This window comes from Cavia porcellus, unplaced genomic scaffold (genome assembly GCF_034190915.1).
Source record: "Cavia porcellus strain 051 isolate PalLab524CR breed Dunkin Hartley unplaced genomic scaffold, mCavPor4.1 scaffold_6, whole genome shotgun sequence".
In the NCBI taxonomy this organism is placed as follows: Eukaryota; Metazoa; Chordata; class Mammalia; order Rodentia; family Caviidae; genus Cavia; species Cavia porcellus.
In genome coordinates this window covers 51599624-51660571 of record NW_026947489.1, presented here as the reverse complement: position 1 = coordinate 51660571, position 60948 = coordinate 51599624, and the positions used below count along the sequence as shown (strand labels likewise).

Here is a 60948-nt window from a genome sequence, read left to right as displayed (position 1 = left end):
ATTTTTTTTGCAGTTCTTGAAACAGTCTAGATAGAATTCCTTTGTCTGAGGGGAACTTGGTTAAATTTTTTCCCCACTAGTGGGGTCATCTCTTTACTCTGTTGATGATTTCTTTTGATTTACAAAATCCTTTTAAAAAGATGACATCCCAGTTGTTTACTCTTTGAAGTACTTCCCCTGCAGTTTGGGTTCTGTTCACAAACTCTCTGCCTTACAACTATGTTTTCAGGATTTCTCCCTACATTTTCTTCCAATCGGTTTAGTGTTTCTGTTTGAATATTTAGATCTATGATTCATTGTGACATTAGTTAAGTGAGTTGTGACAGACATGGATCTCACACTAGTCTTCAACCTGTGAGGTGCCAGTTTTCCCAGCATAATTTATAAAAGACTATTTTCCTTCCATTGAATATGTTTGGCCTCTTTTTCAATGATAAGATGGCCCAGTGTGCTTGCAGTTGTGTCTGCCTCTTCTAAGCTGTAACACTGATTAGCAGGTCAGGTTTTTTTATTTCATTGTTTGTTTTCCACGCTGATTTTATCATACTAGCTTTGTAGTACAATGTTAAATCAGTGATTGTGATTTCTCTTATCTTTCTTTTATTTTCCTAGATAGACTGGATTTGCTCACGGTATTTTTATTTCAATTGCATTTTATCTGTATAACAGTTTTGGAAATATGGGCATTTTTACAATGATGATTCTTCCTATCCTTGTTCAAGGGATATCTTTCCATTTTCTGAATTTCTTTTCAATCTCCTTTTTTGAGTGTTACAATTTTTAATGTATAGTACTTTTTGTCCTTTATTAGATTCATTCCTAAGTATTCCATCTTTTTGGATGTTATTTGGAAGTATGTGGCTTCCCTAATTTGTCTCTCAGTGAGTTTGTTGTTTGTGTATGGGACTGCTATTGATTTTTTAATTTAGACTTTGTGTCCATTTGGATGTTGACTGTGCTACTAAATTTTCTCAGTACATTTGAAAGTTTTTTGGTGTAGTTTTTGGGATCTTGCATGTAGAGTATCATGTCATCTGTGAATAATGATAATTTAACTTCTTTCTTTTGTGTTTTTATTCCTTTTATTTATCTCTTGTGTAATTTCTCTGATTAATGTTTCCAGAATTATATTAAATAGGAAAGGTGATAGTGGACATCGTTGTTTGTTCTTCATTTTAGAATGAAAGCATTCAACTTTTTCCATTTAGTATGATTTTGGCTGTTGGTTTGTCATAGATGGCCTTTATTAGATTGAGGCAGAGACTAGCGATTTGTATATTATCTACGGTTTTTATCACAAACAAGTGTTGGACTTTATCAAACGGTTTTTTTTAATCTATTGATATAATCACATGATTTTTTTTTTTTTTTTTTTGTCTTTTTCCTTTTTATCGGTACCGGGGATCGAACTCACGACTGCCTGCTTGCAAGGCAGGTGCTTATGCCGCTGAGCTAAACCTCCAGCCCCTAATCACATGATTTTTGTCTTTGGCTCTGTTGATATGATGTATTATGCTGATTGATTTGTATGTGTTGAAACATCGCTGCATTCCTGGGATGAATCCTATTTGGTCATGTGTGTGATATTCTTAACGATTTGCTGCAACCTATTTGCTAGTATTTTATTGAAGATTTTTGCTTCTATGTTCATTAGGGATATTGGTTTATAGTTCTCTTTTTTTAATACGGTCTTACTCTGTTTTTTTTTTTTTTTTTTTTTTTTTAATCAGAGTAATACTTACCTAGAATTGAGTTAGGCAATATTGTCTCTCTTTAAATTTCTTTAAAAGTTTGAGGAGTATTGGCATTAAATTTTCTCTAAAATTCTTGTGGAATTCAGCAGTAAATTGATTAGGCCAGGAGCTTTTTGTTGTTGTTGTTGTTTAGGCTTTATTATATTTTCAACCTCAGTGACTGATACTGAGTTATTAAGAATTTTTATATCTCCTTGATTCACCTTTGTTAAGTCATAGGTTTCTAGAAATCTCCCCATTTCTTCTGTGTTTTCCATCCTCTACAAGTAAAGATTTTCACAGTAGTTATTGATGATCCTCTGATTTTCTACAGGATCTGTAGTGGATCACATTTTTAGTTCCTTATTGCAAGAATTTAATGTTTTTCTTTCCTTTTGTTGATAAGGTTGTGTAGGGTTCACAAGTTTTATTATTTCAAAGAACCAACTCTTTATTAATTGTCTATATTGCTTTATTAGTCTCAATGACATTAATTTCTGCTCTGATATTTATAATATCCACCCTTGCACAGGCTTTGGCCTTGAATTATTCTATATTTTTAAAAAATATGTGATGCAACATTATGTTATGTGTGTTCCTTCTGTTTTCCTGATATGAGAAATCACCATTATAAATTTCCCATTAGGACTCCTTTCATTGCATCTCATAAGTTACGGTTAGTTGCATTTGCATTTTCATTTGATTGTAGATATTGTTCAATTTCTTCTTTAATTTCAGTTTGTGACTCGTGATTGTTCAGGAAGGTGATATTTAATTGCCATGTGTTTATGCAGTTTTTGCAGTTTCTTTTGTCATTCATTTACAATTTGATTGCACGATGTGAGATGATATGCATGGAAAAGTTTAAATTCTTTTGTATTTACTTAAGATGGGCTAATATATGGTTTCTTTTAGAGAATGTCCTGTGTGCAACTGAGATGAATGTGAATTCCAATGTCACTGGGTGGAATATTCTGTAAACATCTACTAAGTTCATTTGTTCACAGTTTCATTCTGTTCCCACTTTGTTTTTGTTTTTGCTTTTGTAATATTGTTTCACAGGTTCTTTGGTCTAGGTGATCCCTCACTTTGTGACAATGGGATATTAAGGTTTCCCATTACAATTGTGTTATTGCTTCTCTGCTTTTTCAGATCCATTAATAATTGTCTTTCTAGTTTAGTACTCCTATATTTGCTACATATTTATTAATGATCATTATCTCTTTGTCTTGAATTGTTCCCCTAACAAGTATGTAGTGACTGTCTTGTATCTTTTAATCATTTTTGGTTTGAAGTTCACAATGTCTGCAAACAGAATAGCTGCCCCTGCATTTTCATGCATTCCTAGTGCATGGAGCATTGTTTTCCCTCTGTTGATTTTTAGTCTGTGAATCTCCTATTGAGTTAAACATCTTGCATACAGCATATTGCTGGACCTTATTTCTTGATCCATTCTGCCAGTCTGTTTCTTCTGACTGGTGAATGGAGGCCATTTACACTGATGGCTATAACTAACACATATTGGTTTGTCTGAGTCTTTTTATTTTCCTGTAGTTTGTTCCCTACTTTTTCCATTTCATTGATTTCCTTGGTTGATGATCTTCTGTCATTGTTCTTTGAATTGGGATCATTTTTATCTCTGTCTATCATAGCTTTTTTCAGTACCCTTTGTAGTATGCATTTGGTGGTCATGAATTCTTTAGCTGTTCTTTACATGAAAATATCTTAATTCTCCAGTATTTTTGAAAGACAGTTTTGCAGGATATATCAGCCTATGTTGGAAGTTTCTTTTTCAGGACTTGAAAGATAGCACTCTAGGCTTTTCTTGACTTGAGGATTTGTGTAGAGAAGTTTGATGCACTTCTGATGGGTTTTCCTTTGTACGTTTCCAGTTTCTTTTCTCTAACAGCTCTTAATATTCAGTTCCTAGGCTCAGTTGCTGACATCTTCGTTATTATATGTCTGGGTGTAGACTTAATTTGATTACGGAGAAGTGGTGTTCTATATGCCACACTCATATGTATGTCAAATTATTTTCCCAAACCTGGAAAATTTGCTTTATCACTTCTGAAAATAGTTAATTTTTAATGTTGTTTGTACTGACTCTTGCTGTTTTATTGGCATGTAGTAAAATTGTATTATGTTTCTTTGCATCATCTTGCAGCTTTGGAGTTGTTGTTTCCTGATCTTTTGTAGTTTTCTAGTAGCTTTCCTTTCATGATCAATAGCCATAATCCTGTCTTCAGGGTCTGAAACTGTGTCTTCAGTTTTGTTCAAGAGTTTTACCAGCTCTCCATAGAATTTGTTAGTTTCCTAAATGAAGTGGATTCATGAGCAATAAGGAATCCAAGCATACTTATTGATAAATTTGGGATTTTATTTAGCTGTGCTCAGCAATCACCCATGGACCTCTGTTTCAGAATCCAAACCAGTGGCACTAATTGGAATGTGACAGATTTTTTTAAAGCACAAAACCACAAAAAGACATCCTGATGGAGGCAATTCAGCTAGAATCTTATGTTGTTTTTTGGATGACTCCCGTACTGTGTTTCTTTGCTGAGCAGGTTCATTTTTCTCCTTTGGGTACAACTCATTCTGTTTTCCACATAGGACTTATACCCTGAGTAATTTTCCACTTTTTTTGGTCAAATACGGGGCACAAGATGGCATTAGTTATGCCAAGCTACAACATTCCCTCCTGGTTCTAGTTTATCAATTAAATCCTTGACTCCTGATCACATTTTTACAACTCATCTTTCTCATCTACATTTCATAAATCCTCATATTTGGAATGTGTCTTTGTTAATTTAGTAGACTGGGCTGGGCTTTGGCTATAATTCCTTAAATATTTTATCATGCAGGTGGTATTAATAATAGGCAATTGGTAGAAAATGAGGGTCTTTCCAGAGCTGAGTAGGGTGGTCAGTCATGGGGTGGTGGAGAACAAATTCTTATACCAACTTTGTTGAAGATGCCTCTCATTTTCCCTATTAGCTAGGTGCTTTCAGACCTGACCAATACTGCCCTTGATAATTCCACAATGATTGGTCTAAAAACAGGATTAACACCATATGTTTCCTACCCTCTTTCTCCACAATACCAGTACACTGGGGGAAGAACATGAGTTAAGATATAGAGTCCAGGTTTAGGTTCAGTAAAGACAGGCAGATGAACTCAAGGGTTGAGGACATTTGTACAGGCAGCCCACGTTCCTGGTGGGGAGATTAAATGTTGGTTGAGGGGGTAAGAGAGATTTTGTATATATACAATGGAATTACAATTGATTTGAAATGGGAATGCTTCAAGGGGAAATTTACAGACTGAATACAAATTCCAGTGCCCTGAATTTTTTCCAAATGGAGGAACTTATTTCCTTTTCTTTCCAGAATAGTCAGAATTAAGGTTTGATATTTTTATCATCTGGGTTTGATTACTGATCCCAGTAGTAACCCACTTATTAGCGATACATACTAAGAGACTTAGGACCTGCATCTTTGGAGTTTTACTTTTCAAGGAGCAGAAGACTTAGTTGACTTAGCTGGAGTTTCTGGTCTTGTGGGCTGAAGTGGGAGTGATGAATCCAATGGCTGTTTCTGGAAACCTTGTTGACTGTGGGATAGGAAACTTTTTGTTGATATAGATTTGATCACCAAGTTGGCCTACAAGGCAGGTCATCAGGCCTTTTGGGAATGGTCTGATAGCCCCTGAACAAGTGCTGGATTGAGTGCAGAAGGGACTGGAGAGCCTGTGAAGACTTAACAACTTCCCTAATACTGACAGCAGTCAACTTATCATCTTGACTATGAGAGACTAAAGGGGGAAGTTGGCTGTACGTGGCGTTACAAAGAGTACTGCCTTGGAGGTAGCGGGTACATGGTGAATGCAGAAGGAGAAAGATGAAGGAGACTTACTCAGTTTTTGCCAGTATCAAGAACAAGTTTTGAAACAGTTTTCTTTCTTTTTTTGTTTTTTTTGAGTGTGTGTGTGTGTGTGGGGGGGGTAGAAATAATAAAAGAAAAATAAACAGTAAAAAATTCAAAGAAAAATAAACAGTAAGAAATCACTAGTTGATGTTTACATACTGTCCTCTTGCAAATACTTGTTCAAGATACAATCGTGGAACATATAAAGTGGGAATTCGAACAGCAAGACTGCAAACAGGTCTGTTCAACTATCCAACAACACCTTAGTAATTTGGTTATCAATCCTATACAGTTAAACATACATGCAGTTATCCATATCTTCATTTATGTTGAGATTAAACAAACTAAAGCAGGCTAAAATCATTCTGAACAAAGAATAATAGTATTGCTAGATTTCACATCATGACCCTTCAGGATCAGCACTGGGTACTGTAGTGCGTTTTTTAAAAAAATTATTTAAACAAAGACTTTACAAAACAAAAATCAGGTAGAAATTACACATACTTTCAAAGAAAAATAAACGATAAAAAATCACTAGTTAATGATTACAGATTGTCTTCTCACAAATAGTTATTCAAGATACTAAAGTGGAGCATATAATTTGGGGATTCAAACAGTGAGACAGCAACAAGTTTTGTTCAACTATCCAACAAAAACTTAGAAATATGGTTATCAATCCTATACACTTAAACATACATGCAGTTATCCATATTTTCACTTATGTTGAGATTGAACAAACCCAAGCAGGCTAATATTACTCTGAACAAAGAATAATACTATTGATGGGTGTCACATTATGACACTCCAGGATCAGCACCGAGTACTTTAGTGTCTCTTTTTCTTCAAAGTATTTGTTCATTTCATCATGTGTTATAAGATAAGTTCTAATAAAATGTTTAAGGGTTCTACACATGCATGAGTCTTGGCATGTATTTTTATCCTTTCTATATTAGAGGGAGAAACAAAACAAAGCAGGACAACAAAAAAAACATATTCCTATAAACACATGAAGTGAAAAAGAGTATAAGACCATTGTACAAGGAGTTCTACCATAGTTCCTGTGTTGTCTCTTGTTATCTTCAATAGAATTGACTATATCATCAGACATAGTATAATTGAATATATCAGTACATAACAGTATTAATAAAAACACAACTTTGTAGATAGAGTAAAACTACAAGAACAGGCAGTAATCAAACCAGAATGTGTATCGGAGGATTTTGTCATCTTCCGTGTAGTTGCCTATACTCTCAGACTTGATACTATCAATCATATCAGTTTTGAATAAAATCTGTGGATACCAAACAGCAATCCAACAAACCAGATTTAACTAAGTCCATGTACTCTTTTTCATGATAAAACAGAATAAGTCATAGAGTGCGCCAGATTAAGTTAATAGGAAATTAAAGATGATTACTGTGCTATATCCTGACGTTTTTGGAATAGCTGACTTTGCCCTCAAATCTAATGCAAGTAGACAAACTGGGACAAAATAAAATCTTTCTAAGCAGAGTGGTGTGAGTAATATGGTGTGGTGTGTTTTAAATCCTGATACACTATTAACAATATCTTCTGCCATCTTTTTAAAGACTCTCTCTTCCCTTTCACTTCCCCAGAGTACAATGTGCATTTTTGGGTCTGATCAAGACCCTTGATTTTAAATTGGTGGTTGAGGGCAACTTGCTATTTACCTAAGTGGTTCCAATCCTTCTCTCTCCTGGACTTGATCTCTAATTGTATGCCTTTATTATTAAAGCCTATCTTTCCAACATATCCACAAACACTAGTCTAGTTTCCCCTTTTATTCTTTGGTTCTCCATCACATAGAGCATTGTTTTCTCATATGTGATTTTCAGTCCACGTACTCTTTTTCATGTTAATTATATTTCCTAAAAATAGCACCTCGGTGGACCCTACCTCCTGATCTACTCTACATTTGTTTCTTTTTTTTAATTTAGTGAATCAAGGCCATCTATATTAGAGATTTTAACAAATCTTCTCTGCCTCATTTTTCTTATGCTCTTTTTTTTGCCATCAGTTGTCTGCTTGTCTTCTTCATTCTGTTTTCTGCTCCATTCATTGAGGCCTCTCTGCCACTGTTCCTGGAATCCTAGTACTTTTCTCTCTCTCTAGAATGCCCTGCAGTATTCTCTGTAGAGTTGGATTGGTAGTCATGAATTTCCCAAGTTCTGTTTGTCTGGAAAATTTTGTTTCTACATTAATTTCTAGAGACAGATTTTCAGGGTATATCAATCTGGGCTAGAGGTTATTCTCTTTCAGGTCTTGGAATATTTTGCTTCAGGCTCTTCTTGACTTAATCATTTGTGTTGAGAAGTCTGCCATTATTCTGATGGGTTTTCCTTTATAGGTGTCATGTCTCTAATAGTTTTTAATATTCTGTTCTTGTACTGAAGTTCTGGGATCTTGATCCTTATATGCCTGGGTGTGTCTCTGTTTTGATTGTAGGTGGCTGGAGTTTTGTATGCCTCATACATCTGTATATCATTTCCCTTTCCTATGTTTGGGAAGTTTTCCTAAATTATATCTGTGAATAGCCATTGTTCCTTTGTTTGTACCCCTGATTCTTCATTGAAATTCTTTATTCTCAAGTTATAGATCCTTTTATCATCTTCTAGCCTTTGTATTGTTACTGCTTGTTTCCTGGTTATTTTTTAAAAGTTTTTCCTTTCATAATCCCATATTGCAAACCTGTCCTGCATTTTGGATAATCTACCCTTAGTTTCTTTCAACAAGTTTTTCCACCTTTCCATAGAATTTTTAATTTCCTGGAAATCTTTTTGAATATGCTTCATGTATTCTATATTTTCTTTATATTCTTCATTAAGACATTCTCTCCTTTGTTTGAGTTCCTCAGTTCTTCTATTTGTGTCTTCTTAAGGGGTATTTAGCATTTCTTTTACTAATCTTCTTATATCGTGTTGTACTTGGCTAAACATTTCCCTTTTAAATTTGTATATGAGGTCCTGAAGATATCTCTTTATGTCCACTGGTGCCGTGTCTGATTTTGCATGTTTGCTGTCCTCATTCTCCTTTGTATTTACCTGTCCTAGGTCAGTGTTCTCAGGTTTGGGACCTGGGTACATTTTCTTGTTGCTTCCTCCTCCCATCTCTTTTGTTTCTTCCAGGAGGCCGCAGTTTCTTTCTTCGTTGGTTATAATTCTTCTGAAGCACAATAACTAGGTGACCCTTCCCACTGCAGTGTGCTAGTGAGTTGCAGACAGGGTCAGTGTATGCTGACCCTCCCTCCTGATTAGTCAATCTGCTGATGCTTTCACTGCTTTAGTGTGCACTGCCACTGTAGGGAACTGATTTTGTATAACTTATTTGATCTCAGCCAGTTCACATGACGCAGGCCAAATTCACTCCTCCAATCCCATTCAGAAAGGGAACAACTGACTGAAGTCAGTGCTGTCCCTTGTTCCTGCCAGTTCTACCTGGTCCCACATCATCTGTTGGAGGCCCCTTCTCTGTGGAATTGTTTTATTCCAATCACTCACCACAGGTTGATGCAGGTTCCCCACTAGCTCAGTTCTCTGTTTGGCTCACTGACCCTGACCTCAGTGTGATTGTGTTTCCTGCGAGTCGAGGTGGTGGGATTTTGGACAGCTTGGTAAGTTGCCACCGCTCAGGTTGGGGCAAAGCAGAGGGAGCACTGAACCTTTAGCTGTTCCAATATTAGCACCAGGGCTGTATGACTGATTGGTTCTTCTCACATTAGTTTCTTCTTGGGATGAGTGAATTCATCTCCCTCTTTTCTGGACTCCCCACACTGTATTATGTTGAATTCTAAGTTGACTATCTCAGGGAGCCTCTGTAGCCTGCTGTTATCTATCTGCCATCTTTATGGAGCCCTCAATAGTTTCCTTTAGGTTCTGGTATTTGGCCTGAACTTTCAGGCTTGTAGGCACAATATAATTTTCAAGTGATTTAAAAATATGCTCCTAAATTTTGAGTAATTTGAACTGTGAAACTGGGCCATTGTAACAACCCAGGGAAGTGGCCAAACTGAATAGACACATTATCTCATAGAGGAGTTTCTTAGCTACACTGAGAGCTGATTCAGTCTGAGTGATGAACCCTTCAGTGGACCAGATGAATGTGTCTACATGAAATAAGAGGTATTTATATCCCCCTCTTCCTGGGCCCATTTTTGTAAAGTCTATCTCCCAGTGGTCTCTAATGATAAGTCCTTATTGCCTGTTTCAAATATCAGTGTAAGTCAGCTTAGGGTTCACTTGAAAACACTGTTGGCATTTTTGGCTGACCTCTTTAGTCAGAAGAGACATCTTAGCCAATTGGGTTCCCCCAAGTGAGTGGTCCAATAGGTCTCCAGGATGACCTTGGGGCCTAATGATTCTGGGATTATAATTTGCCTCTCTGATAAGATTGGCCATCCTTGTGGGTTTGAGCTGGACTTCTAGGCTCCCGCCTCATCTCAAGTCTGAATCTGAATAGGTTAACTTGGGTTGCAGAGATGGTAGGAAAGCTGAGAGGAGTATTATAGGCCCCACTGGTTTTAGTGCCACGTCTTTGGCTGTCTTATCAGTGAGGATATTTCCCTGAGTTACTGAGGTATCTTCCTGCTGGTTCCCCAAACAGTGCATAAGGCAACCTTTTGGGGCAGCCTAGAGGTCTAAGATCTTGGGGGCATTCTTGATCTTTGCTCCTGCCAATATTAATAATAGTCTACTTTCCTGATAAATGGCACCATAAACATGGATGGTAGCAAAAGCACACTGACTATCTGTCCCCATCTTAGGGATTGAGAAAGGGCTATCAGTTCTGCTTGCAGAGCTAAAGTTCTTGACCCTCATGATTGGGCCCATACTACCTCAGCTTTGGTATTCACCATGGCTCCTGCCACTCATGTGTCTTGGTGGAGGTAACTGCAGCCATCTCTGAAAAGGATACCTTTCAGCTGAACAAGTGGGACTTCAGTAATGTCAGCTTGTAACATGAGACTGAGACAATAATGTCCTTATAATTTTGTATTAGCATTGAGAAATCATCATCTGGCAGGAGAGTCACTGGACTGAGGGCTGAGCTAGACAAGAACTCGATATGTTAAGTATCCAGTACCAGGGCTTGGTACTGGACAATGCAAGTGTTAGAAAGCCATCTATTGGGAGGTGACTGCAATAGTGCCTCCAAACTGTGTGGAAACACTATCTAGAGTCTCTGGCCAAAAGTCAACTTAGAAGCCTCTGTAGTGAGTATTAAGGCGGCTGCAAATGTCCATAGGAAATTTGGCTACGATGTACCCATGAGGTCTAATTGCTGGAAGAGATAGGTGACAGGCTTTGTAGGGTCCCAGGTACTAGGCTAAGAGTTCTTTTTTGATCCCATGACTGTCAGCCACATGAAATTGGAAAGATTTGGCTAAGTCAGGGAGAGCAAGGGCTGGAGCTTTTACAAGAGCCATTTTAAATCATTGGAATCTTTTTCCTCTAACTCAGTCAAGGCTAAAGGTGCAAATGGAGTCCCTCCAGTAGAAGAACACAGTGCTTGAACCACGTGGCAAAACCCAGGATCCACAACCAACAGTAGCCCAAAGTGCTTAGAAATTCTCTAACTTTACCTTTAGCCTCAGGAAAGGGATTTTTAAGATGTTCAAGTCCAATGGATCTATTCAGGTGTTGAAGACTTTTAAGCTATCTCCACTAACTCTGTGAGTTTACCTTTAAATCTTTCTAATCTTTGAAGCTTTTTTCTAATATCTGGGCTCAAATGAAAGACAAATATGACATGTTTATTCTCAAGTGCCTTCAGATCAATATGTGCATAAATATGATGTGCCTCTAAGAAGTGCTCCAAGACAATAAATGGAGCCTTGTCAGGTGTCTAATTTACCTGTGCTTAGACCAATTAGTTGCTTCCAAGCAGCTGTTTTTAAACACCCACAAGTATCTGGCAAAACCATATGTGAGCCTCCTTACCTTAGATAGGGTGAATGAGGGGAAACAGAAGTCCAAATAGGCTGATCCCATCTGGGTCACCATCCAGTCCTAAGGCCAGTTTTGGTTCCAGGATGTGGATGTGTACTTGTTCCTCAGAATTGAATAGATTCTGGAGAAGCTGTTGGCAGGATTTTCAGGGGAAGGTACTTAGGAGAGGAGGGTTCTGGGTGGAATCCCAGAAAAGCAGCACTGTTGCCAGCCAGGTTTGTACCCACCAGGGAAGCCATGCAGCTACCTGTGCATGCTCTTGGCCCCAGAGATCTTCAGGTCACCATTGCCTTCACCATACTCTGGCTCCTCTCAGAACATGGGAACTGCTGCTCTCTCAATGCCTGTGCTGCTGCTGCAGCTCTGGGAATGGCAGGGCTCCAAACTGGAGGGGCTGTGCTCACTTGGGCTGATTACTCAGTGCATGCAGGGAAGAGGAAGACGGTGCCAAGCAATTTTCTGTCCTGGGAGCCTAGAGACATCCAGGCCTCAGTTTTCAGGATTTAGAGCACACAGCAGATACCAGGCCTTCAGGCAGGGGCAAGTTCCCCCTCTCACCAGGGAACCCACTGAATGGGGTGCCTGTGGTACCATTGGCAGCTGCAGTGGCAAAGAGTTGAGGCAGACCATCTGACACAAGGAGAAGTTAAAAGTCACTTAAACAGGCCAAGAGACTCCAAAGGTGGGCCATTCAAATTCACAAAAAGTTTGGAGTATCCTGCATAAACAGGTTCACCGTAGACAGAGGATATCTGACAAAATTCTTGAAAATGGTTGAGAACCTATTGCAGGGGCAACAGAGAAGCAGAAGCAGACTGCCCCATAGACAAATAACAAGTACAAAACCAGAGATAAATGAGATTTCAAAACAAAGACAGAGACTAAGTCAGTTTAGAAATTGACACTAAGGAACTAATTTGAACTTAAGTTCAACAAGTCCCGCACTAGACAAATGTCTTTTCTGTGAATGCTTCCCAGAAGCTTTAATTTTCCATCCAACAATTTAGAAAGACTCCCAAAGGCCCTTCAACAAAACTAAACCAGTTTTACTGATAAGAACCCAAATGACTCATTCTGAATTTAGCATCCAAGGTTTTGGTTTTCGTTTCTCTTGGAAATGAAAAGATTCCTTGGGTCGAGGAATATCTCTTGGCAGTCCCATTAAGGAATAATTCACTTGAAAGAGAGGCTTGGATTCTATAAATCCCTAAATAGGGATCCAACGTGAGCCCACAAATGAAGTGGATTCATGGACAACATAGGAATCCAAGCAGCCTAAATGGTAAATTTGGGATTCAGTTTAGCTGAGTTCAGTGACCACCCATGGACCTCTGTTTAGGAGTCAAAATGAGTAGCACTCAACTGAAAAGTTACAGAAATTTAAAACAGAAATCCACTAAAAGACATCCTAATGGAAACAATTGATCTAGAATCTTCCATTATATTTTAGTTGACATTTGTATCCTGCTTCTTTGTTAAGTTAATGTTTTTCTTGTGAGGGTAGCTCAGTCTTTGTTTCTTGTGGAACTTGAACCATGAGTAATTTTCCAGTCTTCTAACTCAAATACAGGACAAAAGATGGTACTAGTTATGCCAAGTTACAACAATCATAAGATTTGATAGACAAAAATTTTTTAAAATGCCATGAAAGGCATGATCTCAAAACTCAAGAGCAAACCTGGTCTTTCTCCCAATTTTTCACAAGCAAAACCCAAGCATAACAGGAGAATTTAGTTAGTCATCAGTATGCTAGTTAGAATTCTATAGAAATTATCGACTCTTATTGATATGCAAATCAGTGTGCTGAATATAGGCATAAAATTACATAATAAGTATGGAAGAAACTAGAGATGAAATTGTGTAAAATACTGAACACCATTTTTGAATCTGGACATCTACTAATGAATTATAGGCTAGTAAAGAGGTAAAGCTGATCAATTGCCTCTTAGGTAGGCTAAAATTTACTATAAGAGAAACTATGTGGGCTGTTTTAATATCCCCCAGAACATAGAATGCTGACCTGCGCATTTTGGGTATATGTAGTGTTTCTAGGGTATCAACACATTGTCTTTCATTTTGACAGCACATGTCCATCTTTACCAAATTGGAATGTCTAATCCTGAAGTATAAAATGAACAAGAAAGTGTATATTCCTAGTTGGAAATGCAGGCATAATAGTGGCCTGATCATTTATAATTGAGTCTATTTTGAAATCAATGATTAAAGATGAATCTCCATATATTTTAATTGCCTTCACAGTATCTTAACTATAAAAATTCTTTTTTGAAAATATGCCAGGCAATTAGAATGGTAACTCACAATCAAAATCTCTTTCAGTCCCACCAAGATGGCATTCATAAGACTAATCCAAAGAATAAATGTCTCTCCTTCACTTGGGTGTTAAGTAGTAGTTGAGCCAGGGTTCATTAATGATTGTCAATGGATGTCCATAGGCAGTGATTACCTGTTCAGCTTTTAAATAGATAGCCATGATATATCTTTTTGTTCCTTAGCCATTTTTAGTTTTATATTCACTCAGTCTTTGCAAACTTTTTCAGGATGAATAGTAATATTGACATCTCATTCACAGTGATCACAGAGGAATTTCAAGATGGCACCTAGTATAAAAATGAAGCTGATATAGATTTCACTGTGTCAATAGAAACGAGTTTGCTAGTCTTTCAGATTTAGAGGACAGGGTTGAGCTCAATGATACAGAAATGAAATATAAAACAACAAAATAATATGAAAAAGTGATGCAACAGCTTTAGATGATGCAAAAAAGACTAATCTATGAGTAAGAGAAATTAGTGAAAAATCAGAAAAAGCACAAAGAACATTAAAAAACCTGTTTACAGAAGTAATAAAGAAGAGATTTGCTGACATGAGAACATGCAAAAACATACAGAACATATATCATTTAACACACAGAAAAGTGAACAGATAGAACTCTAAATAGCATAACAGAAAAAAACCCTCATATGCCACCTCATAATTAAGAGACCAGAAAGCCAACACAAGAACAACCAGAAGATCAACAAATCAATTTAAAAGAAAACTGCTTCAGAATTAGGTCAGAGTTCTGAATTCAAATGCTCAATGGAGATACAGCTTGGAATGAAGAATTTAAACCCTAAACAAAAATAATTTTCAACACAATCTGATCTTTTCTGCAAATTCCTTCTCAGAATTGATGGAGAAATGAGACATTTTAATAAGAAAGAGGATAATTTCTAGGATATTATAATTTATTATAATATTATAATTTCTTATAATATCCTAGAAAGGGACAGTGAAGTGAACAATTTCAAAATGTCCAATCAAATGGACTTACAAAACAGGACAAGAAAGTAAGTAGGAGGAAAAAAGCAACATGAAGATAATACAATGAGAGGAACAAAGTAGTATCTATCAATTATTACTATCATTATGAATGGTCTCAATTTGTCAATGAAAACACACAGATTAACAAAATGTGTCAGAAATAAAATCCAAGGCCAGGAATTTAGCTTAGCAGTACAAATGCCTGGGTGGCTGGCATGAGGTCATGAATTTGATTTCAAGTACAGAAAGAAAGAAAGAAAGAAAGAAAGAAAGAAAGAAAGAAAGAGAAAGAAGAAAGAAGAAAGAAAAGAAAAGAAAATCAAGAAACAACAGGACACTACATACAGGTAACACAGTTCACACAAAGAGAAATTCATATACTAAAGTCAAGCATTAAACAAAATTCTGCCTCTTCTATCACATTTTAATGGATAACCAAAGAATGTGTGACATTTTCATTCATAATTACTCTGGACATATAATTTAGAAAACCACAGTTTTCCCACTCAGCCTAATATATTTTTCATGTCATCTTGAAGATATATTGTCCACTTCTGTAGAAGTTTCTCTCAATGTTAGCAGCCACAATTTTTTTTTACAAAATCTCCATATAATTTAATTTCAACAGTCATTATACCAATGATTTTCGTGCTAGGTTTTTATCTGTGTTATACTCAAATCAATATTCTCAAATCAGTGTTGCAGTCAAATTCTGAAAGAACTTTTAAAATAAAAGTTATAAATGTCCAGAGAAATAAAATGTTTGGTACTACTTTATAATGTAAATGATTTTGTTGCTGGATATGTATTGCAGAAATGAAATTATATATATATATATATATATATATATATATAATTAGCCAGACGCCAGCCTTTTCCAGTGAGTCAGTATTATTTGTAGACAAGGGGGGAAGAGAACAAGAAGTCACCAAGATGCAAGCCCTTCCTGTGAATGTGCAACATGTGGGCCACGGTGGGGACAATCAGAGTCCAGCCCTTTCTCCTGTGCTGGCTGGGAAACAAGAAGAAGCAAACACCCCCTCCCACCTGCCTCCATAAGTGACTGGCTGATCCAGAGAAACAGGCTGCAATGATAGCTATTGAAGTAAAATACCGTGGAATGCTTGCAGTTTTGAGTGTCTCCTTGACTTTGCAGGTCTAAAGCTAGTAGTCTTATCATCTCATAAGAGGATAACAGTATATAATGAAGCATCAATGGGAGAATCTCTTTCTGAAGGTGATAGACATTGTTAATTTCCTATTATCTTGTTTTGAAGACCTGTAGGATTTTCATTTTTTTGTTTGTTTGGGTTTTATTCTGTTTTATCTTGTTTGATTTTAGATAACGTGGGCAGCTATTTCAGTGACAAGATATATTATGATGGTCATGTTGGATTGACAATTATCTTGTATTGAAGTCCTTCATTGTATCCATTGTTTTGTTTTGTTGGTTTTATTCTGTTTTGCTTTTTGATTATGTCTGAAGGTATCTATAACTATTTTGAAACATGATAGTAAGCATTATTGATTTCACACTCTTTTGAAGTACTGTGTCACTTAACTGGTTTGTTTTGATTGACTTCATCCTATTTTATTATGCTTGGTTTTATCCTCTTTAAAATAAAAAAGTTAAAAATATATAATTAACTTATTTTGTTTCAATTAGTAATTACCATGTCTTCTGTGTGCTATGAACTTTTTCAGGTAATTTTATTATTTTGATTCTGTATTTTTAAATCAGCCCTGACAACACTGTTAACTTCATTTAATTTTAAAGGAGCATAGTCAGGTTCAAATTATAGCTGTTGAAATTTGCACATTTGTGGAAACTTCTCAGGAATTCCAGAAAGATACTGGAGTGGTGAACAGAAGCAAACCAGCCTTTCTGAAACTGGGATACCAAAGTGTGGCAACTTGGAGAAGAGAAGGAACGAGGTGAATCCTTCAAATCCAAGAAAGCTTTGCAGGAAGAATTGGAGCCCATGAGGAGAGCCAAATGATAGACTTCAAAGCAGAATTCCCTTTTCTCCCTGACTTCTAGCTCACTGTGTGAGACAGGAGTGCCCAGCCGGCACAAGTGCACCAGTGGGCACAGCAGTGGATGTGATGGCCTGCAGTGGCCAAATTGCTGGGATTTCAGGGCACGCTGCTCCCTAATCCTGCCACAGGCTTGGTAGGGTACTTTGCACACCACCATGGAGAGCAGAGACAGGCTCAGAGGTAGACACAGCCACAAAAACCCAAAAGATAATTACAGCCTTCAAATCACAAAAGAATCACTTCTGATTTTTTTTCTTTTTATTCCTTTTTTTTTTTTGTTGTTGTTGAATATATATTCTTGGGTTTTTTCATGAGTGCTAACATTGCTTTTAGTTTTGATGTTTTGTTTGGTACTCATTTTTGTTTCATCCTTTGTGTTTTTTTCTAATCTTTTTACCAGGCTCCAAAAGGTTAAATTTTCTCTGTCCTTCAATCTTGCATCTAAACTGTTTCTCTTCTGCTTCCCTACAGTTTCCTGCTATTCTTTTCAAATTTTATCTTCAGAAGGTAAGATTGCTTAACTAAGGAAACATTTACTCAACACAACTTCCTGATTTGTTTGAGCTGCTGCTATTCCACTGCAAATCTTGTTTGTATGGTAAAAGGTAGGAATTTATGAGAGAAGCCCGTTTGCCTTCCCATAAGCCATACGAGTCATGCGGGGCTCAGGAAGAGAGAAGGCAGTCTTCTTGTATTGTTAGTTGACGGAAGCCATGCTGGGTCTTGAAGAAGTACAACAAGAAGTCAATTTCCCCTTCCTGTAAGCCACACCAGCCAGGTGGAGGTCAAGCAGAGAGAAGGCAGTTCACCCTTCCCATGAGCCAACAGGCACATGGGCTGGGAATCAAGAAGCCCCTCTCCCCACACCGGTAAGCAATCTAAGGTACAAAATCAACTAAATCTTTGTATTGCTTGACTGATTTTGCAGGCCTAAGGCCAGTAGTCTGAGCATCTGTTGGGAGGATGAAAGTCTAAAATATTGCAAACATGGGGGATTTCCTTCTGTCTTATAAATGAAATCCCATATTGTTCTCATTGTTTGGTTTTGTTGCAATTTATTGTTTTGTTTTACTTAGTGTTCTATTTTGATTGATTTTGTTCTGTTTTGTTATATTTAATTTTACTATGTGTGATGGTATGGACAACTATGGTAACAATTATAGGATACAGTAATCATTGTTGTTTTCTTAGTACCCTGTTTTAAAGTTCTGTACCACTTTCACTGTTTTGTTTTGAATGCATTTATTCTGTTTTATTTTGTTAGATTTTATTCTCTTTAAAAAAGAAAAGCGATAGGATATTAATGGTTTCCCAAGTGTGTTATTTTCTAGGCTGCAATGGGTACTATTCTTACTGATTTTTCTACTTTACTCAAAGTGACATCATTGTTCTAATCAGTTATTCTTCCATCTTTACCAAGATCACGATTGTCTGAGGGTCACAAACAATAAATACTATCCCAAACCAAAGAATCAAGGGCTTGGAAAAAGTAAGCCATAACTTCGCATTTCTCATAAATTTAAGATGTAGAACATTGTGATACATTCAGATGCCAAAATCCAGTTACAACTGGGAGATGTCTCTGAAAAGTAATCATTTCTTGAGGTGTTCTAGTACAATAAATACTGCTACTGACCACAAGAAATTTACAAGAATCATTGCAGAAAATCTTAAAAATTGAGTTTTTAAAATGAGTTTTAAAATTTAAAAAAATGAGTACACATGACACCAACATGCAAGCTCACACTTCCAATTCACCTGATGTAAATGCAGGAAGCAATGAACTGGAAAAAATCAAAAGCCACCTTTCTCAGCTGTCTAACAAGGTATCACTGGAAGTTGCATATAAGATAAAGGAGGCTGTAGAAAAATATAAAAAATAATTTTACTGAGAACTATAAAATATAATGTAATGAAGGACATGGTTCATGAATTTAGAATAGATATTACTACAAAAAAGAAGAGGAGTTTAGGAAAATTATGGAAACCATAAATGTCCAATACAGGAAAGTAATGGGCTGCATGAAGCAGATTAAAACAAATATTTAGGAAATTGAAAATTCTATTGATAGTGTACAGAGTGAAACATTTGAGGACAGAATATCAAATCTAGAATGCAGGTTCAAGGTTAGGAAACATCAAATGAGAGATTTATTAAAAATGACAAGTAATGAAATAAATAAATAAAAATCAATGAATCAAATAGCTGACAGAAGACACAAAGAAGAAAAATATAATATAAATCACAGGTAAAGAATATTCAGGATGTAATGAAAATGATATAAAAAATCATTTACAGAAAGCTAATAGGAGAATACTTCCAAAGCATGGAAATAGACTTTAACATATAGACAAATGAACAATACGGAATTTCAATTAGTTATGATTTAAAAAACACTCCACCAAGGTATATAAGAGATAAACTCTAGAATTTGATCACAAGAAAATCATACTAACAGATATGAGAGAAAAGAAACCAGTCACTTATAAAGGAAAGCCAATCAAAATCATAGCAGACTTCTTTGCACAAAACTGTAACTCGAAGAGTGAAGGGTGAAGTGTTACATCCTAAAAGGAAACAACCTCCAATCCAGACTGAGTACCTTACAATCTGTCTTTTAACATGGACTCAAAATGAGATATCTCTGTCAAAAACCATCTTAAGGAATTCATGACCACAAAACTGGACAATCAAATGTTCTAAAGAATGTTCTACAAAGAAACAAGACTACAAGTCCTTCAACCTGAATAGAATTAATCCAATTGGCAAGATAAGCAATTCAACAGGAGAAAAAGAGAGAGAATTAGCAATAGGAAAATAGCGAGGCCAGAAAGATGCAATACATATATCTTATAATTATCAATTAATGGTCTAAATTAACAAATCAAGAGAAACAGACTGCCAGAATGGATAAAGAAACAGGATCCAAAGACATGCTTCAATCAAGGATTACAAAATGCACTGAGTAAAAAAAATAAATGTATACACTGGAAGTTAAAGAATGGAAAACAATACTCCATGTGGCAGACAGGAACCCAGAACAAACTAGAGGTAGCTATTCTATTTCAAGACATTCTATGTCAAGCCAAGACTGATCAAAGAAACAAAGATCACCACACACTTATTAAAGGAATAGTCCAAGTGAAAGCAATAACAACCATAAATATATATGAACCAAATACCAGCAGATCCCACAATTTAAAAGAAATATTAATACGCATGAAAAATCAGATAAACATCAATAAAGTTAAAATAGGGAACCTGAAATCCTCACTATCACAAAAGGCAGAAACTGCTAAACAAAAAATCAACACATACATGAGACCCTTGTACTCACTCAGTTAGCTTGTGAGGATTGATTGTAACCAAAGTTAATTTTAAGTCAATATTATTTTTCCCATAAGAAACAATGGAGGTCTCTTTCTCCAAATGACAGGGCCCAGTTGGGCCAGGAATTATGAATACAACCCTTCCCTCCATCCTCAGGGGGATTGCAAGATGGGGTGACTCTTCTCCTCCATTTACAGGGCCCGGCAAGGTAGTGAGATCTCTGGTGACACAGTGGGGCCAAACTGGGGTGCACAGGATAGGTGTCGAACAAGTAACTTGGAAAGCCCAAAGCAACAGTAATGATACAAGGCTAGAGTTGCTAAGTTTGGAGAAACAGTACAGGGCTAATGTGAAAGACACACAGAATAGAGGTGAGGTGGTATGGCTATCTATTTTTGTTTTTCTTTTTTTTTTTCCTAAAGGATGCGGGAGAACTCCAACCACAGAAAACTAATTTTATCTCCCCAAATCAATACCCAGTAGAAATCTACCTGTGAATGTGGTTACATTCATTATCCCTTGAAGCCAGGCATATCAGTACGTGGCGGTAATCCCAGCACTTGGGAGGCTGAAGCAGGAAGACTGTTGCAAATTTGAGTCCATCCTGGGTCATAATGTGAGTTCAAGGCCAGCCTGAACTGCCTAGTGAGAAACTGTCTCAAAAAGACAAACCAAACCAAACTAAACAAAACAAAACAAAAATGGATACAGTGCACATTTCTGGAATCTGACTTGGACCTACCTCAAAACCTTAAGATAATAGAGGAATGTTACTGCTTTTACTTTTCTCTGACTGGTTGGTTTTTCTTTTTGTGTCTGGTTAGTTGGGTTTTTTTCTACTCTTCTATTTTTTTCTGTTTTCTTTTTCTTTTTATTTGTTTGTTTCCTTTTTCCCCTGTATGTGGCTCTTTTGGATTTCTGGTTTTCTCTTTTCTTGCTTTCATTACACAGGTCTCTAAAATTCCGTTTGGTTTACTCATACTCATCTTCTTACTGTCCTTCATTAATGATCTAGCTTTGTATGGTGATAGTTCCATGAGACTAAATATTGGTCCTTCTCTTTATGGTTCACTGTAATACTTCTAGGTTTTCTCTTTCAATCCTTCCCTCTTGTGTCCTACAGTATCCCAAAATTTGGATGGTGACCCCTTGCCCACCTAATATATCTAACCTCATTCATCTCTCTATCTAACCTATATTCCTCTTAATCTCACTCCATCAGAGTAAAATCACTCTAATTAATGGAAAATCATAACCTACAGGTTCCTGCTGTGAGCTGCATTATATTAGATAACTATAGAACTTACTCCTATGGTTAAAGATATCAGACTAATAGTTACCAGTTTGTTAGTAGCAAGATCGTGCTTTAGTCTATTATTATTGCTAGCTGTAATAATTTAATGGGGATGTCATACCTATTATAATCAGCTTTCTTCCCTGTATGACAACACTGCAATTATAAGGAGTTGTAATCATCCCCATAGTCCAGTACCACAGGAAAAGGCCCTGAGTCAAACTGATAGCAACATCTCATTTTTAATATATATATATATATATATATATATATATATATATATATATGGGAGATTAAGATGAAAGAGGACAAAATAACACAGGTCAGAAGAATTTAAGAAACACAGTGTTTCACCACAGGATAACCCGACGTAACAGTAGTTACCATAGTGCCATAGTGTCTCTTTCCTTGAAATATTTGAGTATACCTTTGTATAGTATAGTATCAAACATAACAAGACAGTGTAAAAACATTCAAGTGGGTAAAAGTATCACAGGGTATTCAGAACCAACTAACAGAAAACAAACAATTTCTATATTATCTCCTTGTCTATAAAAAATTTTGTTTATACTATCACATATAAAAAATCCAGTAAGACACATCAGGATATAACTGATGGAGACAGAAGAACAAAAGCTTGATGGGACTTCAAAACAAGCTGATACTAAATCAGCACTAATATTTTATGTCCTGTTTTCTTCAAAATAACTGTTCATACCATCACAGACAATAAAATCAAACAATCCAGAATAAAACCATTCCACTTAATGAATGAAAACATTGTAAAGCTTCAAAGCAGTATAATGGGGGATCATGATTACCACATACTGTTATGTATTCTTAACATTTCTTACACTAGGGAAAATATTCATTATTTATACATGTGAGCTTGATTTATCTTGCTTACGAGTACTGTCTCAAGTTGCATATATTTATTTATAAATATCTCAATGAGATCATTCTTTATAGCTGGGTAGTACTCTATTGTATAAAAATACCACAACCTTTTTATTCATTCCTCAGTTGATGGATACTTAGGTTGTTTCCAAGATCTGGCTATAATATGGGTGCACATATATCACTGTGGTGTGCTGCTATAACATGGGTGCACATATATCACTGTGGTGTGAAGTTTTCAGTCCTGGGAATATGCCTAGAAGTGTAATAGCTGGAACAAGTGGGACTTGCAATCCCAGCTTTTTGAGAAATCTCCAAATTGACCTTCAAAATGGTTGCACCAATCGACACTCCCACCAAAAGTGCAGGAGGCTCCCCTTTTCCCCACAGCCTCTCCAGCATTTGTTGTTGGTATTTTTCTTGATCCTGGCTATTCTTTCAGGCAGGAAATGGAATCTCAGTGTGGTTTTAATTTGTGTTTCTCTAATGAGTAATGATGATGAACATTTTTTCATGTATTTATTTGCCATTTGTATTTCTTCACATGAGAATTGTGTATTCATCTCAGATGCCCAATTTTTGGATTGGATCTTTGAATTTTGGGGGTCTGATTTTTAAAAAATTCTTTAAATGTTTTAGATAGAAGTCCTTTGTCCTAGGGACAGTTCACTAAGATTCTTTCTAGTTTGTGGGTTTTCTTTTCACTATGATAGAGATTACTTTTGACATGCAAAATCTTTATAATAAGAGGTAATCCCAACTATTGATTCTGGGAAGTATTTCCTGTGCGGTTTGATTCCTGTTCAGGAATTCTCTACCTACCCCTATGTCTACAAGATTTTTAACCAATTTGTCTTCCAATAAATTTAGTGTTTCTGTTTTAATATTCTGATCTTTGATCCATTTAGATTTTAATTTAGTACATGGTGATAGGCATGAGTCTAATTTTAGTTTTTGGCATATTTTTCCAGCACCATTTTTTTAAAGAGACTGTCGGTCTTCCAGTGAACATGTTTGGCCCCTTTATCAAAGATAAGGTGGTTGAGTGTGTTAGTAATTGTGGTTGTATCTTCTAATCTATTCCGTTGATCTTCAACTCTGTTTTGATTCCAGTGCCATGTTGATTTTACTACAGTAGCTTTGTAGTACAACTTCAAGTCAGGAATTGTGATATCTCCTGCCTTGCCTTTGGTGCTTAGAACAGTCTTTGTTATTCTGGATCTCTTCTCGCTTCAGATGAATTTTAGGAGTGAGTTCTCTAGATCTATGTATGTAGATGGTATTTTCATTGGGACTGCATTGAATCTGTATAACACTTTTGGGAGAATGGCCGTTTTCACAATATTTATTCTTCCTATCCATGAACAAGGGATGTCTTTCCTTTTTCTGAGACATACTTCAATTATTTTTCAGTGTGTTATAATTTTATGTACATAGATCTTTCACTTCTATCATGATAATAATTCCTAAATATTTCAGTTTTTTAGTTGCAAGTGTGAAGGGTGTGGCTTCTCTTATTTCTATCTCTGCGATTTTGTTGTTACTGCATAAAAATGCTATTGATTTTTGTGTATTGATTTTGTATCCAGCTACATTGTTGAATTTATTTATTACATCTAGGAGTCTTTCAGTGGAGTTTTGGGGGTCTTCTATGTAGAGTATCATGTCATCCACAATAACAATAATTTAACTTCCTCTTTTCCTATCTTTACCCCTTTTATTTCTCTCTCTTGTCTAATTGCTCTGGCTAGTATTTCCAGTACCGTATTAAATAAGAGTGGTGATATGGGACATCCTTGTCTTGTGCCTCATTTTAAGGTAAAGGCCTTCAGTTTTTGGCCATTTAATATGTTGCTGGCTATTGGTTTGTTATAGATGGCCGTTATCATAATAATGTAAAGATCATCTACTCCAATTTTCTGTAAGGTTCTTATCATGAATGAATGTTGGACCTTATCAAAAGCTTTTTCTGCATCTGTAGAAAGATTATGTGATTTTTACTTTTGGCTTTATTGATATGGCGGATTATGTTTATGGATTAACGTATGTTGCACCATCCCTGCATGCCCGGGATGAATCCCACTTAGTTGTGGTGCATAATCTTCTTGATGATTTGCTGCATCTTATTTGCCCATATTTTATTGAGGTTATTTGCATCTGTGTTCATTAGGGAGATGGGCCTGTAGTATTCTTTTTTCCTTGGGTCTTTCTCAGGTTTTGGTAGTAAAGTAATATTTTCTTCCAGGAATGACTTAGGGAGAATAGCTTCCCTTTCAATTTCATTGAAGAGTTTGAGGCGTGTTGGCATTTAGTCTTCTTTGTATTTCTTGTAGAATTCTGTAGTGAATCTGTCTGGGCCTGGACTCTTCTTTGTAGGTAATGACTTAGATATAAGTTCAATTTCATTAATTGAAATTGGTTTATTGTGAAGCTTTACCTCTTCTTTTCCTAGCTTTGGTACTTGATATGTTTCTAGGAGTCTGCCCATTTCTTTGTATTACTGAACACAGGAGAATCGAGGTTTTTGAAATAGGTGTTATTGATCTTCTGTATTTCCACAGAGTCTGCAGTGTTTTTGCCTTTTTCATTCTTTATTGCATAAATTTGCTCTTTTTCTTTCCTTTTTAAAATAAGATTGGTTAGGGGCTTATCAATTTTATTAATTCTTTCAAAGAACCAATCCTTTGATTCATTGATTTTTTGGATTGTTTTCTTAGTCGCTATTGCATTAATTTCTGCTCTGATTTTTATAATTTCATCCATTCTTTGGCTTTGGGCTTGACTTGCTCTTCTTTTTCTAGATGTTTGAGGTGTAGCATCAGGTTGCTTATTTGTATTCCTTCTATTTTCCTGATGTGGGAACTCATTGAAATAAATTTTCCTCTGAGGACTGCTTTCATTGCATCCCACAGATTCCAGTAAGTTGTATTTTTACTTTTGTTTGCTTGTAGGTATTGTTTAATTTCTTCTTTAATTTTTCCTGTGACCCACTAGTTGCTCAAGAGTATATTATTCAACTTCCATGTGTTTGTGCGTTTCTGCAGTTTATCATTAATTTTTCATTTCATGGCATTATGATCTGATTACATGCATGGAATAATTTCAATTCTTTTGCATTTATTTAAATGTGTTTTGTTGGCTAGCATATGGTCTATTTTAGATATAGTCCCCGGTACTGCTGAGAATGTATATTGGGATGTTGTTGGATGGAACACTGTATATGTATATCAAGTCCATTTGTTCACAGGTGTGATACAGTTCTGTTATTTCTTTGCTGATTTTTTGTCTAGTTGATCTGTCCCTTGGTGTCAATGGTGTGTTAAGGTCTCCTCTTATAATTGTGGCTAAGAAGAAATTATTGCTAATTTCATTTTTCATTTCTATTAAAACTTGCTTTGTATAATTTGGTCCTCTGCAATTTGATACACACATATTTAAGATTGTTATCTCTTCCTCTTGAAGTTTTCCCCTAACCTTTTTGTAGTGACCTTCTTTATCTCTTAGGATCATTCTTGGTTTGAAGTTCACCTTGTCTGCAAACAGGATAGCTACTCCAGTCAATGCAACATCCAGCATTATTGATGGAACATCAAATCAGCTTCATACAAACATTATCTAAATAGTATAATAAATCCTCAGAGATGCCTGATTGTTATTTTCAACTGACATTAAGAATTTCCATGGTTGATAAACAGTCTACATTTATGATTAAGTTCACAAATCATAGGAAAATACTCATGAGAGAAAAAAATCAAATTTACTCACATAAAATACCAACTTCTTTTCCCAATTTTCCTTTATTTCACCCAAAATGAAAAGCAAGCAAAAAAAATCAAGAGTGCAATGCATAATATTTTGATAGCCAAATGGTAAGACAGAAGAGAATATGCAGTGTGTATGTGTTCAGAAATGTAGTCCTGTTATTCAATCCTTATTGAGTTTAGAACAACTAGGTAGTTTTCTTAATCTTATATCTCTGACAATTAACACACATTCGGTGAATGGCAAACACATGAATAAGTGCAAGCAAATCAACAAACAGCTGTGTATTGGTATCCTTATATTAGATCTACCAAGGCATACTCTACTGTAATTAGTATAATAATTTTACCACATGCATCCTGGTTTTCTAAAGGAAACCAATATCTGCAATTGAGATTAATATCATTGGTGAACTCTACTCAAATGAGAACTTTGAAACTTGATAACGCAACAAAAGAGACCAAATGACTTATGGTATACATCTCTTTATCTACATTTTATTTGATTTTAAATGCTAATGTTGCATATCTTATATTCATTTAAAATAATCAAGTAGATCTCAAACATTAAAATTGCTCACTTCTTGGAGATAGAAACGTGGGTAGACATATTCCTACTCCAATTGTACATTTTAGTCATTTTCACGTACATTATTTTATATGTGTTTGATTTCAGAATTTTAAAATTGAAAAATTAGTGTCTGGTTAACACACAATCTGAAATTAAAGTTCTATTATGTTTCTAAGAAAAGAAACATTCTTTTATACTGAAACAAAGCATTAGAAATGGATAAGTCCTGTTTTTGAAAAAGTAAATCTTGATTTGCTAAACTGACATGGTGTGCTCTCTGGATTAAGCATCGGTCAGGCAGATCACTGAAATTGTCACCCATTGTAAGCCCACAACTCAGTTGAACTGCAGGGCTCTTCACTTGCAAGGAACAATGAAGAAATGAAAAGTCATTTCTTATAATTTCTTGCACAGTTATACTTACAAAGTTTCCCAGTGTATCTTGTGGGCTATCAGCTAGTAAGCTAAGTGATTTTCTGGGCATAGGTACTATTGTGGATCTGGAAGAAGAAGAAGTGAGGGTCAGTTACATGTGACTACACTGCATCTAACAGGGGAGGTAAGTGGTCATACCTCCCCTGTGACAGACATGATAGGACAGAGTGCAGCGGGTTGATGGTTCTGAGATTAAGAGGAGTTACTTGAGATATTTTCCTTCAGGAGCTGGATAGGAGCTGAATTCCAAGATAGAAATTAATCACGATAAATCTCCAAAAAAATCTTAAGTTTTACTAACTGTTCACTCTTCTCAGTTGGCTGTGCTCTAACAACTTAACGCTTTTTCTGTATTCTTTTGATCCCCACAAACATGACTCATGTTGCAAGCCACAGAAAATTTACCTTATGCACACATTTGCTGAGTAAATTTAGGTGCCCTATGCTATCTCATTGCTATGTTCAGTGAAACGTAAGTGTACAACAAAATCATTCATTTTCTTTGTATTCCATTGCAATAAATATGTCTTCATAAATGTATCATGATCTGTGACTGTGCTGACAAAAATTAAATCCACAGTTATAAACTAACATATTTTAATTTTTCTGAAATGTAACAACAATCTATAATATACTGTACTCCACTTTTCTTCGACTTGAAACAGTATTCCATTTATTCGCTCTTGATGTATAATACAAAGCTTCCTCGCTTTGTTGTTCAGTATCTTCATCTTCAAATAAACCTATCACCTTGACATTTCTCCTCTGATCAATCAGAACTCCCATATCCTAAAAATTTTTATGTAATTTGTTCATCAGTATCTCACATATTCTTTCCAGGAATATTTATATAAAATGGGAGTGATGAACATATATATTCATCATTAATAGAGACAATTCATTTTGCTTTCTAGTACTTAAATGAAGAATGGCAGTGAAACAATGATAGTTAACCCAACACTAGGAGTTACAGCCTGTGTGGAGAGGAGCTGGTGGTACAGAGCAATGAGGCAGCTGGTCATGACCCACAGTTGGTCACAAGGATCTCAGCAAGGGAAGCATCTGAAGGTTGGGACCATGTCCTATTTTCTCCCTGGCTTCTGTTCCTGTTTGAAATACATCAGAATCCTCACATGAAGAGGTTTAATTCTCCTGTGCTTGAACTAATTGGCATCTCTTGAGATCTCACTGATGTGGCTGGGCCATGAGATGCCTTGCCTGCTTGGCTCTGCTGGGACGAAAAGAGAAAGCAATTTTATCTATTTCTGTCTTCATTTCAGCAGGATCCACAATTAGGAGACACAGACAACCTCACAGAACTCTTCTGAGATGAGATGTCTCCTTCTAGTCCCGGGACACTTGACATGATTGGCCTCTCATGAATCCCAGCACTGTCTTCTGCCCACTCTTCACTTGAACCCCAGCAAGCTGGACCCGTGTGACCATGTATGACATTCTGACATCAATTCTGCAGCTCAGCTTCTCCATGAAGTCATCTGGGCCCCTGTGCTGCAGCAGAAGTATGAAGAAAGGGCCGCAAGAAGAGACTGGTCACATGGAACACGCCAAGGTGTGGAATGCTGTGGATAGCTGCTTAAAGAGATGTGCAACAGTGTAGGAAGTAAAGGGGGGGGGAGGGGCAACATGTTCCATTACTCTCTTTTAGGACCTGTTTGGAGGGAGGGTTTTCAGGACACACCATCAGTGCTGGTCGTGTGCTGTAGATATCTCCTAATCTCTATTGCGAAGTGAGGAGATTCTGTATTATTTCCCTCGTGGAAGGAGAAAAGAATTCTCTCCAGGGGAGCTTCCCCTTGAACTTTTCTGTCTTTGCTGCTTGAGAAAAGTTTGTACTTAAGACACTGTCATATTTACTTGTATTTTACTTCATTATATTACTAGACATGACCATGTTAACGTATTATTTTGTAATATCATATCAATCAACCATACAAATTATATTCCAGTTAGTTTCTTATATGTCTTCCTCGATGTGCTGGTGCTATGGAGTAAGTCTAAAGAAAATCTCTCACAAGTATTAGATTTTGAGAAGGTGCAATCATGCTCTGACCCTACACATGAATATAAACACACTGGGGACTACCAATTAATGGCTTCTGAAAACTTACTTGTAGATGGTCTTCTATAAATATTGGAACATTTTGATGTTCCAAGAGATGAGCAGAAAATACAAAAATCAGGGTAACATTACAGGTAAGATAGTAGTAACCTGAAAAAAACAATTCTGAAAACAGTCATTTTAGAATATAGCTCTACATTCAATTTCATATACCCATCAGTTACAAAGCCCCTTTAGAGTATAAAAGTTTAAAAAAGCTTGCCATTGAAAAGAAATTTAAAATATTTATGTTATAAAATTTAAACCGAGCAAAGTTCATATTTCAAAAGTACATATTATCTGTGGTTTACCATGTTAGTAGTGAATTTTGAAATATTTCCAGGTGTATTTACTAGGCTGGTTTTATTTTAATGCTCTGAAGTGAAAAATGTTAATTTTATGTCGTTGGTAAACATGAGAAAAAAATACAGAATCACTTGTGCTTGTGTGTGTGTGTGTGTGTGTGTGTGTGTGTTTGTGTGTGTGCCTGCATGTGTGCAGGTGTGTTGCAGAGAATTGAACCCAGGCTTTACTCCTGCTAGGTAAATAACATTCAGCCATATGCTCAGTGCTCATATATATTTTTTAAGTGGCAAAATTGAAATATTGTGAAATTGAACATGGTGCTTCCTGAGGACCACATGCTAGTCCAATGTGAAGGAGATGTTTGGATTCATTATCTTTAACAGATCCAACATTGGCGAGTATATACAAGAAACCTCTCTTTCTGAAACTAAACAGAGAATAGTCCCTTACAAGCTTATCTTGGTTATTGTGCTTAGACCTACATTCAGTGTATTGGCTCCTTTTACAAAAAATAGTCACTTGCCTTATGGGGTAGTTTCAGAATATATTCACAAGGAGTCAAATAAAAGCAAAATCTGTTTCAGGAAATCTAATAAGTGTATGAAAAAATATCACATGATCAGATAATTTTGAGAAACAGTGACTAAGAACTGGAGTATGAGTGCTTTTTACTGAAACAATTTATATAGCTTTTACTATACAAATCCTGAGGTTAATACAAATCCTGAGGTTTAAGATGAGACAGCTTATGTGCAGTGATTTGCAAACTTATTCCGCTACATTTTTGTAAGGGCCTCAGTAGGAATTAGTGTCTATAGGAAGATAGTTCTTGGAGATGGTTACCTGGATGATAGATTAATGAAGATATTATAAATGGCATCATTTGGAAACTATTACTTCCAAATCCTGGGCTCATTACTGGATGGTTGCACTATGATTATATTGAAGATGTAAGTAGTACTTCATTTCTGCTGACTCAGTCATCTCACAGTAGAACAGAAGACGGTTCCATTATAAATAAATGTCTGAAGCAACCCTGATTCTGTGAATGGTCAGGAGTCTCTTAAAATGATAAATTTGTTGGTCACTACAATTGATCCTACAACGGACCCTACAATTCACAATGGTCTGTCTACTCCAACACTCTCTTTAGAGTATTCTTCACTTCTGAGTTCCTAAGACTATAGATGAGAGGGTTAAGCATGGGATTGAAAAGGCTATGAAACAGCAGGAGATACATCTTTTGCTCCTTGGGGTTGCCATATCCGGGCACAAAATAAATGATCATGGCTGTTCCATAGAAGAGTCCAACCACACAGAGGTGAGAGGAGCAGGTGGAGAACGCTTTTCTTTTCCCTTCTCTTGATTGTATCTTCAGGATGGCATGCAAGATGCACATGTATGAGACTATAATCATGGAGAATGGTCCCACCAACATAGACACTGCCCCTGCCAAGACCATGTTTTCATTAATGTGGGTATCTGCACAGGCAAGTTTAAGCACAGCCATGATTTAACAGAAAAAGTGTTTGATTTTCTTGGACATACAAAAGGGTAAAGGTAGAAGTAACACTAGGTGAATGAAGGACAGAAGAAATCCCATGGTCCAGGATGTCACTGACAGCATGATGCAGACCCTCCAGCTCATGATGGCACAATATTGGAGGGGGTGGCAGATGGCCACATAGCGGTCATAGGCCATCACTACCAGAAGCAGACATTCTGAGATAGCCAAAGTCAAAAAGAGGAAGGTCTGAGTCATGCAGCCTGCAAAGGAGATGGGCGTGGCTGGGCTCAGCAGGTTCACCAGCATCTGGGGCACCGTGTTGCAGGCGTAGGCCATGTCCACGGTGGCCAGGTGGGACAGGAAGAAGTACATGGGGGTGTGCAGTCTGCTATCCAGGCAGATGATCCCCAGGATGAGCCCATTCCCCAGCAGGGTGAACGCATAAAACAGGGAGAAGAGTCCAAAGAGGAGCATCCGCATGCTTGAGTTAAGAGGGAATCCCAGGAGGATGAACTCTGTGATGGAGGTGGAATTGTTTGCCATATCCCTAGGACAGAGGAAATTGAGGTCATTATCATGGTTTAAGGGAAGAGTTTAAACACAGAGTGATGCCTTTTTGTCATGGTAGCTGAGAGTTCAGATAGATGAAATGAATTTATGTATCTTTAAATGAATGCTTAAATTTTTTTTGATAACTGTCTTACTTTTCTCATTGCTGAGACAAAATATACCCAAAGATAAAGGAGGAATGGTTCGTTTGCTTCACACTTTGTAGAGGATTCAGTTCGTAGTTGCCTGGCTTCAAGGCAGGGTGACATGGCAAAGAGGCATCACAGAGTACAGTTCATGGCAGAGCAAGACAGAAGGCAGTGGAGTTGCAAAGCAGCAAGCAGAGGCAACAGCTCTCTTCTGTGTTTTATGTTCCTTCCAGGGTACCTGACCTTAGGATGGGCAGCACTCACAGTCAGAGTAGGCCTTCCTTAATCTCTGCATCACACACCCTAGATCCACCCACATCCAAAAACCCCGCCTCTGATCATATGAGGCTTTGTGCACATCTAGATACAAGCCAAAACAATAATCTTACAGTAAACTTAGAACATCATGCATGCTTTTGTATACATGTTTCTTTTTTAAAGGTCTCTAACATTTTTAATGAAAGCTAGAAATTCAACATAATATTTCATTTTAGTCTTTGATTAATTCAGTGGGCTACCCCATATTCTTCAAACAAATTTTGCTTCTCTTGGATTATATTATTCATACTTAGTTTTTTGGAGAAGCAATGAGCCCCAATTCATGAGGCATATGTCAGAGATTTCAAATACCAATAAATTAGATCTGGAGTTGGAAGAGTTTCATGAAGGTAGTGTAAACTAATGCACCGTTAGTTGTTTACATTTAGTGTGTGTGTCTACATGTATTTCTGGCATCAATCTTTACCTGCACCGGGAATATCTCACTCAGCAAATCTCTCATTTCAGCACGAAGACATGCTCAGTGTAAAGTCTTATTTTATGTGTCTTAGTTTTTCATAATATTTTGATGAGCACATGTGTGAATAACTGAACAGATTTTCATTGAAATGCTATCTAAAAAAATGAATCAAGGGTTTTTGCTGGGTTTTGATTCAATACTGAGAAACTCTGTAGTTTTAGGACATCTTGCAGATGATTGACAGTGGCTTGTCTTCCATAAAAATGCTGCTGATGGGAGCTGTAAATCTCTGAGAGACTGAATTAAATTACTTTTCCGACTCACTTCACAATAAAAATGCAAATACAAACATCATATTCACCCTCATACTTAAATTTTACTCTCATTTTTACGTAAAGTGAATTTATCTGAGAGATAGAAAGAATGATCCATGATTTTCCATTTAAACTATTACAAAATTATAAGTTGAAGATTGTAAAACATCATCAAGAAAATCTCCCATTTAACTTGGTGCTCTCTTGCCACCATTCAAAAGATAAGTGGATTTCTCAGATTAGTGGAAGTAAGAGAGTATACAAGTATTTACTTATTTCCTGTTATTCACCTAACATTCTTAAAGTGGGGCTATCCATAAATAAAAATTTCTGAGCTACTCTCATTGCTCATGAGGTTGTGTGACATCATAAAACTGTTTGACTTGCTTCAGTATGTGACACTTTATGCACAATTCTTTTTAAAAAATTTTGTTAATATTAAGCTTTTACCAGGATGTTATTTGTACATATATGTCTCTTCCCTTAAAAAATAATTATCAGTCAAGAATAACCAATGACATATTGATTAAAGTGACATTGTTATAATCCTGACCATTAATTTAATCAGATTATCCTATTATACTAAATTATTAATGAGCAGAATTTGAGCAATGAGAGAATATAAATGTACTTCTGCATGACATAGAAGTGTGACAATAAAAGTGTACAAAAACATTAAAGACAAAGAAGACAAGACATTAAATTACATTGGACCAGAACTCACAAAGACGATTAGGAAATCTGGATGGGTAGAGATGGTTGTTGTATTAAAGACTTCAATGAGTCTTCACAAAGAATAGGAAAACATTTTAACATTTTTGCAATGTGGCTGAATTTACTGAGAGTCCTAGATATCTTGCTGCTTGTCTGAGAACATTCCAGGAAGGATTTGGCTCTTCAAACTTGTTTTTGGAAGGAGGAGTTTAATTAATTCATCATTTCCGGAGAACACCTTCCAAAATTGTTGAGAGAGCTTTACACAACACATGAGAAAATAGATCTCTCTTGTCCCAGTACATTTCCTGTAGAGAATTAAAGAACTTCACCATCATTACTCTTGTAGCCTACAGAGAATTGAGTCCATTTCTGTCTCTGAGGAAGCTGTAGAGATAGTGAGATCATTAGTTGTCAAGGCAATGAATAGCCAGTATATTCATAACTAGAAGTTGTGACCATATAAGGCCTTAACTTGTGATTGGATCACTATTAAGACTCCCAAATATGCAAATTTTTAGATTTTCATGAATCTTTATGTTATTCCGGTCTCAAACATTCTGAAGGCACTTGGGAGATGGAAACATCTGTGTCTGATTATTATTTCACAGTGAAATAAATTGAATCCCTGGAGCTGTATTCCTTTTCCTGTAGTCTGTTTTATCCACTCTGAGGCAGGCAGAAGAATGAATGATTTCCAAGGTCTTAGTCTTTAGATCATTTTCAATGGAAACTCAAACCTTACATACTTGGACACTGGTCTGAAGATGAGTGGGCAGTCATGTTAGTGACTTGGAAGACCTACAGCTTGTTCAGCAGGCTAGAAAAATGAATGAAACACTCACACTTCACTGTTGAGTGTTTCCCTTCCTTGACAGTGTCTAGTCCCATGCTTGGGGCATGGATGAAGTTCTGTAAAAGCAGATGACCGCTTCCTATTCTCTCAAAAACTGTGGATGGGAATGAATCTATGAATTCACCCATCAGCATAGGCTTACGCTACAATTACAGTGTTTCTGTGGAGATAAGCATTTCACTTCTGCAGGGTGTTGTTCACAATCCATTGCCTTAAAGTTATGTGTCAGCTCAAGTTCCAGTAAGATGAATTCTGTGACCATTGCCTGCTCCTCTTGCATTTCACTATTAAAGAATTAGATGGCTATGAGATCCTATTTTGAAAAAATATTTATTTTGTGGAAGCACCTGTAAAAGCACATTCAATTTAAAATAAAGCATTATCTATTAAATATTTAATTTTGTTCTTGTTCATGAATTAAACTTTTAATTTGCTAATTTAAAAAATCAATTCTAAATGCATTGAAATGGGAGACCTGATGCTCTAGATAATTTGTGGTCGCTATTTTCATTACATATTACATTCTAGAAATTGATGAGATAAAGTGATTGCCAAAAAATTAAAATTATTCATATTGCAAATGAAATAACTATTGATATTTTAGTTTATAGCCAAGTTTTGTATGCATATATTTTAAAAATGGACTAGATCCTACAGGAGATTACTAAGAGGATTTTTAAATGAACAGTGTATTATAAGCGTATTATTATTATTATTGTCTTTTGCAATAGTCTTGTTTCTATTAAACTCATCTTAATTTAGTTCATCATTGATCTATCATAGGAAATTAGGGGGATCCCCAATATCGTATGTTCATAAATAACAATGTAAGGAACATCCATGTGTGTTGATAGAAACACAACTGATTTTACTGTGTAGAGCTTTTCCCTTGCAACCTTCTAAATTAGTTAGGTGTAAATGATTTTCAGCAGGTTCTCTAAGATTTCCTTTATACAAGATCATGTTACTTGACAATATACTTTTACTCATTTCATTTAAAACCGAATGCTGTTTATTTCTTCCTCTTGCTTAATTGCCCTTACTTTGCCTTCCAAGGCAAGGCTCAACAGAATAAGTGTGAACATCTTTGATCATATTCCTTTCATCTTATGGGAAAAGCAGTCAGCGTGGTTTACTATAATCTTACTATGGCTTTCACATCTGGCTTTATAAAATGGAAGAAGCTGCTTTGTTTCTGTTTTGTTGAAAGACATAAAAAGGCACTGGAACTGTCAAATGTTTTAATTGTGTTAGATGAGTGATCATAATTTCTTTAGGTATTTTATTTTGCTGTAGTCTGACTCCTGTAGGTAATTTATTTAGGTAACATAGTGTATTATACTGTGTTTGAATGTTAAAAAAAACAATGCATCACTAGAATCAATTTCACTCTGTTATAGTGTTTAATCTTTTTGCTGTTTGCTGATGGATTGTTTTTCTAGTCCTGAGGATTGTCACATCTATGTACATAAAGATATTGGTCCATAGCTTTCATTTCCTATAATATCTTTCATAAAAGTGCTGTTGACCTTAAAGAATGGGTTTCAAAAGTCTTCTGTTTGCTTCCTATGTTTTGAAAGATGTTTATGAAGAAGTAGCAGCAATTTTTCCTGAAATTAAGCATACGTTACTCCAGAAATATGGTCCATGGCTTTGCTTGTGCTTTAAAATTACTAATTGAGCCTTTTTACTTACTACAAATTTTTTAATACCATTTTTCAAGTGGGTTGGTATTTTCTCTAGAAATTTGTCCTTCTATCTTGGTTTCTGATTTTTGACAGAGAGTTCGTTCTATTATTCTGTGATGATCCTTTGCATAAAGGTTGATCGTGATGTTACTTTACATCTCTGATTTTAATAATTTGAGGCCTTTTTGTATTCCAGTTAGTTTAACAGTAGTCTGTTAATATACTCCAGTTAGTTTACAGTAGTCAGTATTTTCATAGATTTTATTGATTTTCTGTTTTAAATTTCACTTATATCCATTTTAATGCATATTATTTCATTTATTTCTGCTTTCTTTAAGTTTAATTTATTAGAAAGTAAGTGATTTGGAATGAAATAGTAAAAAATTGATTCAAATAACATGAGATAATAGCATTCTCCCCTTTCCCACTATCCAAATAAGACAAATTTTCAATGTTGCAATTCAATCCAAAAGCTAGATTTACACTCCATTGCCATTGTATTCCTTTTTAAAAAGAGCAGAACATATTTACTGAGAGAAAGAAAACTTCTGTCCAAAAGAGAAGGGACCCCAAGTGCAGTGCCAAGGACCCTGCCTTTTCAAGGGCTTTTTGCACAGCAAAATCGTGAGCAGAGACAGATTCAAAGTGGGAAAAATGGGAACTTGCCAGACAAGCTGGCATGAGGTGGGACAGATCCATGGTCAACCAATAAGATTATGAATTTAATTTCTCAAGCAAAGCTGATTAAATTGGGAGCCAATGGGTAGCAACTGATGTAGCAAATGGGCATGAACATCGAATAGGGCCTTCACCTCTTCATAGGGGGCTGGGTTAGTGGCTCCTTCTGGCTTCCTCAAGGTGACCATATCTATTTGGAATATAAATCCCTGATGTGTTTGTATGTTTGTCTTTTAACCTGAGATATGGATCTGGCCCACTGTGGGAGGCATTTGTTTTTCCCCATATTTATATGGCTTCTGGTCTCCAGCACTGGCTTTTCTAGGGCCCAGCCCTGACTGAGTGCCTATAATATTTCTACCTAACTTAATTGTCTACAGTATTTCCCACTGTGAGGATGTACTGTGAACTGTTGTTAAGGAGTGTAGGGCGATTTCTCCAGGCTGAAGCGGGTCATAGTTGTTGACTGCCAGTCAGAAGTACTTATGGAGGGTTTATCTAAAGGTCTTGGCTAGACACCAGGCATTTTCATCTTGGGTAGGCATTTGGCTTTAAGTCTCTGTATTCCATTTTGTCTCTGGGGGAGTAGGTAGCCCCGCACATATGCAGAGAAATATCAAATGGCTCGTTTTCAACATGTTAGGAATCAAACATATTCCAACACTGATATATGTTTCCAAAGGAATATGACTTCAGCATTGTATTGCTCATGTCTCCATTCATTGAGCTCTGTGAAGATATTCAAATGATATAAGGGAGAGAAACTCTAAACCTACTAGATGTCTGATATGAGTTTAGGTGTTATAAAATCAAAGAATGAATTTTAAACACAACGGAAGTTAAGAACGGAACATATTATTGAGAGAAAGAAAGCTTCTGTCTGACAGAGAGACAGAAAATGTCCCAAGAGGGTTGCCACCACTGACACTTTTCAACAGGCAACTGTAACTTATAATACTAAAGTACAAGTTATATTTTATTATAGTGTGAATGTAATGAAATTCATAACTACAAAATTTATAAATGTAAATGATATAGTTGGGTAAATTATAATAACTGTTGCTATTGTCATTTTGCTCTGTTTTCAGACCTTCGAAATCAGACTAAAAAAAAAAGAAAGAAATGAAGTAATGTAGATGAGAAGGGATACAAATGAAATTGAGCATAAAAAATCAATAAAATCAAAGAAAGAAGTTCAAATTCTATTTGAGCTATTACTATTCATATAGCAAACTTCTATGAGGGAATTTTTCTGAGTTTTTGATTCCACAATCCGTGTTTTAAGAGGAAGGCTACACCAAGCCAACAGTCTGGCTTGCCGTCCCTCCTGTGGTTCTCTTCTGCAAAGCCCTGTGGAAGGCAGCCTGCATCTGAGTGTTCCGCAGGCTGTAAATGATGGGATTCAGCACTGGGTTAAAGAGACTGTGAAATAGCGACAGCATCTTTTCCTGCTCTTCTCGTTGATTAGAGTCTGGAACCATATAAACCAGTATGGCTATGCCAAAGAAAAGCCCGACCACACAGAGGTGGGAGGAGCAGGTGGAGAAGGCCTTTGCACGGCCCTCCCTTGACTGGATCCTCAGGATGGCCCAGAGGATGTTCACATAGGACACAAGCATTAAAGAGAGGGGCGCAACTAAGACAAAAACACAAGCAGCCAAGAGGACCACTCGGTTGAGCCAAGTGTCACCACAGGCCAAATTGAGGACAGACAGGATCTCACAGAAAAGGTGGTTCACAGCCCAGGGCCCACAGAAGGGCAGCCTCAGCAGGAGAATAGCGTGTACCATAGAGAGAATAAATCCAAAAGACCCGGAAGTGACAGCAAGAGCCATGCACACTCTCCAGCTCATGATGACAGTGTAATGGAGTGGGTGGCAGATGGCCACGTATCGGTCATAAAACATTGCCGCCAAAACCAGGCACTCTGTGGCAGCAAAGCCCAAGTACAGGAATGTCTGCATTATGCAGGAACCAAAGGAAATGGTTCTCGTGTGGCTCATGAGGTTCACCAGCATCTTGGGGACATTGGTGGATGCATAGGACATGTCAAGGACAGCCAGGTGTGAGAGGAAGTAATACAGGGGGGTGTGCAGTCTGGGATCTAGGTAGATGAGTCCCAGAATTATGCCATTTACCAGGATGCTGATGGTGTACAACAGGGTGAAGATCCAGAAGAGGAGAGCCTCCATCTCTGTGCTGAGCCAGAATCCCACCAAGAGGGACTCAGTGACCCAGGACTCATTGGCTCCCATGCAGCAATGATGTTCTGTCAAGTGATAAAGAATAACAAAAATGTCAGTGCAGGGAATCAGTGAAAGTTGGATTTACATTTTCAATATGAGTTTGGCAAAAGGTTGAGGGCTTAATCCTATTTGACATCATCCCCACTGTTGGATTTTATACTTTAAAAAAATTTTACTATGAAATATATTTAAACATATAAAAATGTAAGAAAATTAGGCAGACTCCCATGTACCTTCAGATTCAGCAAATGCTGGTATGGCATTTTGTCTTATACTATTTCCCTTTATGTACTTAATGTTTTTAGCCATTTGAAATTGAAGTGTGGAGCTGGTGTCCATTCAGTCCTAAATGTCTCATTTTTTTCACCAAGAAAAGGGACATTCCCTAATTTAACCACAATATAATTATTAAATAATAAGTAATCTTATTACTGATGTGTTTGTTTTCTCTCATATCCGTGTGCTTTTCCCACTATTATTTACCCAAGGCCTAATATAAGACTAAGTAATACAGTAGAGTGTTACCACTCTTTAATCTCATGTCACTTAGATTTCTTATTCAGATGTTTTATGCATTTCCAGGAATTGATTTTTTTAAAAGTAGACTGTGGTAGAAAGTCCTTCAACTTGAGAATATACAATGGTTCTTAAATTTTGATTCACATTATTCGCTTTCTGCAGAAAAGAAAACTGTCCAGGGTATATTATGAGTGGGTGAACCATGTTAATCTGTCCCATTATTGGGGAAACTAATTTGGTCACTTGGTAAAAAAGTTGATTCCAAGATATCTCTATAATTATTCTTTTTCCCTAATTAATTTGTGGAGCATCTAATAAAATGATTGCTTAAGTGCTTTGTTCCTCATAAAGGAGCTGATTACTAGTTTTTTATTCTCTAGTTTTAACATTTATTGATTATCTTTCCTGACTGAGTTATTAGTAAGAATGATTGAAAATGTATAGTCTTATCTCTGTCATTGGTTTTATACTTGTTAATCGATGACTGTATTGTGACTGTGTATCTATCTATGTATCTACTGATCATTTTTGGACTTGTGGAATTTTCATCATTTTCCTTTGGTGCTTCATTTTCCTACTTTCAGACCTCTCAGATTAATTCCTCAGTGCCTTTCCCTTGATTCCATTCTTTTGGACACTTTTTCTCTTCTGATATGACCAGAGGTTTCCAGTCCAACTGTGAGAGTCTGTACTCCAGTCAGAAAATAGCAATTTTTCTCAAGAAGTTCTATTTATTTATTTATTTATTTATTGTCTTTTTCTTTTTTATCGGTACTGGGGATCGAATAATATTTATAAAACAACATCTGGAGTTTATTGGTCTTTTAATAATGTAATTTTATCGTGGTAATTTAAATTTTATAATAATTTTATTGTGATTTACATTATGAAGATATAATCCATTTCTGGTACTCTCATTTAAAAGGGCAAGCATATAATTTGGAGCAGTGAACAAATAGTTTCAGATAGTAATACATTCTCATAGTTACTTTTAACAATGGTATATAATTTATTTGATTTGTTTACAGAGTCAAACCTGTCATTAAAATAGCATTAGCACTGAAGAACATGTTCTTGATGGTATTTTTATTTTATTATTAGTGAAAATGCATATTTGTAATCATAATCCCTTGTTAGTCTTCATATTTTTAACTGACTTTTAATCTCATTATTAAATTACAGACCCTTGAATATTTTAGATTAATAATTCAAATATACCCTATTCTGTGAACAAGATGATAGCTGCCTTGTATCAGATTTTGGCATAAAGTTCTAGAAGTTTCTTAGAAAGCAATTATGGAATGGTAGTTGAAAAGCTAAAATGGTAATACCTTGAAATAGACAGCCAAAGGGGATTATGGTTAAACATTGCCTAAATTACTATCATCAGTTTTCATGTATTTATCACAAATTTAAAATTATACCAGTTTCATAATATCTTTTATTCAGAAATACAACCGGAACTGTTCTGTATGTCAAAATATTTGTTACAAACATTGAAACATAATCTTGTAAATGCACAAATTTGTTTTATACATTGTCTCATTGTTAAATTGTGTAGAATTTAAGACTTCAATAAATAAAGCATCATATACTCTTGGAGTTACAGGTTATTTACTTGTTTAATCTCATGGCAAATTCTCAATTCATGGTAAAGTCTCAACTGAGACTTGGTAATGCTCAACTGAGTCAGTTTATCTATGTGTCTGTGTAAAGACAGCTATAATTAATCTAACCTAGTGTAGAGTAAAACAAGCAAAATGCAGATATGTTAAGGATCCAGCCACGGGAAAAGGACATAATCCAGCTGCTCTGAGTCTAACCCTAAATTCATTTTGCCTTTGCTCTTTGATGCCGGTTTCTGAGGGCATTGACTTCTTCTGCCATGGTGAAACTCTGTCTAAAATCAATTTCCTCTGGCTTACTTTTACAATATGACTTTAAATATTAAGAAGGAAAGATTGAGTAGAAATTAATGTTTCTCAAAAGCCACCTACACCTGGCTTGAAGTGTGTGGTTACTTGGTTACCAGGATGAAACTCTCTCCTGTTTCACTTGTAACCCTGAGTGACCCACCCTGTAAGTGAAAGGAGGTGACCCACTTTTACGTAATTGCTCTCTGTGTTTCTTACTTCCAGGTTCCACATGGGTCTTAATCCTTCCTCAATGTCTTCCTATTGATTAAGAAGAAGAGGTACAGATTTCTGATGTTGTGTGTAATCTAGATTTTTCTCATCAATTCCAATTTCTGGTTTAGGAAGAACTTTTTTTATGGATAGATGGTACCAGGAGTGATTTTACTATTTGTTGCACTTTAAACAAAAGGATATGTCTTTACCCATCTGGGAATTACAAACCAAACAATATTTTAAAACAATTAACATCATAGTACTTAAAACACTACATACATATAGTTTTATTTTATCAACATAGCTTTCAATAAAGTTTCTAAAAACAGACAATAAATTCCTAGATAGTTAAATGTCTTAAAATGATAGATCCAGTTTTAATTAGTACATATAATTGATATAACTTTTAACGCCTGTGAATTAAGATACATTCAATAATTGAAAATACTAAGGTTTTTGAATATTGCTTGACTTATATGAGGCATAGGTAACAGTATATTTTCAGGCAGACTTAGACTAAGTTGGAAAATGCATAGGTTTAGCCTCATTGTAGATGCTAAATGGAGGATTGTGGTAAAGTCATGGAGCTTTGCAATGGGAAGCTCCTGTTTGCAACCAAGGCCTACAAAGTGAGAGATAAAAAGAGATCATGAGCCAGCCCCATTTAAAATACACTGGATAGATAAAGTGTTTTTCCTAGTAAATTGGAGGAGGCTTTGAAATGTACATTCTTGAGGCATATTTTACATGGAGAGGCTTAGTCAGTAACAACAGTTAAAGGAGTTATATTCTAACTATGAGGATATAGATAATCCTCAAGATAAAACAAAAAAAGAGGCTGCACAGATAACAAATGATATTTATTTGAATGAAGATGTGTCTTTCACTTCTTTATGTCTGTTATTACTAGCATTTTATTGGTAAAGCAAATGTCCAGAAAAAGTCCATTAACTAGATGAATGACAATTTATTCAGTAAGATTTAGTTATTAATATATAACATTATATTGAGTATATATTGTCAGCTGCATAAGCAATAGTTACATAATCTATTTCTAAGTATTGACCAAGATATTTCTTCTACTTAAACAACCCAGTTACATTTCGATCATATGAAATTTTAAAATGGTACAATAATAGTTTAGTAAAGAAAAAATTAAATAAGCATAATGACATGAATTACGTTACATCTGTTGAGAAAATGCACAAATTTAAATGTATTGATACCTATAGTGAGTTGAATGATGACCTCCAAAAATATGCCTACACTCTAATACCTGTGAATATTTCCTAATTTGAATAGAAGGTCTTTGCAGGTGTTACTAATTTAAGGATCATGAGCTTAATTGATTTTGGGGGTGAGTTCTAGTGCCAGCAAGAGTGTCCTTGTGACATAAAACAGAATATTTTAACCAAGCTGCAGAAAACACCCAAGGGTAAAACAAATGTATAGATGGAGGTCACAGAAACATGGTCAAATCATAAGAATCCTGACACTCACCAGGAGGTGGGGGAGTCTAGGGATACGATCTTCTCAGGTGTCCCCAGAAGGAACATGATCAAGAGTTCTAGCAAATTCTAAGAGCTGTGGGAAAATAAATTTCTACAATTTTAAGCTACCACATTCATGGTAATTTGCATACTAGACGTAGAAAGCTAAAACAGCATTTTATACTTTCTTGGAATTGATTCTTATATGAAGACAGCTTCAGAGAAAAAAGTTTTAGAAAACTGCTTTGTCCAGAAGTAAAATTACCTTGAAATTAGGTGTAAAGTAAATTAGGTGTGTCAACATCACAAAAGTTTGCAAATTCCAAGAAAAGCAGTATTTCTCTGAGAACAATGGTTAAGTGAATCAGAGAGACTGAGTCACAAACTTTCACATTTCTCTAAATATAGTGTATTTAAGGGGAGTTTTATATAAAAATGCATGAAATTGTTATTTCTACTGCTAAGAATATTCTTGTAGTATGCAGGGTGGAGGACAGTGATAATCAGATGGCAAAATTTCACCTGAGCACAGTGAGCACAATAAACTATATTCATAACCCACTTAATTTCTGAGGTTGAAGGTAATTCGATGGTTGGATACACAGCAGGAATGTTTGTTTCTTAATTTTTTAATCTGGCTACTTGTGTGGGCATTAAGAATTTTTAAAATCTTCTGCATCATTTCAATTTTGGAATTAAAAAGAGACCAATAAAAATGGAAAAGAACCAAAATCCTTTGGAAGAAAATGTCACAGTGAAGATACTATTTTCACATTATGAATAAAGTATTTAAAACAGTGGCAACTCACAGAACAAAATGTTTCCATGACCAGTCTGAGCAGTTTTTTACTGTGATAGTTCTACTGCCCAGAATATTTCTTCAGCCAGGTAGTTTTGTTTACTCCTCCAATTCAGGATATTAATTAAATCTGTCCTATTTAACAGTAAGAAAAATATGGATTTAATATAGAGTAATTCCAAGTCTAATAGCATGAGAAGTAATTCTTTTGAATGGATCAAAAGAGAAATTATTATATGGTAGATTTACCTCATACAGTGTGTCAGTAAGTAAAAGATATACTGCAATTATTATTTTTTTGTAAAACTTTTAGTAAAGCTTTTGCTGGACAGTAGTGTTTTCATTGAGGACAGGTTATAGACAAATATTTTTTGTTAATTTAGCTATTTCTCAATCTTATTCACAGGCAATGCTCGGATATGCTCTGATTCTTGAATCTCCCTCCACTGAGACAGTTGTGTTATCTGTGAGCACCAACACTAGCTCACACTGGGGAGTGATGCAGAGAGGGCAGGGAGCTCTGGGGCTTCCATCCCACAGCACAGAGACAGAGGTTCCTTGTTGGGGGTGTCTGTTTCCTCTCTCTATCATGTAATCCTTAATTTGAGTTGGTGGAAGATCACCAAGGCATTATCAGTCTGTTGGCACAACCCTGGTGATTTCTGTGCAATCCTGTTCTATTTCAGGGCACCTACTTCCCAGAGAAACCCACAGAAACACACTTCCTAGCACAAATGAATCTCTTCTGCATAAAGTTTTAGCAATGGATTTTTCCACAGGGAAACAATTTGAGCTAGGCTACACCTTTTGGAGAAGAGAAATGTACCTTTATAATGAATGTAGAATCATACTTCCTCTGGCAGCCTGCATAGGATCAAATCTCAGGAATGGGAAGATTCATGTACTTGATGAAGATTCTTTGGTGAACCCCAGGAGTATAGCTTTTATTTTTGAATAAGAAGAATGAAATATTCCTGAGTTTCCACCGAGAATTCAAATTCCCAGAAGAATTGTAAGATATAATATCTCTTTACTTGTGAAATCTCCCTGAGTGCTGAAGATGCTCTGAATCCCTCTGAGGACAGAAAAGATTGTATGTGACCATCCATAGAGGAAAAAGTCTACAGAATGAGCAGGACAAATATTGGCATGCACACGCTCTCCAGTGGCTCAAGTGTCATGAACTGGAGCCAGACAGCACCAGTTCAGCAAGCTCTTCAAAATGTTTATGATGTTATGGTTTTCTGTGTCTTCCAGTCCCCTTTTCCACAATGTAGGCTTTTAGGTGGTTGAGAAGTCTGGAAACCCCAGAAAGAAAAATTTCCCATTGCCAAATGCATTCCATCATAGAGTCCTTATGATGTTTCAGAAAATGTTCTAGATAATTTATATGAAGTTTTGTTTTAGCTGAATCACTATCTTCATTTTACATATAGAGGTTGAAATTGAAACTGTCAGGTTCTTTTTTTTCAGTAAGACCCTGGAACCTCTGAGAATCTTTCAAAGTCTGTGGAATTAAAACTGTTTCACAATAATGTCTACCTTTGTTCACACATGTGGGAAGATTGAATCTTTCCAGAGACTGATAGGTGATACTACAACAAACAGAAGCCAGAAGAAGTTATGAAATGTAGCGACTGCTAACCAAACACTAAAAATTGTAGCATATGTGAAAATAGCTACTTTTTACACTATTCTTATACATTATGGTTATTTTCCATGAGACATAGTTTATATTAACCCATTCCAGAAGTCTTTAAAACACAAATTAATGTTAAATATTTTGTAAGTTCTGAGTTTTAATTTCTATTATTAATAAAAAGTATTCACTGACAAAATATTGTTAGATTTTCAGTAATTTTTAAGAGCTTAAATGTGCCCTAAGACCAAAAAGCTAAACAATGTCTGCACTAAATGATAGTAAGGACCAGGTTTGGAATCAAATGATTGCAGTCTCTCTGTGATTCCAGTAAGGACTGAAGCCATGGAAATGAAGGGGACCTGGAAGCACAGAGCACATAGATGACTGCTGGCTTGTCCCCTGGTCACAGAAATGCTTGCCCTCTCCTGACAGAGTGATACTTCAACCCATTGGAGGGAAAGGAAGGAGCTGTCTTTTATGTTTGGCTTTTCCTGTGACAAAGATGAAGCCATCATTAAAGTGTGACCCCTTTAAAGGAATGAATGACTCCAACATGCTGCTGTAGTGGCAGGGTTGGCAGTTTCCTAGCAGCTAGCTTAGGCTTTCTTACAGCCAAATGACATCTTCTAACAAAATGAGCCACCTACATTTGTGAGCACATTCACGTACTGGACAGCAGTAGATCTATGCCTAACATTTGGAGGAGTCAGCATGGGGCAGGGAAAGTCCAAACATCATAATAGTTGGCCAGGATTGGGATATTTCTCTATTTCAGGCCAGCAGGAGATGAAGCTCGCCACCCAGTCCAGTTTAAAGGAGTTCCATCCAAATAGTTTCTATGTTTTGTAGGGCCCACTCCTGTCCTATGCCAAGAGCACAGTGCTACTTAGAAGAGTCCCCAGTCCCCTAATTGTGCTACAAGTTGTTTTATACTCGTCTATTCTTGGAGTGAATATGGATATCTTATAATGATTAAAATGATTGATGCCCCTAAACAACTTCAATAAACTGCAAGGCCCATGAGGTTTCTGCACATATTTTCCTATGGTTACCATGGCTTCAATCTGCATAAAACGAGCCATCAAACCCTGTTGGGTCTCTTGGAAGCATCCTGAATTATTAATGGGTCTTCATGACACATTTCACTAAAGCTTCCCTCACAGTATTTACAGGCTGAGTCTTTTTCTCTTCCTTCTACCTGTAAAAGAACTTCCTTGACCTGATTATTCTCATTAACATATAATTTTTGTTTGAAACTCACTCCTCACTAAACTTAGCTTGGCCTGGCATATCTGAAGGGCATCTATTTATCCTGAGGCCTTTTATGTTTTGGAAGATAATAATCATTCTTGCTATTGCTGTGTTATAAGTAATGGTCTGTGCTTACGACATAGGTTAGCTGCCAGAAAACATTAGGCTCCCAGTATTAGATCTTGATGTCCATTATCCCACTAAGATGTGGTTTTATTTGCCTAAATCATAACAATTTCTATAGCCTTCATTTTATTTTAAGCTGAGGCCATTCTCAGTGAATTCATAGCCATCCTATGAAAGCTACATTCTATTCCCATCTGAAACCCTGAGTCTTCTATTTTGTTTGTAGTGTTCCATTCACAAAATCAAGAATAATATATACCCCTATCACCCTTCTATGACATACTCGGAATGCTGCTGATTTTGTTCATTACAACCAAGAATCTTTCTCAGGATTTGAATATTAGGGTTTACAGTTACACAGTGATGTGTCAGATGAGAATTGTACCAACACCTCATAGGGCCGTGTGCACTGCAATTTTCAGAGATTTCTTCCCAAGTAGTATTCTTTGTAGACTTGAAGCTGCTGGCCACAGGGCTTGAGGGTTTCCCCAACCCCAAGCATAGCAGGCTGGGTCTGGCAAGCTTTCCTCTCCCATGGTTGAGCAAAAAAAAAAGCCCCGTCTGTGTTTCAATCTTCAGAGGATTCAGTGAAAGAATATTATACTTTTCCTATTCATTCTCAAGATAAAGAAGAATATTCTGCAACTTGTATTTTAAGTACATCAACTAGGTGTCCAAACCCCTTTGTGAGTCTTGTTTGATAACATGACTGCAATGAGAGACACCCAGAATATTAATAATGTACACATCCCGGAGTGTCTGGTGGTTATGTGGGACAGGACTTCGTGGGCTACATCTGGTCTCTGGCCCTTTCATCACTGATTATTCTGGGCTTACTCTGCTTCTTGACTGGGATTAGGTGCTCAGTTTTTCCTGCCAGGCCTTTCTGTCATGGTGCTTGCTTCAGAGCCAGCTGACTCTCTAGTTTGAATCTCTGAGATAAAGAACCAAAATAATGTGTTCTTCCTTGAGTTGTTTCTTTGGATATTTGGTCTCAGTGACAAAACATGACCAATATTGTACACTTATCAAAATTATGACAATCATTTGGGTTTTTTTGCTTTTAGAGTTCAGGGGTCCATCATTACACAAGCTTGAAGTTTAGTACTGGAAACGATTCTGCTTGTTTTTCAGATTTGGGCAAGATTTGTGATATCCTGCCCTTCTCTCCCATCCTTTTCTTTTCCTTCCTTTCCCGTCTCCTCCCCTCTCATCTGTTTTTCTTTCTTTCTTTTGGAGCTGGGAGTTTCACCCAGGTCTTTACACTCAGTATGTTCTCTTCCACTGAGCTGCATTCCCAGTCTTCGTACCTGTTTTTTAGCACATGTTTTGAGCAAGCCATTCATGGTAATCTGAAAGGCTCAACATTTTCTCAAAGATGGCAGGAAAGAAATTTCAAATAAATCAGAGTGAGCCATACATCATCAAATGTTTTGCTTCGAGGGATGGCAAACACGAAAAGGAAACTTGTGTATAATCATACAAAGAATAGGCATGGTAATTTTAAAGCTGGTCAATGAATCCTTAAGAAGGCAAAGAAAACCATAAAACATATTCATACAACATTTTATATTTTATGGGTAAACAGAACCTGGGGTGATTAAAAATGTTCTGAAATGTTTTAGAGCTCTGGGTATTAGAGTAGGATTCTCTGGACCTATCACTCTACACTATCTCTTCCTTCACATGGCAATGATATCTATTATAGAAATCTTATCCTGTTTTGGGGTTTTGTTTACTGACAAGTTTTGCTCCAGATGTTGTCTGACATGTGAAATTATCAGATACGTGATAAGAGTTGAGAGTTAAATTTCCTGGTAATCTTGGCTAAGATGAGCATGGCTTTCAGCATATATAAGTAAATCTAGGATTGTTTCATTGTAAAGATGCAAAGTACGTCAAGGGAGTATTAATCATTTTCTGTACAAGATGTTCCTGTACTGCTCATGGTACGTGCAGGTAGAGGGTCAGTACTAAAGCGAGTCTCAGGGACTTGTGTATGACAGGCAGGTGTCCTACAACTGAAAAATACTTTGCTCCTTCTGGGTGCTACTTTTACTGTAATACTGTGCTCCAGTTCAAATGTTTCATTGTATGTTTTTGTTTCATAGTCTCAGGTTCAAACTTGTGGTAGACGATAGAAAGATTTTGTTCTGAGTTCATAAATATACTGGAGCAATCATGCACCTTTACGTTCCATTGGTTATTAAGTCACAGTAAGTTTTGCATGTTGTGAAAAGAAGGACCTAAGTATGGCTCCACAGTAATCACGGGGTCTTTTAACTGCAATTAATCACCTAGTCTCTGAGTCCTCCATCCTGGTGAAGCCCAGTAACTTTGAATCTGGCAAAACCAGACTAGTTCTAGCTCCAGAATATGGGTTGGTGAGTGCTTGCTTTGTGGCCCTCAGTTTTATAAGCAACCTGTTTTTGATTGTAAGTTTTCTTGGAACACAGCCACTCTGATTCATTTACATGTTTCTATGGGTGCTTTTACCAGAAATGAGCGCTTATGACAGAAGGTAGCTTGGAAAATCATATTTACTGATGTCCTTTTACAGGAAAATCACTAATTGTTGGTCTAGAGAATGTGTTCCATATTTTTATTAGCTAATCTTGATGAATAAAACCTTTGCTAGCATTGACTGTTTCAAATTTTAAAATTTTAGAGGCTTTAATAGATATGCAGTAGTATGTCATAGGAGGTTTAACTTATAATTTCTTGCTGAATAGTGGTAGCAAGCAAGATTTCATGCTTATTAGACACTTACAGATTTTGTATTTGTACTTGTTAATTTTATAATTTTAAAACTTTTCTTGCTCACCCTTTGTTATCATTGATTGCAAGGAGTTTGTTTTCGGTGCCATCTCTTATTCCATTTGAATGTATATGTAGTTTGAACATTGTAATAGTCTGTAGCTTCCATTTCATGTTTTTTGATGAGTAATTGGTTTTGAAGAGGTCTGGTGTTTGTCAGTCTTAAACATTTTTGTGGTTTCTCTAATAATTCATTCTTATCGAAGATTAAAAGGGCAAGTATCTACTTTTTATCAACAGGGTTATGTTCTCAGATTATATATACAGGTCTACACCTTTTCATTTCAAGTTAGCCTTTATGCTCTAAGGTGTAAAGAACTGCTGGCTACCATATTTCATGGGAAGCAAATTCCCCTCCCCAGCCTCATCAAGTCTCTTACATTGACCTCTGTTTCCATGGTGCCCTCCTCAGGGCATGCTTCACCTCTGCATTCCTCAGGCTGTAGATCAGGGGGTTCAGCATGGGGTTAAAAAGACTGTAAAACAGGGACAGGATTTTCTGTTGCTCCTCAGGATGCTGGGACTTGGGAGCCATGTACATGACAATGGCACTGCCAAAGAAGAGCCCCACCACACAGAGGTGGGATGAGCAGGTGGAGAAGGCCTTCCTGAGGCCCTCCCCTGACTGGATCCTCAAGGTGGCACCCAGGATGCGGGTATAAAAGGCCAGAACCAGACACAGGGGCCCCAGTAAGATGAACACACAGGCTGCAAAGATGACGACTTGACTGAGCCTGGTGTCTGTGCAGGCCAGCTTGAGGACAGACAGGATTTCACAAAAGAAGTGATTTATTTCATTAGGCCCACAGAATGGCAACCTCAGGATAAGGACTCAATGGACAAGGGCCAATAGGAAGCTAAGTACTCATGAAGTGGCAGCCAAGACAGCACACACCCTCCAGTTCATGATGACCATGTAACATAAAGGGTAACAAATGGTCACATAGCGATCGTAGGATATCATCACCAAGATCAGACACTCTACATGAGCAAAAGCCAAGTATAAAAATGTCTGCATAATGCATGGAACAAAGAAGATGGTTCTTCTTTGGTTCACAAGATTCACCAACATCTTGGGGACATTGTTGGAAGTATAGGACATGTCCACAAGAGCAAGGTGTGAAAGGAAAAAGTACATGGGGATGTGCAGTCTGGTGTCCATGAAAATGACCCCAAGGATGATTCCATTCCCCAGAAGATAGAGGAGAGAAAAAAGTCCAAAGAAGAAATGCTCCAGTGCTGGGTCAGCCTGAATCCCCAAGAGGGTGACCTCTGTGATTTGTGTCTCATTGCTGCCCATGCTCTTCTGACAAAAACCTCACATCTTACAAGATGTGATGGTCAGAGCTGTGAAGCAAGGACATCAAATATTTAGTGACTGTTACAGAGAGAGCATGTACAATTGTATCACTTATGGTGGATCTCTTAGAATTTGTCTTCAACTATGTTGCTATGTCTTCAGTGCCCATTAGAATGAGAAAAAGAACACATACCAATGGAATAACATGCAAATAAATACATATATCAATATTATTCTCATATATAATAATATTAATATAATAATATCTATTTAATATACTCTATATTGCAAGATATACTTACACACATGGATGCTTGCATTGGTTTCTAGAATTTATGTGATCTCTCTTCCCTTTCTCAGTGGACATATTGGTTATTAGAGAACTTTGAAATGAGATGATGTCAACAATATTCTACAGTAGAGTAAATTTCCTTTTCTGAGCTTGATTGCTTCTGAGGACAAGAAGTGATCACATCTTTATATGTTTGCTCACTGGTCACTTATCTTTTCTCACAGTTCAGATGTCTGAGTAAGTTCTAGTTTTTTGAAGTTTCTCAAAAACTCCCAAAGGCCTTTCTTACTGGCATCCATTCAGGATTTCCTGAGAGTGCCTTCTGTTTTCCAATTCCTGTAGTTTAGTTTCATTTATTTACTTTTTGAATTGTGCTTGAAATTGAAATTTAACCATAAATGAAAAAGCTCTTTGGCTATATGCAAAGTCCGTGAGCAATATATTAAGAACTCTTAAGGATTATGATCTTTCTGCATTCTTTTAAAATAAAAAACTCAAATGGGAAACCAATCCATGTGAATAGTACTTACATTAAAAATGAGAGCTCTGGGGTTGCCCTATTTTGTGGCACTTCTCTTTTTCTTTATGTAATACAATGAAAGTCACAGATTTGGTCCTTGAGTTTTATTGTGGTAGAATCTTTTCATTTTAATTGTATCCTCGCCGTTCTGGCATCTCTGCTTGATGTCAAACTCTCTGCCCACTTTTTGCCTCCTCCCATGTTCCTAGCCAGAAGCATATTGAGTTCCAGTGGACTCTGAGCAGATCTTAGAGATGGGAATGGTTAGAATTAGTGCTGAGTTTTATCCAGGGAGCTCTGATCTGGAAAGCCCTGAGTCTGTTCCACCACTAGAGAAAGACAAACAAGGAAAGAGAACAATAGATTCACTTAGAAGCCATGTGAGCAGGGATGTCTCTTTCAATTTGCTTCACATTTCTTCATCAACATCTGAATCTTCATTTTTAAATCATGCTGAAGTCTTATATGCAACAGAGTATTTGAAACATTATTTCAATATTCACTCTTTAGTAAAAACTTAGATCCTCAACTATACATACATATCTATAAACAGACTTTGAATGGAGTTATACAGGCACTAGTTACTATTTTCACTTAAGACAATATTTTCTGTATTAAAATGCATTGTATGTGATAAAGCAAGTGAATATTACCTTATGTAAAATATTACATAAAAGCAACACAGACTTTTTAATATAACAATTACTGATTGTTTATTCCCCCAAGTGGGTTACCTAGCCTGTTCTCTGTATTTCCAGCTAAAAATCAAAGAAACAAGAGTTTGAAAAGATAGTTTTGATGAGACACAGGAGACTCACAGAAGGAAAGACGGCTTTAAAACTTAAACAGAATGGACAGAAGCTGAGCTCCAGAGGAGCCAGCTGCTTGGGAGAGTGTGCTGGACCCACATGGGGACAAGGCCACAGAGCTCTCACTTGGGAGAGAGGGTCTGTTGGTGCCTGCACCTGGCCGGGGATTTGGCAACAGGCTTTCTACACCTTGGCAACCATAAAGGAAAGCTATTGACTTCCAATTGTCAAATGATTAGAATTGTTAGGGTAAACAAAGTTCATAATAAAACAGCTTGAAATGATAGTTTGCCATGTGATTTTTCAAAAGAAATTTCTGAAAGGAGGAAGTACAAACTATTTCTAAAAGACAAGAATAAGTGGCCAGCAGGCACAGAAATGAAGTAATCATTGTTAATAATGTCCCTAGCCAGCCAGTTTGATTCTGAACTAGAAAATATAAATTTGAAAAAAAAATTTTAAGCCTCATTATTTTTATGGTTCACAAGATTAAAACAGATAGTTAAAGCGTTGATGCAGAACAACTGCATAACACTGGTATCTCTATGTTTTTTTTTTCTGTACCAAAAATTGAACTCATGGCCTTGAGCATGCTAGACAGGCACATGTATCACTGAGCTAAACTCCCACCCTAACACTGGTATCTCTTAACAGCTTAATGATAGAACTGTGGGGGACCGGCGGTGGCTCATAAGATAAGAAGTATGGAATATAGCAGACCTCTATTTTGAGAATGCGGGGAGAGACACCCCCGACCCCCTGGGGTGCAACATCTCCACCCTGGAGTTGGTGATCTCTCTGTGGAACATGTGGAGTGAGGCACATAAGTAGCCTCGGTTTGGGGTGGAACCTAAGGGGGGCATTAGGGATGCACAGGTAGCCCATTGGTCTTTGCTTGGCACCAGAAGTAGATTCCTAAGGGTGGGGGAGATAGGAGCTCCTTGGCTTTATCGGCTACAGTGTCCGGCCTGGGCCAAAACCCTTTCACTTAATACATGTTAACTATTATTAATAGAATAACAAAGACCACAAACATAAGGGAAAAAGTTAAATCCTTGGGATTAAAAGTCAAAACAATCAGTATGACACTACAAACTCCCATTTAGTTTTTCCCATTTGCCTTTCTTTTTGACAATTCTGAAATTTTAACTAAAAATACACTTTGCTTCCATTTCTGTTAGTTTTTAATTGTGATATTAAATTTTAAAAGGTACCTAAAGACATGCAATTCATTAAAGTAATGTCACTCCTGTGTTGAAGAAAATGTAAATTTTTAAAATCACAAGTAGTTCTATTATTCCAAATATCTAAGAGAGGGCATAGATAGTATAAATTCTACAGAAGCTTTGCAACTACTCGGAAGTACTAACCATTCTCAGTAGTTACTTTAACACTCAGCTGGGTCCAAATGAATTCCATAATTTAAAAATGATGAATGACTTCAGAGCCATATTGCCTGGGGTGCAATTGTGGCTTTCTTAGATCCTTGCTTTTTATCTTCCTGGTGTTGCTCCCGGCCTAATTTCCCTCATCTGAAAAATGGAACCAGCAATTCATCCTATCTTGTAGTGTAGTTGTGAGGATTAAATGAGTCAATGTAACTCTCACAAGATATTTAAATGTGTTGCGGTGTTTGTATTATCATTATTAGAGATTTGAGCTTCATTATTGGAGAGTAAATTTTGGGTCTAATAATCATAAGCAACATGTTACGTGCTTTCCAGCCCCTCTGCTGAAATGAGGAACAAAAGAGAATGCTGGCTTTCCTGTGGAAGAGGACCTGATCTCTCTCCTGCACACTGAAATGTGTCCTGAGGAGAAGATTCTCCTGATGTTCACAGTGGAGGGAAGCTAGCAAAAAAAAAAAAAAAAAAAAAAAAAAAAAAAAGGAAGAACATTCTGAGGACAAACACACCACCATACTCCTCTGTCCTCAGGGCTTTTATTTTTAAGGGAAGGCCCCTGGACCACACAGCCTGGACATTCTCTGTAGCCAGTTTGACTATATCCCATGTGAGTGTTACCTGACTCTTCTCTGCCACTGTCATGACAAAGCCAAGAGCTTCCACAGGATAAAGGGGACTATGCATGGAAGGACCAAGAGAATGAGACGAACAGTGGTCACAAGATGGGTCAGCAGTGCATCAACTCAGGATCTGGTGAGAAATAGAGGCTAAGTCCAGTGGAAGCCCATGCAGCAAAGCATTTTGTCACAAACACCTGGAGCCTCAAGTATCATTTGCCTTACTTTACCTCCTTCCCACTTGAGGACCATATCTGAGGAAAAATAAACCAGAGGCATGACTGTATTGTTCTTCAAACATAGCCTGACACTTGGGAGAAATGTCAAGTAGAGGAGAAACCATACTGTAGTCTGGAAATCATTTTGCTCTCTAAAGGCCCTCCCTTGGGAGACACGTCCCAGACTCAGAGCTCCTTGAATACTCTGACTTCTGCAAGTTAGACCTTTGTTATCACCCTTTGAATATAACACACTCCCTTTCAGACATAAATAATGAGCCAGAGGCAGAAAAACATGGCATGGTCTCTATTCATACCCCTCCCCCTGCCCTCAGGAGAAATGAAGAATTTGCTACTTTCCAATCCACAGGTGAGGTAATGAGAAATCTGTCATGTTTATTTGCCATGTTTTTTCTATAAGTCCTTGGGATGTGTTTGAATGTGTTTGTATATAGTTGAGTGGGGTCAGATTTTCTTTAAAGGAGGTAAGATGGGGTACAGAAAATTTAAGGATATCATAAGTTAAACTGTCTCGAAAGTTATATATTTTATCAATCTTAAAATCTCCAATGCCTGAGCACATAATCTGTCATGGTGGTCACAGGTCCCAAAGACCATCTTCAGGCTTCACCACAGAGATTATGTCTTATCCCAAAGGAGAAAACTGATTGCAAAATAATCTCTCCAATTTTCTCAAATTAATTTTTCATGAACATATAGAATTAAATGAGTGAATTGTGTGGGACATGTCATTTCAAAAAAGTGGTCTCTGGTTGCTTTTACTTAATCCTCATGTGTGGCATAAATAGTTTGATAGTTTACAAAGAAAATAACAAGTACACAATATCACAGAGAAATTTTCTTAAAGGATTAGGATTAAAGCTCATAAGAGATTGTTTACAGAAGAGAAAAAACAAAATATTTCTGCCCAGGGAACTACACAAAGAAAAAATTATGGGGGACACTGCTGAGCTGATATGGGAACAGGCAGGTGCAGCATCACAAAGACCTACAACGACAATAGGAAGACATAAAATATGTCAACTGTGCCCTACCAGAAAGAACAGGGAAACAAAACACGTGTGCTCTCAGTGTAAGTGGTGCTTGCGTATGGAACATGCAGTTAACATGTGAAAAGACAGCTTTGGGTATGACAGTTGAAGTAAAGCTTATTTTTGTGGTAGAGTTCTATTGTTGTCTTCATTGGAGTTCATAGTGGAATTTATTTCTGGTATTATCTTGTAGATATTATAAGGAAGTACACAACTGATGTGAAGATGTTGATATTTCTTCGGCACAATACATAGTAAGAATTTAATAATTAAATTTATTGATATTTTATGTTCTTGTTAACTACACAGTGTAAAAGGTAATATAAACCTTCTTCAAAAACAACAAGATCCCTGAGATTTCAATTATGTCTTACAAAACAGCCAGGAAAGCAAAAAGGCATCAACCATCACTGTAGGTAATGCATGTGTATAGAGCATGTTTCTGTCAAGTGTGCAGACTGTCTTAGGTATGATAATTCAAGTAAAGATTATGTTTTTGTAGAGTGCTATTGGTATTTTCATTGGAGTTCCTATGGGAATTTATTTCTGATGTTCTGTTGTAGAGTTTGTACACCAAAAACCAGTTGATGCTGAAAATTTTGATGCTTTATTCTAAACACTCAATTGATATTACAAACTCAATACTTTAGTTTTTTGATAATTTCACTGTCAAACACTCATTGATTAATATACTAAGAATAATTTAATTATAATTAATAATTCATCAATAGGAATATTCTAAAGAATAGACATGAATTTGTCAGATAAAATGAATCTTATGCTCCAAGGTCTAAAAGAAAGCAAATTAGGTTATTTTTTAGTATAAATAATCTCTATAACCAAAATCCTCATGGTAATTACTGCTCTAATTCTCCAACACACACCACTGCATTCAAGTACTGTTCCCAGGTAGCTCAAACCCTTCAAATTCTCATTTTTTCTCACCATCATTAAGCTTATGTTAACCATTTCACTTGAAATATAATACCAGTTCCTCAAAAAGAGCCCTCTTCATACATCTCAGCTCAAACTGACCTCCTCTCTGTGACAGAACAAAACTCTTTAAATTAGTTTTCTTCAAGGTTCTATTTAAACAAACTTTTACTTTTAATATTTCTTATTGTTCATCTTTCTTACAAGACAAAATATGAATTAGACAAGAATGAGACAAGAAAGTCACAAGCCCAAGGCCAGCCTGAACAACTCAGTAACACTATCTTAACATTGAAAAATAAGTAGAAAAAAACCCACATGAACAAACCTGAAGACAGACATTCAGACCTGGAAGACGGGATCCAGCCTATTTACTATGAAAGGAAAGATCTCATAACAATGATATGTGAAATAACAGTTCAACAGCTCCAAGATGGTGAAAAGAAAAATAATAAAAAACTTATGGGAGTCAGTGAAGAAGCAGGAGTCAACACAAATGACATTAAAATATTATTCGCAGAACTAATAGCAGAAAACAGCATGGGAGCAAAATGTGACATGAAGATAAGTGAGATATATAGACCCAAACTGTCATCATCAAAATAAATCTACAACCAGACATATAATAAATCCCAAACATCGAGCACAAAAACAGAGTATTAAAAATGACTAGAGGAAAGAAACAAATTACCCATAAAAGAAAATCCATTAGAGTCATGGTTGACTTATATGTTTCATATATACAATATATTGGTGAGTCTTGTTTCTTGATCCAGTCTGTTTCTTTCTACTGATGTACTGAAGGCAATTGAGACTAAGAAAATTAATGAATCAAAGAGTTCGTTCTTTGAAAGACAAAAGAGGTAGTTCTTTGAAAGAAAAAAACCAATCGTACTAAAAGAAGGAACAAAAATCATTCATCGTGGAATTAAAAATAGATCCTGTGGAAATTCAGAGAGTGTTCAATACCTGCTTCAAAAATCTATACTTATGTAGGATGGAAAACAGAGAAGAATTAGATTCCTAGAGACATATGAACTGAATCAGGAAGACATAAACATTCTGCATAACTCCAATATCAGGGAAGAAAGATGAAAATGTAACTGAAAACCTGCCACCAAAGAAATCTCTAGGTTCTGGTAGATTCACAGCTGAATTCTCCAAGAAATTTTAAAAAGATTTAACATGAATACAGCTCAAATACTTTAATGAAATTGAAAAGAAAAAAATCTCTCTACCTCATTCCTGAGGCAAATATTACTCTAATACCAAATCCAGAAAAAGACCCAACCTAAAAAGAGTACTACAGGTCAATGAACGTAGATGCAAAAATCCTCAGTAAAATACTAGCATACAGGATACACCAAGTATCCTGAACTGGCATACAGGATACAGCAAATTTGGAAGAATCTCCATGACCAAGTGACATTAATCCCAGGAAGGCAAGCATGGTTCACCATATGCATATCAATAAATGTAATGTATCATATAAACAGAGCCAGAAACAAAAGCTACATAGTCATCTCAATAGATGCAGAAAAAGCTTTTGATAAAGTCCAACACCTATTCATGATTTTAAAAATCCCTATAAAAATCAGACTAGATCTACTTTACCTCAATCTAATAAAAGCCATCAATGACAAAACAACAGACAACAACAACTAAATTCACAAAAAATAAAAGCTTTCAATCTAAAATCAAGATTGAGACAAGGATATCCACTATCACCATTCCTATTGAAAATAGTTCTGAAAACATTAGACAGAGCCATTAGAGAAGATAAATAAAAGGAAGAGGGGTAGGAAAACAAGATGTTAAATTACAATTATTTGCAGATGATGCACAACTCTCTTTACATAAAATAACCCAAAACCCCACCTAAAGACTTCTAGGATTAATAAACAAATTCAGTAGCACAGCTGGATACAATGTCAATAATCAAAAATCATAGCATTCTTGTACACAAGCAACAGATCACTGAGAAAGAAATTAGGGAAATCACAGCCTTCACAATAGCATCTAAATATTGTGAAATACTTGGGAATCAATCTTACAAAGGATAGAAAAGATCTATACATTCAAAATTACAGCTTTCTAAAAGAGGAGATTCAAGAAGATATCAGAAAATGGGAAGATCTCTCTTACTCATTGATAAGAAGAACCAAAATTGTGAAAATGGGCATAATCCAAAAACTGTTACACAGATTCAATGCAATTCTGATCAAAATATATTTAGCATACCTCATAGATCTAGAGAAAATATCTTTAAAATTCATTTGGAAACAGAAGAGATCTAGAATAGCAAAGGCAGTCTGGGGAAACAAAGGCAAGGTAGGAGACACAATCACTAACTTAAAATTATACAAAACTACTATAATAGACTCACCATGGTACTGGCAAAATCTTCTTATCTTCTCTCTTCAGTCTCCAAATCTTGGGCTTCTTTATCACACTCATTTTCAAAATATTATCTTGCTAAGTCTCATATCAGTCATAAAAACCCCAAATTCGTAATCTTAGGAAGAAGAACTCACTGAAGGGGTGGACTGTGCTACAGACTAAACTATTGTCTCCCTGCAACAAACTGATCCTTTTATTATACATTTTGTAATACAAGGGCAGAAGCTCCACAGATCCTTATTCTCAGCAACTTGATTTCTACTTAGGCTCTTACAGTGTGGGGAGCTGAAGGAGACTGAAAACCTAGCTAAGAAGAAAAGGAATTTGCTGTATTCTTTTCATGTGTGTCTTGAATCATCAAAGACAAGTTTCAAAGTGCAACACAGTTATACAAGTAAAAACAGAAAACTACAGATCAGTATGAGAACAGAAAGAGTACCATAAAATAGCTTTTAAGTTTTTGACATGTTGCAAGGTGACCCAATTGCAGATAGGTGCATGCATTACCTGTACACTGAGTGAACATGCCAAGAAACTTAGGAATTATTAAGTGGAGGCAATAAAATGAAGAATTGGTAAACAGCCCTTTTGCATCTCTTTATGAAGCTAAATGAAAGAGTTAATAGTAGACCCAAGAAAAAAAGGATACTAAAGGGAAAACACAAACTATTTCAATTTTGAATGAATATGAACATTCGAATGTTTTTGTAGTAAACTTTAAGAACCATAAAATAAAGACATATATTATTATTTATAAGAACAAAATTATAATCACAAAAAGAAACTCAGAATGTGGTATCAGAGAACATATTCTATCCAAATATTTAGTAAGTTAATATACCAATACAATATAAATACAAGAAGGAATTTATTTATAAAAGACAAAAATATTAGTCTGTGTGTAGAATAATGCTACATATTGACATGTGGGGTTTTTGTTTTGGCCAAAAATGAGACAGGGTCTCATAATGCAGTTCATCCTAGCCTTGAGCTCACACTGTAATGCAGGCTGGTCTAAAACTCACAGTGATCTTCCTGCCTCAGCCTCCCAAGTATTGGGATTACAGGTGTACACCATCATACCTGGTTTCCTACATATTATTAAGAATAAAAGCTTATTAAGAAAAAATAACAATCTGAAATAAATAATAACATGATGTTGATATAAAATTAAGAGGGAAAACCAGAATTATAATGAAAAGAATAGTAAACTTTGTCATAGTTGGGAAATCGAGCAAAATACTTTCAGAAATTAATAGGTAACAGTGAAAAAATATAAGCTCATACAAAGAAGATTAACAAAGCTTGAAGTAACAGATATATGAAGAAGTTTACACTCAGGAAATAGAGCATAAATATTTCATTAAAATCCATATAACTACAAAAACAGAAAATATACAAAGTCACTAAAACTTCTCAGATTTTCAGTCAATACCACCAGAGTCAACTCTCTTATTAAAAGAACTTTAAAATTAATAACGAAAAGAT

The 60948-nt window shown here is 36.3% G+C and overlaps 3 protein-coding genes across 3 annotated transcripts; all 3 read right to left on the bottom strand.

Moving 5' to 3' along the window:
* Nucleotides 1-12275: 12275 nt before the first annotated feature.
* LOC100722284 (olfactory receptor 2A7-like) lies at nt 12276-31750 on the bottom strand. The gene is given in 3 exon segments (XM_023567404.1): nt 12276-12404; nt 22913-22934; nt 30837-31750. Coding segments are annotated over 3 exon segments (1065 nt in total).
* A 6401-nt stretch (nt 31751-38151) lies between these two features.
* Nucleotides 38152-39149, bottom strand: LOC100722840 (olfactory receptor 2A2-like). The gene has a single exon (XM_063249703.1). It carries the CDS (start codon nt 39147-39149, stop codon nt 38187-38189), a length of 963 nt encoding a protein of 320 aa, XP_063105773.1. The 3' UTR covers nt 38152-38186.
* Nucleotides 39150-50289: 11140 nt separating this feature from the next.
* Nucleotides 50290-51213, bottom strand: LOC100723116 (olfactory receptor 2A5-like). The gene is given in 1 exon segment (XM_063249702.1): nt 50290-51213. A coding segment is annotated over 1 exon segment (924 nt).
* Nucleotides 51214-60948: the final 9735 nt, after the last annotated feature.

What these genes read in the sequence shown, in the direction of transcription:
- LOC100722840 (XM_063249703.1), bottom strand. Translation starts at nt 39,149, where the DNA reads ATGGGAGCCAATGAGTCCTGGGTCACTGAGTCCCTCTTGGTGGGATTC.